The sequence below is a fragment of the Canis lupus genome, chromosome 35, assembly GCF_048164855.1.
Source record: "Canis lupus baileyi chromosome 35, mCanLup2.hap1, whole genome shotgun sequence".
NCBI classification, from domain to species: domain Eukaryota; kingdom Metazoa; phylum Chordata; class Mammalia; order Carnivora; family Canidae; genus Canis; species Canis lupus.
Window position 1 is genome coordinate 15,767,894 of NC_132872.1, and position 60,948 is coordinate 15,828,841.

The 60,948-nt window shown below is 38.5% G+C and overlaps 1 long non-coding RNA gene across 1 annotated transcript; it reads right to left on the reverse strand.

Moving 5' to 3' along the window:
* Positions 1-34,088: 34,088 nt before the first annotated feature.
* Positions 34,089-55,285, reverse strand: LOC140624868 (uncharacterized). The gene is made up of 3 exons (XR_012024311.1): positions 55,001-55,285; positions 39,200-39,461; positions 34,089-34,367 (listed from the first exon to the last, which is right to left on the reverse strand). It is a non-coding gene; the product is annotated as an uncharacterized lncRNA (long non-coding RNA).
* Positions 55,286-60,948: the final 5,663 nt, after the last annotated feature.

Genomic DNA, 60,948 nt, shown 5'->3' on the forward strand with positions numbered 1-60,948 from the left:
CTGATAGAGGAATTGGCAAAGGATCTGGAATCAGACAGATCTGATTTTGAATGCTGTCATTGATCAGGGATATGATGTTGGGAAGCCCCCTTAATCCCCAGAACCTCCAATTCCTGCTCTGTAAAATGGAGATGATGGGACTCACCAAGAAGTACATAATGTAGACACTAAGTACAAAATGACTGTTAAGTTCAAGTTTCACCTTTGAAATGTCTGGCTTTACAACAGTTAGCAAATTCCTTAATTGCTATGGACCAATTCCCTCACTTAAAAACTGGAAGAATAATAATACTAAACTCATAGATTTGTTCTAAAGATTGAATGATGCAATCCATATGAACACTCACAATTACATCTAGAGGTAATAAGCACTCACTCAGTAGGTGTTAGTTGTTATTGTTACTATTCCAAGGCTGGGCCTAGCATAGAGAGAGCATTAAATAAATTAACTTTTTGTTTCTTTTCTCCTATCTCACCTCCTTGTATTTATATCCTTATATTTGTATCATTTTTAGAACACCGCACTATATCTTGTATATGCTGTGTACTCAGTAGATAGTTAACTAAATGAATGGAATGTCTTAACCAGCATTTTATATTATTTGTATTTTACACAAGTACATCAATATTATTTTCAGAAAGTGTAAAATAACTGCATGTGAACTAGAGATCATAAACTGTTACTAGTACATAATATTTTATGTTTCCCTTGGGCTTGCAGTGATTTTAGTTATGTTTGAGGCATTTGGAATTCCATATGCATAAAACTTCCTGTTATTCAGTCAATATAGTCCTCTGTCCAATTCTGATAATCTTAAATTAGAATATCTTTCAAATTCAACCGCAGTACAAGACTGTATTGAAAATGAATTCATAAGGGAGGCAAATATTGTCATAAGCAGCGATAAAAAGACTTGAATAATGTAAAACGTTACAGCAATAACTGTAGAGGTGTAATGAATATTATATATAGTGTGCTTTATTTCTAGGTCTTAGATATGACCTTCTTCCTGTCCTGAATCTTTTTTATTGTGCTCCCAATTTCACTTAGCAATTGTTATGATCTGTCCAATCTCTGAGGAGAATCATTCACCTCATTTTTAAGAACCTAGATTTCTCCCTCTGTTTCTCATCAGCCTTTTATTTTGACTCAGCCTTTCCTAAATTAAAATTATGTACATTATGGTGTGTGTACATTGGTATAATGGAAGTTTTAAAAAAACCCAGTTATCACTTTTTGATCATAAACTAAATGTATAGCCCTCCACCAGGCACTGTGAATCAGGGAAAGGACAGTCCCTGACATTTTGGAACCCACAGCCTAGTGATGGTGACATCAGTGCATATATAAATCTAAAACAAAGCAGATGACAGTATGTTCTATCATAATAAAATCAACAAGTCATTTGGAATGTGAGGAGTGTGAGATCAGTTCCATTGGCAGTGAATAAGTAAGAAGGAGGGCAGACTTCATAGTGGAATTGAGTGGTGTCTTGCTTGGCTGGTAAGACTTCCACCTGCGAGGCAGATTGAGGGGGCGTCTTGACCAAACGGAGGAAAACAATAAGCAGATGAGGTGAATAGGAGAGGTCAGGTCACAGGTTGGGAAGAAAATCAGAATCCCATTATGGAGAATTGTCAGGCTGTACTCCACAGTTTGTTTTGATATATTGAGGTGTTTTGAAATAAAAGTCAGTGTTTTTGAAACATTGAAAGTTTTTCATTTATTTCATCACAGTGTATTAATCCTTAATCATATCTTTTATTTGATCCTGCATGTCACTTAATTGAAGATATTCATACATATTTTTAAAGCTAAAAATGATTTGAAACCTGTGTGGATTTAAGATTTCTTTTCTTTTTCTTCTTTTTCTTTTCCTTCCTTCCTTCCTTCCTTCCTTCCTTCCCTCTTTCCTTCCTTCTTTCCCTTCCCTCCTCTCCCCTTCCCTCCCCTCCTTTCCCCTCCCTTTCCTTTTTCCTTTCCTTTGGGTGATATGTGAAGTAAAGCTCTGCTCAGAAACACATTTTAATAACATGATTTAACATAGTAAATTAAGTGATTATTTTGAAAATCTATCTTTCCCACTATTTATTGTATTATAGGGTGTTTTTTTTTTCACTGAGAATGCACAAGTGTTTCTATTATTATGCTAAATGATTATATTAGTTTTCTATTGCTGTGTAACAAGTTTTTATACATTTGGCAGCAAAAACTAGCATTTACTACTGCACAGATATATAGGTTAGAAGTCCAGGTACAGGACAGCTGGGTGCTCTGCTCAGAGTCCTGTGCAAGGCAGAAGTCAAGGTATCAGCCTGACTGCATTCGCATCTGTAGCTCAGAATCCTCCCAAATCCATTCAGTCCATTAGCTGAATACAGTTCCTTGTGGTCATAGGAATGATGTTCCCATTTTCTTGCTGACTGTCAGCAATGGATCACTCCCATCTCCCAGAGGTCACTCTCAAGTCCCAGCCGCATGGCAGGAATTGTCCCTTCTCACAATAATGACAGCACACTTCCTCCTACTCCCCAGGGAAAACCATTGCAATCTGTTAGCCTCCAGATTTTTATCTGTGCATATACATATCTAAAATATATATAAAAATATAATCATACAATTCATCATAAACATTTTGTATGCCAATAAAAACAGACTGAATTATTTTGATGACTAGATAGTATCCCCATGATATAGCTGCACTATATTTCATTCATTACTTTGCTTTAATTTTCATTATTACAAATAAAATTGGAATCTTCACATGTATTGTAAACAGCCTTGTGCATTCCTGCAGGATAGATTTTAAACTCCTTAAATGCTAAATCTGCCACTGCTAGTAGGCACCACTGTAGGTTATGGTAACCACCACATTTAAGACAGTCTGTTAGTGTTAAGGCAGGTTGCAATAAAACCCATCATACTTCCATACAGTTGTTCATATTATCAGTAAAATCAACAGTTTGGAACTGTGCCTGAAAGGATACAGTGTAATGTCAGTGGCCTCACACACCTAGGATGTGTGCGATGGTTAATTTTATGTGTCAACTTGACTAGACCACAGAGACCCCGGATATACGGCCCAACATTTTTCTAGGTATGTTTGTGAGGGTGTTTCTGGATGCAGTTAACATTTGAATCAGTCGGCTGGATAGAGCAGAGTACTCCCCTAATGTGGGTGGACCTCACGCTATCAGTTGAAGGCCTGAATAGACCAAAAAGACTGAGTGAAAGGGAATCCCTCCTGCCTGCCTGCCTTTGAGCTGAGACATTAGCTTTTTTCTGCCTTCTAACTTGAATTGAAATGTAGTTTCTGTCAGGGTCTAGAACCTGCTGGCCTTCAGACTGCCACTACTCCATTAGCTCTCCAGCTTGCTGACCACAGACCTTGGAACTTGTCAGTGTCCAGAATCACGTGAGTCAATTTCCTATTCTCTCTCTCTCTCATTTTCTCCTTCTTTCTCTCTCATCCTGTCTCCCCCACCCTATCCCCAGCTTTCCTCCATCTTATTGGTCCTATTTCTTTGTAGGACTTCAGTACAGTGTGCTTTACTTGGGGGTAGAGTAAGTTCATAGGTTGGAGTGTTAACACCTGCCAACATTTAGAATGTCACAGGCAGACAGAAGCACACTACACCACAGCTACAGACCTTCAGTTTTCTTTATTTAAAGATGGGATGGAAATATCTTGTTCTATTATCTGAACAGCACGGGGGCTCAGTTTCCTCATCTGTACAAGGGCTTAATTGTCAGGTTTAAATGAGGTACTTCCACTGACCACAGTGCTTAGTAAAGCTTCATAAAATGTTAGTGTTTTTCTTCCCTCCTTCTTTTTAAGAACCTTAAAAAGCAGGCAGTTGGATTATTTCATATGTCCTCAGAAGCCAGGCATGAAGATTCCTTCATTAGAGGCCATGTTCACTGTGTGCCAGCAGTTCTTGAGAGTGAATTTACACTGCCTACTGCCGCTGAGTAATTTTTGTAACAATATCCCATTCTCAAACACATGGGGTGGTACTGACTAACTGCCACAGAAATAAAGGATGACTAGGTCTTCAATAAAAAGAATTTTATTGCTGTAAATATGATCTGGACTAACCCCACCCTGAATCACTGCAGTGCAAAGGAACAGGAGCACCAAAGACGCATTAATGCTAACCCTACAGTGTGGACTCCCTGGCTTCCCTGTATGATGTAGGAACATGGGTCAGATCATTCATGCATTTCTATTTAAATGCATGTATATTTTCAGGTTCTCTTTCCCAAAATATATTGAATGGTGAATGTCTTTATTGCATGTTTAGCACAGAAAATAAAATGACTCTCAATTTGATTGAATTAAAAGAGTTTGCTCTGTCTTAAAAAAGTGGAATGCAGAATTCTTGTTAAAAGATTTAAAAACGGGATCCCTGGGTGGCGCAGCGGTTTGGCGCCTGCCTTTGGCCCAGGGCGTGATCCTGGAGACCCGGGATCGAATCCCACGTCGGGCTCCCGGTGCATGGAGCCTGCTTCTCCCTCTGCCTGTGTCTCTGCCTCTCTCTCTCTCACTGTGTGCCTATCATAAATAAATAAAAAAAATTAAAAAAAAAAAAAAAGATTTAAAAACACTTGGATACATTTAGAATTCTATTTGTTAACTTTAAGTCCTGCAAAGAGCTCATTTCCAGATGCTCTGCATCTCTAGAATTTTAATTTGATTTTTATTTTAATACAGTTTTATTTACATTGGTCCTTACCTTTTATTAACACTTGCTAGAAATGTCAAATATGCTTACAGCAGTTATAATGCTTTTTTAAAGAATGATCCATTTTAATTGCATAATTGCCAGATAAATGACCTTGTACTGTTGACATGTATTCGGAGATTGGTTGTTCATGAAATGTAGATATTTGCTTCACTTGTTTATTTCTTCAGTCATCAACCAAGCATTTCGTCTCTTTCCTGGAAGGTGGAGATATGATATGAACATTGAGTAGGGAGTTAAAAGTGTCTTCATTCTTTTTCATTCATCTTTGAGTTGTTGGGACTCTAAATTTGTCTTGCTTTAGTCCTGCACAGACTCCTAACAATAAAGGGTCTTCCCTTTATCTGTTGTAGCTGCTAAGGTCTGCTAACAAGAAGAAAGCATTGGTTAACAAAAGAACATAGATTTGATTTAAAGAAAAATTTGGATCCAAAATTCAAGCTTTACTTCTTCATGGCTATATTTTTTTTTGGTAAATCATTTACCCTGTTAAACCATGTGTTTCCTTCAATTATAAAATGGACTGTAATAGCTACTGTACAGATTTTCGATGTGTATAAAAATTGCATGTATCTATCATCTATCTATCTATCTATCTATCTATCTATCTATCTATCTATCATCTATATCATCTATCAAAACATGGCACCTGATTGTGTGTAAACACTTTACTCAAACTAGGGATGAGTTTCTAAAGGCTTTGGGTAATCTCAGTGATTTTTTCGTATCTAAGAAGAGCCTGATCTAAAGGAGGATATAGTGACCAAATGTTGCTAAGAGAGCCAGAAGTAGCTAAGTTATCAGTGCTCCATTTTTTTTCCAAGAATGACTTCCATGTCCTACCTTAGCATGGTCTCTTCCCAGACTTCTTCTAGGTAGTTCCCTGCCTCACCTTCTTTCTGCCACAGACCACCATCTTGAATATTTAAGGCTTCCAAGATTTAACACTGAAGGCTCTGTTTCTAGGTAAGATGGAATAAATATGTTAAAATTCTTCTTCCACTGAATACAGCTATGAAAACCTGAGAGAAAGGACGGGTAGCTTTACTTGAAGAGAACTCTAAAAAGTAAATATTAGCATGTCAATCAGGAAAGAATACCAGATTCTGAAGTACTACTGAGAGTCTGCCATTCTTTCCCTCTAGTATCTCCTAGTAGCAATCTGAAATCCTGACATGAACCCTGTAGGATATAAAGAGAAGGATCTAGGAGAGATCCTCGAGTTCTGGCTTGAGGAGTAGAAAATGGAAATGTTAAAGCTCAGAGAGAGTGGAAGGAAATCCCCAGTGTCTTGTCCATTTGGGCTTCTGTAACAAAAATACTGAAGACCGGGCAACTTACAAAAAACAGAAATTTATTTCTCACAGTGCTGGAAACTGGGAAGTCCAGGATCAATGCACCAGCAGATTTAGTGTCTGGTGAAGGCCCTCTTCCAGGATACAGACCACTGACTTCTCTCTGTGTCCTCACATGGAGGAAGAGATAAGGGAGCTCTCTAGTGTCTCTTTTATATGGGCACCAATCCCATTCATGAGGCTCTGCCCTCATGACTTACTCACCTCCCTAAGGTTCCTATATCACCCTAGAAATCTTCTAATACCTCATCTTGAAAGTTAGGATTTCAGCATATGAATTTTGGTTTGACACAGTCAGGCTATAGTGCCCAGTTGTTTTTTTCCCCTCTTTGTTTACTCTGTTCTCAAATCCCCAGGACCAGGCTCTTGTGCAGTGCAGGCAGGGGCTTGCTAGGAAAAGTTACCTTCCTCTCCTTTTGGTGAAACTATGGCTTCATGAGGACATGGCCAAAGCCTGCTGGTTTTTACGTTCCTGTCTCTGTGGCCTCCCTGCATGTGGGACAAGATGTAGTACAATGATAGATGTGGGAAGTCTCTGGTCAAGGGATGGAAAAGAGGAGCCACAGAAAATCAGAAACTGTAGAAATAGCAGACGGGGGGACCATGAGAAGATGTACTCCTGAGCTTCTCCTTGATCTGCTTTTGTAGGGGCCTGATCATTATAGCACACCGATGGTTTTGAGAACTAAGATATAGCCATATAGATATTTCTCAAAGGTAGTTCTCTTATTTGAGAAATCAGAAACAGACCACTACTGGGTAGCTAACATGTAGGACAAATCCCAATAGTACTACAAATAGAGTTGCTAGATTTAGCAAATAACAAATACAGTATGCCACTTGAATTTGAATTTCAGATAAACAAGTATATATATATATATATTTTTAGTATATGTATATCTCATGCAATATTTGGCAGCCTGTACTTCATCTGACAGCCCTAACTGCACAGACATTGATAATTGAATTGAGTTTGGAACTATAAGCCATGAGGACCTCATGGAATGAAACTGATCAGGTCAAGTGCCTGCAAAAAAACAAAAAATAACAACAACAACAACAACAACAAAACCCAAACCAACCAATATTTCCCACACAGATGAAACAAGGTATAAATTTTCATAAGGGACTATTAAAAACATCTAAAATACAATAAAAAACCATTCTGCATGTGAAGACCACCAAAAAAAAAATCTCAACTTTCATGGGGGAAAGATGACTAACAGAAGCCAATGGCAAGATAGGAATTATCAGACAAAGACTTTAAAGCACCTATTATAAAATGTTTGAAAGAGTAACTACAAACATTCTTGAAGAGATAAGTTAAAATTAAAAGGGTTGACAAGGAAATATATAATATAAAGAAGAACTAAATGGAAAATTTGACCAAAAAAATATAGAAACTGATGAAAATTTTGGAACATCAAAAACAACAGAAGAGAAAACAGATTTAGTAAACATAGTAGGAAAATCTCTTGAGTTCTTTAAAGTACATTTTGCAGTTGAGAGCGAAAAGAATAATATTGTCTGATGGGGTTTTCAATGTACACAAATACAATATATATGACAGCTATACCATAAAAAAGGAAGAATAATAGGGCTTGGATAATGGTAAGATTTCTATATTACAATTGAAATAGCAAAATAGGATGCTAAATAGAGTATGAAAGTTAAGTATGTATTTTTCAGTTACTAGAACAATTGCTAAAAAATACAAAGACAATCAAAATTATAATAGACAAACTAAAATGGAATACTATCTTATACTATCAGATGTCTTTTAAAGAAATTTAGAGAAGAAAAGTAATATATACATATATAAAGATATATACATGTGTGTGGTCTTTTATATTTATCCACAGAAGAGGGTAATATCTTGTGTGTTTTGCACCAAACCAGAAAAGTGAAATCAAAGAGCTTCCCAGAGGAGGTGATAAAATCAAGAAAGTATGGTTATGTACCTGATGAAGCTTTATTAGTTTGGATAGGACAAGTGTGTTGAGTCAGGAGTGATGGGACATTAGACAAGAGGTGGACAGAAGCCAGAAAATGAAAGACTTGGTGGGATTTTCCTGTCTCTTTCCTCTGGTAAGCTTTTCATCCAAAGATTCCATGAAGAGTAATGACTGTGCGAGTTTCCCTCATTATAACCTGTGCAGTTAACACAGTGCCTGGCATATGAATATTAACTGAATGAATAAATGAAATAAGTGTTCTGAATGAGGGTACCTCACCCATTCTGACTTTATGCTTGTCTCTTCACCATTGAACTATATAACTTTTTCCTTTTTTCAACACTCCCTTCTTCCCTATATCCTTAGTCAATAACCTGTAAAGTGTAATGTCTCATGTTCTGCTCTGGTGGGGAGGGGCTCCTATGTGGCAAGGAAAGCTCTTGGGAATAATGTCTGTGGCTACCATTTTTTAGATATCTTGTTGCTTAACAAGATATCTTGTTTTTAGATATCAAAGACTTGATAACTTTCTTTTGGGGATAGGATCGATAATGGTTGATACTCCTATTTTCCTATAAAGCAGCTGAGCTCAAATGCTCCTCCTGCCTGTCCCTGGCTACACACCCATGCGCACACACACATACACACACATATAAACTTCATTAAACCAGCTTTCTTTAAACTTCAGAGTAGCTGAGCTGGAAGAGAGAAACAAAGACAGAAAAAGAGAGTCTGAGAAAACAGGAGTCAGAGAGAGAACAATTTTAAACAAAGTTATAAAACAATGTTTTTGTAAACCTTTCTCCTAGCATGGTTGACTGTGATATTCAAGTTCTACAAAACTCCTTCAAATCTTGTGCCCATACTTATCAGGCTGCAATACTTCTCAGGAATGCCAATTGTGCAGAGCAGAAGGCCCTGAGTCTAGTTAATCATTAGTGACTTGCATTAAAAGTATTAATTTAGATTTGAAAAATCTCAAGTAATATTGGGATCTGATTTCCTCCAACACTGAGAATATCTTGTTTGAATAGTTTCTGAATTTTTAGATTAATTAATTTATCATTAAAATTGCATTCCTAAAGTCATTTTCTTTTCTTTTGTTTTTGAAGTTTTTATTTACTTATTTTAGAGAGAGAGAGAGAGAACATGCAAGTGGAGAGGGGAGCAGAGAAGCAGAGAGAGAAAGGGGAGGCAGAGGGAGAGAGTCTCAAGCAGACTCCCCATTGAGCACGGAACCCAACTGTGGCTTGATCTCACAACCCTGAGATCGTGACCTGAGCTGAAACCAAGAGTCAGATGCTTACCCGACTGAGCCCCCCAGGTGTCCCCCTAAAGTCATTTTATTTTCTAAGGTAAAATCTTGATTTTAGATTTTCCTCCTGTCTTTAGTCTCAAGGACCCTAAATCAGTAAGTCTGATACAACAAAAATCCCAGGTTTGAAGACTGTTAGAAAGTCTGATTATAGAGTAACGTGGTCCTAGGTCATTTAGGAATTTAGGTACCCTCAACTGGGAATGCATGGCTCGTTTTTACTTCTACCATCTGTTATAGTATAGCAAAACCAAAGAAACAGAAAAACGCTAAGGCAATTTCCTTTAAATTGTAGAGTTAAAAATAATTGAGGAAAGTTAACCAAAAGATCGGTTCCCTTAAATGTGGCTTATTGCAATTTTAATATTTTATGGTTACATTTTAACTTTTATCTCATAAATTAAATATTAACAGTTATGCCTAAGCTGGAATATATTTTATCCACTTATGAAAATGCATCGACTAATGCTAATTAAATTTGCTTAATCAAGCTTAACAATGCCGCATGCTGTTACCAGAAAGTGAGTACCATACACATTTCCCAAAGTGCTCAAGCTAGAACACCACAGATTTTTTTCTATTGGGGTATCCAAGGGTTCAGCCATCTGTTATTTACTCTAATTTTTAATAAAAGTTATTATTCGTCTTTACTGCTAATCATTTGTGTTGCAAACAAAACACATTTTATGATTATTATTATCATTTTAATTTCACTATAGCCAAGGAGACACAAAGGAAAATGGTTTGCATTCAACTGCACAACATTAATGTTTGCAAATGGTTTAGCTTCAGTGGCAGGAAGACATAGGTATTACCCAGGTAATACCTAATATCAAATTATGCACAGTAACATTTAATCACATTGCCCTAATACCTTCAGCACAATGAGCTTTTCCCCCAATGAAATAGGAAAATGTGATCACCCTTAATGCCCTGAAGGACAAGACAGTGGCTGTGTCATTCTTTATCGTGTATTGCCGTTGTTCATAGCTAATCACATTTAGACTATTTTAACCCAGGCCCTGCAGAGATACAATAAATCATACCTGATAGAGCAAGACTAAAAACCTGTTGATGGGATTGCTTCAAGCTGCACTGAGCACAGGAAAAAAAATGGATGGAGATAGGTGGGGTCAACTTCAGAATGAAGAGAGGTGAATAAAGTTCTGTAAAGGGAAGCGGTGTGTTAGGGACACTTAGTGGGACATCACAGTATCGTGTCTCCAGTGATTCTCTCCCATACCTTGGTATGAAGCAACTGACTCCAGGGTCACCTTTTTGAGATGGTACCCAGGAAGGTTCATGATGCTGACCAAGAGGGATATGATAAATGCCACTCAAGCATTAAGGGGTTAGAAGGAAAGATAATAATAATGCCTCACAGTTACTGACCATTCACCATGCATAAGACACTATATAGTTAGGCATCTGATATGTGTTATCTTCCTATTGACTCTCTGAGGTAACCGCTTTCATACACATTTCAGATAAAGGCACAGGTGAAGAGGAGTTAAGTAACATCTCCACAATCCCACAGAATTAAGATTTATAGCCTCTAAGACTGAGGCGGGATTCTTAATTTCATTTGGTATTCAAGTAAGCTAACTAGGAAAATAAGTCATCAACCGATATTTTCTAAACTTCCTGGAGGGAAGTAGCATGTTTCACAGAAGATAATGACTGTGCTTCTGGAAAGTACAAAAGTGAAGGGTGAGTTTGGTAATGAGTCCATAGCAGGTGTGATACAGAGATCATGGCAAAATAGAATAACCTGGATTTGTAAAAATGAACAAATGTTGCAATAACTTCAATCTGTCTTGCCAAGGCCATGGGACCAGAGACACCCCAGTTTCAGGGGTAGCATTTATTCCGAATGGAATGGGTGTCCCAAATGTTCATGGGAAGAAGTGGTTGGTTGATGCGGTACCTTTTCATTCTTGCTGGTGTTGGGGGTTACCTGGGCTTATGCTCGAAATTTCCTGAGACGTGAGGTATAAAGCATCCCCGAGAAGCACCCATGCTAGCATGGATAGTTCGAGAGAAGCCAACATGAGGCACAGTACAGTAGCCCGAGCACTCCAAAGGCAAAAAGTGTAGGGTGACCCAGAGCCATTTCCTTAAGTTTCTTAGTGACTAGGAACCCTCTGGACATTCTTTATAGTGATTCATCTATACAGAGAATTTGGGATACGTGTCAGAATGTGTAATCCCACTCAACGAAGCAACATCATCTTCAATCATCTCACCGGAGACTTAAATAAGATACCTTCGAATCTTGTTTCATACAGAAACTGAAACTGGAGACGCTTCTCTGACTGGTGGAGTCAGATTTTGATACCTAGAATGGTAAAGGCCATATAAGTTGCTCTCATTTATACGTGCTGTTTAATCTTATTTCTGTTGGAATATGCTGCCAGCAACGACCGAGCAGAGTAGGGTGTGGGAAGGAAGATGGGAGAAGAGAGACCACCTCCTGTGCTTTTCCTTTCGCCTGTTGGCATCGGATGAAAGATACCAAAATGCATGTAACTGTCTCCCTGACCTTGAGTAGCTGATAATTAGCTAGGAAGATAGGAGGTGTATAGGCTGTAAAATAAAACAAGTGTAGCATAAAGATGTCAATTATTCCCAGAACATACTTAGGGATGCTTTCAGGTCTTGCTTTTCAAAAAACACTTTCCTGGTGTTTTTCCTCTATTAGCAGGACTTAGAGCATCTTCCATTTTTGAGATAGTCCAATGCGAGTTCCTGATGCCAGGAAGGCCGCTTTTAATTGTCTTTGTTGTCCTTCTGGTCCAGGTTTTTCTCTTTTTCCTGTTTCAGTTTTCTGGAAAACAGAGAGCTGCCAAGTGGGCCATTCTTAGCACAGCTGTGCCCATGTTTAGAAACAGTCACTATTGTTTCCCTTGTTCTGCACTGAACCCACAACAAATTAATCCTCCTAAGAAAAAGTGAGTATCTGGGTTCTGGTTTCCCTTCAAGTGGTTGAGCATGTTGGGGGATCTGGTGTTGAAGAGAGCTCCTCAGCCACTGTCTTCATCTAGTGGACCTCCGGAAGCTTCCTCTGCTATCTGTTTCATTGAAGTCCTGGAATGGAGTTTGGGAAACCCATTTCCTCCTTTCAGATCAACATAGCATGATGGCTGAGGGCTTGGGCTCCAAGTCACCCTTCCTGGACTTGAATTCAGGCTCCATCATTTCTTACCTGTGTCATGCTGGGAAATAAACTCTCTGGGCTCCAGTGCGTTGGACCACCAAATAAGAATGTTAATTTCTACGCCCAGGGTAGCAACCCTATAGCAGTAGTGATTAAATGAGATGATGTACACAAACCAACTAGCAAGCCATGTAAACATGCCTAAAAATTATCTGCCAGAGTTTTCATTATTATTGCAGGATATATTGCTAATTGATATGAGAACTGATAACTCAAAATGTACGTAGATCTTAAGCTGCAATTCTGAGGGTTTTCTTGGATTCTTTGTGGCATCTCCATAGTGGATCTAATCCCAGACAAGTTTTCTCCCCCTAACGAACTCAATAGGCAGTGATGCTATTTTGCGGGCGGGACATATTAATTTTCTCCTGTATTTATTTACATGGTTCCATAAGGCATTAATAGTAAAAAAAAAAAGTCTTCTTGACTTTTCATGCACAGCAGATACAGACCAAACCCAGTTAAAATAAGAAAAAGAGATTTCAATATTTTCTCTTTAAAAAGATAGCTGCTAGAATTTAAAAAGCTCATTCTTATTAACTATGCATACCTAAAACCATAAGGACATGTAAAAATACAAACTTTTTTCCCAAAATCCCAGCCCTCAGTTCTTTAAAAAATATTTGTGCCCAGAGAATCAGCATTACCAGAAGGTAATATTTATAGAAGTGGTAAGTCAGCCAGCCCAGCTGTCATTAACACTTATCATATCATCTGAGCATAACTTTCCTTAGAGCACCTGGCAGTGAGGAGAATTATAACTACAAAAATACAATTAACTATATATTTTAAAGCGTGTGTGTGCCTGCACGTATCTGAGCCCTTAACGTTGTTTGGCACAAACTGTAGTTCAAAACCCAGACTTCCGAGGACTCATGCAACTAAAGTTGATATAGGTTAAGACTGAATTACACAGGATGAGCAATGCCACAAATAGTGTTTTACCAGAGTCCACTTTTTTTTCAGATGGTGCCTTTTATCAGGTTATGGCTGAAGGCAGGATGGAGGCCATTAAAAACAGGGAGCTTTGGCCAAAGCAAGAGGACTTCCCAGCTTTGCCTCAACATCATGATCTGGAAACTTCCAATCAGGATTCTCCCTGAATCTAGGAGGCCCCTGATACTCTTACCACAAGATTCACATTCCCACTCTAGCTTATTCCTTTGTTCTTGCCTTTTCTGATCCTGGGATTGACAGGATCCACTTGATCCACACTTCATTGGTTTTGGAGGCCTTTTGAACTTGATCTATTGGTATTTGCTTTTTTTTTTTTTTTTTTTTTTTTACAACCAGGAGCCCTCTGAGTCGCCTCCCTGAAATGTGCAGTCTCAACCAACAGTAGCTGTCAATATGGAGCCAGAGGCCTTGGACATTTTTCTTGGTTTCCTACTCATCCACTTCTATTCAATTTGGTTCTGAGTTACATATGTATTTTTTGGTAGGTGCCCTGTCCTGAAAAGAAATAGGGATATAAAACTGGAGTACTGCAGAATGATTATTTGAATAAGACTGAACGAGGTAATTCACACAAAATCCCTAACACAGAGACAGGCACAAGGAAAGATTTCTGCAGAGACCATAGTAGGTTTTAGAATAGTACATTCGTTGTTTTCTGTTGTAATGGCATAGTAGGTTTGTAAAATGGCAAATACATAGGACAGCTATTGACTTAGGTTTGTTCCAGTGGAAAAACTGTTGTTTCATTGTTGTTGGAGAATATTAAATCACACCACGGAGTCCACTTTCACTTCATTTTCCTGTGAAACCCGTTCTTATTTGTCTTTATAGACTTTCACGTATTTGTTTTTATCTCACTGAAGCCTAGCCAAAGAGACAGTGGGATTTATTTGCCTATTTTTGTGGTCTTGATGTTTGTATCCCCACCACTCCCAAATTCATATGTTGAAATCCTAATCCCCAGGGACGCCTGGGTGGCTCAGTGGTTTAGCGTCTGCCTTTGGCTCAGGTCATGATCTCAGGCACCTGGCTAGGATGGAGTCCAGCATCAGGCTGCCGGAAGGGAGCCTGCTTCTCCCTCTGCCTATGTCTCTACCTCTATGTGTCTCTCATTAATAAATAAAATATTTTAAAAAAAGAAGAAATCCTAGTCCCCAGTGTGATGGCTTTAGGACATGAGGCCTTTGGGAGGTGATTAGGTCATGAGGGTGGAACCCTAATGAATGGAGTTTAGTGCCCTAGTAAAAGAGACACAAGAGCTTGCATGCTCTCTGCTCTCTGCTGTGTGAGGGTGTAACCAAAAGATGGCCATCTGCAAACCAGGAACCCATCCCTCACCAGACACTGGATCTTCCAGTCTCTTCATCTTGGACTTTCCAGCTTCTAGAAACTTGAGAAGTAAATGTTTGTTCTTTAAGCCACCCAGGTCTCTGGTATTCTGTTATAGCAGTCCAAAATGATTAAGATACTTATTTTGATTCTAAAGCATGTTTCTCAAATTTGAATATGCATATGATCACCTTGGGTCTTGTTAAAATGCAGATTCTGATTCAGCAGATCATAAGGGTGAGGCCCACATCTCTAACAAGCCCTCCTCCCCTGTCTACAAGATGCTGCTGATGTGTGGATTGCATTTTAAGTAGCAAAGTTCTAGAAGATTCTAAACCATTCTGGTATTTGGCAAGTGGGGCAAATGATATATAAAATATCTCTATGTTGGGAAATTGAGGAGGTAGGACTAGTAGGGTTCAAAGAGTATATTAAAAAAAGAGCGTGAACATTGTCTTATTTCTTTGGAGTCAAGTTTTAAATACTTTTGAGAAGTGGCTCTACAGTATATTCTAACTTCAGAGGAAGCCAGATGTCATTTCTTCAAGCATCATTTTAGGATTTAGATGATGGCCAGGATTAATATTGTTCGTATTGACTTTGGGAAAAGAAACAGAATGAGCCCATTGATAGTAAGACCCTCTTGGTGTCACAGGATTAAATCACATATAAATTCCAGAAGTTCTAACTTATTAACTGAAATGGAGATGGGTAAACTGCTTTTTACAGGTAGTTCTGAACAGAAGAATAACCAGGTTGTAAATGGGCCTTGCAAAACAACTAAAGATGATTTCCAGCAGGTTCGATATGGTGTAACATGCTTTGCCAAGCATTTCCTTCACTGACTCAGAGCACAGAGATTCCCCAAAAATACTTCATTCTGTGCTTCTGGTCCCTTTCTACTTATCCCATCAAAAATGTCTGTTTGCAGTAACTGTATCCTGGAATATTAAGGTCTGAAATGACATCCACTTTTTGCTAACTATAAACCTAGATTCAAATGCAATAATTGTTAGTATTTTCTTTATATGAAGAATGAGATGTTCGAAGAAGGTCAGACGTTTCTCTATATTTGCTCTAGTCATTCTTGAAAATGAAGTCCGTCAGCCCCTCCAAATGTCTGAAATTTCCTCTGTGGGGTAGAGGAGCTAATCTTTCCTGAGCCCTGAAACACCTTCACTTGTCCCATTTGCCTTTTCTGCATTCACCACTCTGGCCCTCTGGCCCTCCAGGGTCGGCACACAGGCTGTCCAAATCTGCAGGTATTTGGAGATTTGACAATCAATCCAGACGTGAAAATCCACGACAACCACTTAGCATAGGGGCTGATCTTGAGCTTCTGCTGACCATAGCGAGTTTCCTCATGTGATCCTGATGCTAATGCTTGCTCTGTACATATAGAAAAGGACAGGGTTATGCGAGGAAATCTGCCAGTGATGCAGAAAAATGGAGAGATTAAGAGGCCAACTGCATCATCCCTTTCCTTATCTTAAGATGAGGCAGGGATGCCTCTGTCAGGCAGAGATCACAGAGATGGATAAATATGTCTTTTGATCCCAGAGAACAAAACCCATGTTTCTGTTTTTCCACAGCTTCTGGCACGATAAGGGGAAGAATCTGTGTATTGGGGGATGGGGTGTGCCCCGAATAGCTGAGGTAATTTTATTTCTTGCCTTTCAATTGGGAACAACAATTTCTTCTTGGTTTCTTAAATTATCATACAAAATAATGCATGTGAAAAGTGTGCACTCAATATGTTCATTGAAATAGTACGTATTTCTCCTTAATGAATAATTAAATTTCTTATCATATTTACAGAGTGAGCCTTTACAACTGAGGAAAGGGAGTGATGCGTAGGTTGCTCAGTGGTTGAGCAGCTGCCTTTGGCTCAGGGCATGATCCTGGGATAGAGTCCCTCATTGGGCTCCCCACAGGGAGCCTGCTTCTCCCTCTGCCTGTGTCTCTGCCTCTCTCGGTGTGTCTCTCATGAATAAATAAATAAAATCGTAAAAAAACACCCCAAAACAGTAAAATTTTAAAAAAAATTGAAGGAAGGGAATAAAAGATTACAACCAGTACAAGGGAATCTCACTACTTTTCCCCAAAGAGGAGTGTGATGGTCAGAGAAATCCTATTATATCTTCATGCATGAGGACACCATTTCTACTTACTTGGCTACTGTGCCCAGATCCTGCATTGACATTGATTTTTGACTGAGTCTAGTCCTATGCGTTAAAAAGTGTTCTGAGCTTTGAGACGAAATGTTCTGTCACTGAGCCAACTGGGAGGACAGGTGAATTGGAGCAATTTGAAGAGAAGCGAGAAAAAATTATCTTTTCCTTCACAAAATGGGGGATAAGAACTTTCCACATAGGGATAATGGAAGACCTCAATTCAGTGGCCAAAAAGGCCAAATAGTGTTCTTGACTCAAACTTTCATTTATTATGTTTGTTCATTCATTCATCCTTCCTCCTTCCAAAATGTCCTTATTAAATGACACTTTCTGTGTCAGACATTGTGCTAGAGATACAGAGAAAAATGAGACACGGGTGTTACTAACTAAATGAACTCACACTCTGGTAGGAGAGAGGAGAGCAGCATTTAGAAATAAGGATACATCACTGTATTATATGTATAGCATGTAGACGCAGCTACAAGGTACACAGGGGGCAGGGCGGAAAGTGGTCAGGAAGGAGGCAGAGGCCAGGATGTGTGCTGCAGGTTTTGAAGAATGTGTAAGGATGTGAATTTAAAAACTTGAAATTATTTGCATGCTGATAATCAGCAATTTTACTTCTTACACACTTAGGATAATTTCTTAAGGAAATAACCAGGCATATACATGTTATTACAACAATGCATAAGAACAAAAATGCGATTTTCAAAAATATAGCTTTGAGTAAATAAATTATAGCGCATCTACACTGGAATATTAATGTAACTGTTAAAAATCATGTTGTCGAAGATAGGAGAAAATGTTCACTATATTGTGGAATGAAAAACAGTTAAGTTTGTACATGTTATTTCAAAGTGTGTGTATATTTTTGTATATATATATATCAATATACACATGCGTGTATGTAAATATGCATATAATGAGAAGAAACATCTATTCCAACATGCCAGCTCTCATTATCTTCATTTATATCCCCAGATTTTGTTGACTGACATTTAGCATTATATAAGTTAATATGTGTAGTGTGTTGACTTGATACACTTTCATGTTGTGAAACGATTGCCCTAGTAGCGTTGGTTGATACCTCCATCACCTCACATAATTACCAGTTCTTTTTTGTGGTGAGTATATTTAAGATTTACTCCCTTAGCAACTTTCAAGAATACAATGCAGTATTATGAACTCTAGTTCCCATGCTGTAATCAGATTCCCAGAACTTATTCATCTTATTACTGGAAGTTTGTACCCTTTGACCAGTACCTCCCTGTTTTCCCCCACCCTCAGCCCCTGGCAACCACCACCGTTCTGCTCCGTCTCAATGAGTTCGGCTTTTTTAGATGTTGCGCATATAAATGAGATCATGTACTATTTGTCTTTCTCTGTCTGACTTGGGTATTCAATAATCCTTTTAAAATCAATAAAGTTTTTCATCGCCCACCTTCCTCCAAGGGCAAAATTCCTTGAGGAATTTTGATTGTGCTCTTTATTTTCCATAAAAGAATATCAACCTGATGTCTAGGAAGAATAAAAACACAGAAAGTTGCCCTTTTCAGATATGGCAACTTCAAACTGGTATCAAGGGTATGGTGAGAGAAGTGGTGAAGGACACAGAAGCCAGTCTAAATCTTCTCTGCTCTCTTCTTGGGTCTGGACAGCCTCCAGATCCAGAGGACAAAATGTCATCCTCTTAGATGAGTGCCTTCAGCAAATCGGGCATCAGTGTTCTCTTTTGGGTTCACTGAGTGATGCTCCAGGAAAACATGAGAGCTGTTACATTTCCTAAGGAAATATTTTCAGAATATTGCATCTCTAAAAAGCTTACATGAGGGCAGCCCGGGTGGCTCAGCGGTTTAGCACCGCCTTTGACCCAGGGTGTGATCCTGGAGACCCAGGATCGAGTCCCATGTCAGGCTCCCTGCATGGAGCCTGCTTCTCCTTCTCCCTCTGCCTGTGTCTCTGCACCTCTCTCTCTCTCTCTCTCTGTGTGTCTCTCATGAATAAATAAATAAAATCTTAAAAAAAAAAAGCTTACATGAGAAATCTCTTTTATAGAAAAAAGTAAAAAAAAAAAAAAAAGAAAGAAAAAAGTATTAGAAAAAGTGCTGCTTCCGTAGGGACAGCTTTCATCTCACCAGTAAAAACTGCATACCTTACTTTTTTTTTCCCTTAGGCTATTAAGAAGCGTAAGGCCAAATTTGTGGGGTTTTTGTTGTCACTGTTGTTGTTGAGTTTCGTTTTGTTCTGTTTTGTTTTAGTATCTATTTATATCTCAAGGTGCAAGTCTTGGATTGGGACGGAGTTTCATTCTGCATAGCAGCCTTTATCAATTCTTTATGGGGGTCTGGAGCTCTGGCTGGGGAGTGAGGTGTCAGCATGCAAGCTTCCAGGGAAGAGTGCTGTGACCCACTGCTTACTCTCCCACTAGTAAGAATGTAAGGGCGGTGGTGAACCTGTGCACTTGCTGGTCATGACCTAGGGATTCTGTTCAGTTACCCTGTCTTCACTTTCAGCTCTATTTAATTTCCCTTGGCACCACGTTTTTTAAATTTCCCTTTTTAGCATTGTAATCCATTTAACTGTATATCAATTTCTCCAGGCGGTCTGTTCCATGGGGTATTTCAGGGTGAAGGAATCAGCTCTCCCCAAACTAGGTAACATTTGAAACAAAGAACAAGCAGTCTTTCCACAAAAGAATGTTAAGTTTAATTAACAAAAAGACTCTAATGTAATTAATACTCTTTATTATAGAAGGAGAATAAGCAAATACTCTAATATTGTATACAGTACATATTATAATATATAAGTGGTATATATTGTGTATATGTATGCCTATATATAGTATTTGAAACACTAAATGCAGGAAGACATTAATTACACCTACGGGTCTTCAGTCTGTAAAATCTATTCAAATCACTTTATAATCAGTAACTCTTAATTTCTTTTCCTGAGTAGCATGGAGTTCTTTTTTTTTACTTCTTCCATCCCTTCTTCAAGCTCCCCAGGACTCATGAGTATGGGCTAATTTTTTATTTTTATTTTTATTTTTATTTTTATTTTTATTTTTATTTTTTTTGAGAGATCAAAAGAGTTTGAGCAGGGTGGGGTGTGCAGAGGGAGAAGGAGAGAGAAGGAATCTTAAGCAGGCTCTACAACCAGCATGGAGCCCAATGGGGGGCTCAATCTCACCCCCCTGAGATGGTGACTTGAACCAAAATCAAGAGTCAGACTCTTAACCGACTGAGCCACCCAGGTGCTATGGGCTGACTTTTAGAGGAATTATTTCTCAGCTTTGTCTAGGTCAAACCAGTCCCCCTCTCCCCACTGCATACTTATGGCATGCCAGGCCCTGTTCTATGTGCCAGAAATTTAGTAGTGAAGGCAGATGCCCATTGCCCTTCTCTGTCAGGGCTTCCAACCCAGACCTGCCTTCTTGAGCCAGATCTCTTGGCATTTGTCTTCCGGAAGCCATGATGTGAGTTGCTCTTCCTGTTGAACAGAGGATCATATGCCACAACCACTCTCCTTAATGTCGTTGTGTTGAGAGCACATCACTTCTCCCCTTTCTTGTCTCTCATCCTTTCAGCTGTCTTTTCTGACTTGGAGGAAGAATTGCTTCTTAGATTCTGATCAATGGCTAACATGTCTGCCCAAACAACCTTCTCTCTTCCTCCCCAGTGATACCCATGCATTTAATGTGTTTGTAGTAAGCAGTTCCATTTTTTCTTTATGATGAGGCAGATGACAGATAATTGATATTCTAATGAAATCTTGACATCAGAGGGGTATGGTTTTCTACTGAGATACATAGCATAGGCCCGTTAAATTTGTGGAGATTTGCAAGGCTCCTGGAAACTGATAATTTATTTAATATAAACCTCCAATGTTAAAATCGATTCTCTTCTCTTGTTTCTGCTTTGCCTTTTCCCCTTATCTTTTGTCTGTACACTTTTTCTTTCCCTTTCAGTACTTTCTGACACTAAGCAATGTTCACATCAATGGATTAGATTTACATTTCCCTCAGCGGCTGCATGATTTGTCCTTAAAGAGAAACAAAAGTTGTTGCCCTACATGATGATGATAACTTTTGCTTGAAAATTTATAGTCAGAGTTAATTAATGCTGTTGATAGCTAGAGGCATTTCTTCTCTTGTGGCAATCATGCTGAACTTGGTCAATGTGGCGGCTGGTTGGATGAAGCCAGGAGGCTATTTAAAAAAAAAAACAACAAACTGGACTCATCAAAACATTTTCAAGCATAAATTTAATAAAAAAAGATGCCTTAACTTCTCATACTTCTCATTAAACTTTGATATACTGTTCCCTCAGGCTTGGGGATTTGCTCTATTCTAAATCTCTGCTGAAATAACTTCTGAAGTATATTTGGTTCGACTGGGGATTACTGTTCAGGAGGGACATCTGGTCTACACTGTCTTTAGGAGAGTTGGCCTCCTAAAAGGTCACTTTTTCCTACCTGACTGAAATGTGTAAGAAAAACATGACAAAAACATATAACTGCCTGTGAATTGCTGAGAACCCTCCCAAGCCTGCCGAGGTGAGTCCCATCTGCTCTGGGCATCAAATTCTGACTCCAGTAGAACCAGAAAGGGAGCTGACAAAGGAAATAGCAGATCTAAGCCCTGCTGGTTAGCATCCTTAGATGAAATCCACATCAGCTGTTTAAAATACCACCAGGAGACTCTCCAGACCAGCTCTAGGAAACTGCCCAGTTTATTACTACTTCATGCAACCGAAGCCGACTCTGAGGGGTGGGCATGTCTGGTGCACAGGGGGCTCTCTTGGTTACTAATTGTCCAAGACCAGAGCAGCAGTTGTCTCACTCGCCCTCCTGCAGTCCAAAGTTCCACTCTGTTTCTTGTGACATTTGAAGGAAATGTCTGAGTTCACCCCTTCCTTTCTCTTGATTCCTTCACAGCTGGGAACGTCAGTGAAGTTTTCAGTGGAAGGTCTAAGTTTCTCTTATTGTAGGAGCAAAGTAAGATTCAACAGAGTGTGAGGTGACTCTAAGGTTAATGTGCCAGTTTTGGCAGCAATCAGTTCTCACTAACAGCTCTGGCTCAGTACACCCTCTACCCCAATTTTCCATAGCTGTCATAACCATTGAGATGGAAAAGACCTTGAAAGACTACTTGGTTCAGGTTCAGACCTTCAGCAAAATCATGGCCCAACATGGCCAGGTCCCCAGGAGCGCCACCTCGAGGAGCAGCCTCCGAAGGGTGATTTTCAGTAGCAGCACAGTTGGCTGAATAACAACACAAAGGGAATCACATTTATCTTTGGAGCTTTTCACTTTCCTCCTAAAACCCGTTTCCATCCACTTATCTTCCCTTCTCCAATCCCTTAGTGATGATGACCTTTGAATGATTCAGAGCAGGTCATCTGGCTGTCTACCCAGACTCTCCCTCTCTTCTTTCTATCCCTGGGCTCTATTTTTAAATGTTGGCGTGCATCAGAATCACCTGGAGTGGCTATTAGACAAATTCAAGATGAGGGTTACTTCTGGGGAAGTTTTGAGGGGTGAGCAGTATAAAAAAATCAATTGAAAATGGTAGAAAAAAAGCATTTACACAGACACTTTTGCTAAGCAGGATATATAAAAATGACAAGCACATGCAAAGGTGTCCATCATTAGCCATTAGAGAAAAGTAAATTAAAGTCCTAGTAAGATAGTACTTCATATTAGCAGAATGGCTGAAATGAAAAATAGTTAACATTGAATGCTGGCAAGCATGTAGAGAAAGATCACTCCTACATTGTTGGTTGGAGAGTTAAATATTATAGTGTCTCTAGAAAATAGTTTGGCAGTTTCTTTCCAAACTAGAAGTGGACCTACCACAAGACCTAGCAATTATATTGTGGACATTTATACCTGAAAAATGACTTTTACAGGGAAACTTGTGCACAAATATCCCTAGCTACTTCTTTTCATAATATTCCAGACTTGAAGGTCTCCAAATGTCCTTCAATAGGTCAGTGGTTAAACAAACTAGTACATCCATATCATGGGATATGATTCAATAATGAAAAGGAACACATTACTCATACACACAATAACTCAGATGGTCCTCAAGAGAATTCTGCTGAGTGAAAAAGGCTAATTCCAACAGGATAAATACTTCATGATTCCATGTATGTATTATTTGTAAAATAGCATTATTACAGAAATGAAGAATAATGGTGGTTAGTGATTGGGAACTAGGAGAAAATGGGATTGGTAGGTCTACGGGGGGAGTAACATGAGGGGGTCTTTTGATGTTACATTTGAATATCTTGATTGCAGTGGTGGTTATGTAAGGCAACACATTTGATAAAATTGTGCAGAGCTATATACACACACAAACACACACACAATGCATGTGCAACTAGTAAATGTGAATAAGCTGTATAGATTGTATTAATGTTGATTTTTTGGGTTAAATATTAAACTATATTTGGATAAGGTATTAATATTGGGGTAGGCTGGAGAGGGGTATATGGCATTGTTCTGTACATTTCTTTGCAAACTCTTATGAATTGAGAAATGTTTCTAAAAGCAAAAGAAGAAGAAGAAGAAGAAATTTTAAGTCCAGTCCAGATGCAAGGGGAAGGTTTTTACAGAGGTGAGAAAATCAAGAGTTGGAATTGGTGAGAGGGTCATCTTTGAATAATTACCAGACATCTCCAGCAAGTCATCTCGGATCATACAATGGCCACTTGGCCTGCAGATTTGTGAGTTAAATTAGTGCTTACACTGAATGCTGCTGAGACTTAGTGGTTGTTATACAGTATTAAGATGGTCATGATATAGACAGGGTCTGTTTTTGTTTTTTTTTAATTAATTCCTATTGTGTCAATTAAAGTAAACAGGGAGGACAAAGGTGATAACTAATACTTATCTGCATTTGCCATGGTTTTCGATAGTGTGGTTAGAATATAATGATACTCAAGAAATATGGATTGCTTTCTGGATATTGATAGCTACCAAGTTCAAGATCATTTTGATAAAAATATTCCCCAATCCTTTATCTCATATGACATCAGTATGTTGAAAATTTTTAATCATGAGAAAGCAATGGATCTTGCTCTTGAAGCTTTGGAACACTTCATGTTCAAGATATATTAATAATATGATAAATTTGTTCTGGAATTAATGCCATCATCCTTTCTGATGAATTGGTATGCTTTGTGAACATTTTTCAAAAAATGCAAATATATAAACCATCATGTTTCCATTTCTCTCTTGGCAGTCATGACACTCAGAGCCAAATTTAATGTTCAGTAATATCAAATTTCATATTATTTTTATCCAAAAGCCTCGCTTCCCACTTATGTTCTATATTTTTAGTCAGTCAACAATTTCATTGGTAACTTAATAAACTTTTCATCAGTCAATTACAAGAATATGAGTACAGTGCTTCATATTCTGTTAAAATTTTCTGCAAAGTTACTCATTTTAAGTAAATTTAATTGAAGTACAACATATCTATAAAAAAGTGTACAAATCATAAATGTACATCTTAATATATGCAAAATAGCATATCGATTCAACACAAATCTCATCAGGAAATAGCATTGCTATCATAGCAGAAATTCCTCCCTCTCCCCCACCCTCTCCAAAAGAAACTCCATAAAAGTTCTCCCTAATTCTAATCTCACAATTAGGCTAGTATGTCTTTGAACTTTTTATAAATAGACTCATACAATATGTGTTTCTTTTAACTGTCTTATTTTATACGATTGATTGATTGATTCATGAGAGACACAGAGAGAGAGGCAGAGACATAGGTAGAGGGAGAAGCAGGCTCCATGCAGGGAGCCCGATGAAGGACTTGATCCCAGGATCCAGGGATCACGACCTGAGCCAAAGGCAGATGCTCAACCACTGAGCTAGCCAGGTGCCCCTCTTATTTTAATCAAACTGTGTGTGTGTAAGATTCATCTGTGTGGTTGTGCACAGCGGCAGTTCATTTATTTTCATTATTTTATAGAATTCCTTATGTAGATGGGCCACCGTTTTGTATCTGTTCTACTTTTGATGAACATTTGTAACACTGCACAGTGTAGTGTTACTATGAATAGTAGGAACAGGAGCATTACTGGGCATCCCTTTGGTAAACATATTAATGAATTGCGGCGGGAGGGATACCCAGGAGTGCAGTGACAAGGTCAAAGGTTCAGCGTTCATAGTTCTCACCAAGCAGTTTTCCTCATTTACACAGCCAGTATGTGTGTTCACCACAGTCTGCCTTGGTATTATTAGTCTACCTAATTTTAGTCATTCTAGTTGATATGAAGTGGGATCTCACTGAGTTCTAATTGGTATTTTCCAAATGAAGCTGAAAATTTTCCAAATACCCCATAGCCACGTGGATATTTTCTCTGGTGGAGTGCCTCTGCGGACACTGCTGGTGCTTGTCCAGAAGCCCTCGGTCCCTATGGTGTCTCTGCATTTCTGGGCGTGGTTGCTTTTACTGGTCGGACCTGAGACTGGCTCTCCTCAGAGGAGCATCTTTGGGCTCCTGGAGTTTGCTTATTCAGTTTGCTGGTTTAGATCTTTCCTTAATGTCTTTAGCAGATTTTAGAATCTAGGTTATGCTTAACTAATAAAAACAGGAAGTGTTTCCGTCCACTTTTGCAGACTCTGGAAGGGTTTGTGTAAGGTGGTTGTTTCTAGTTTATGAAAACCCATACTGAAGAAGCACTTTCTTTTCACCTCGAATTACAATTTTTCCTATTTCCACATAGTACCAATGATCGTATTCTGAAATTGGGGTCTGTAAGGGGATCTCTAGGAGTTATGCCAAGCCACAGTATGAACATGTCATATGCTCCAGGACATTCATTTACATAAAGACATAAAATTATTTGTATAATAAAACAAATAGGAGTGTGTTACTGAATAGGAAGCACAATTTGTGCACATTTTTAAGATAAAATTTGGTATCACTTCTGGCTACATCTCCAGTCCACTCTGGATTGTTGCATACTCCCTTTTACATGAAGGGGACTTTGGGGTTGGAATTTGGAGGAACAATGAAATAATGTGTCTTTCATATTGACAGGAGGGTGTCATAATACAATAGAAAAAAAGTGTCTTTTATAATCAAAAGAGATGTGGGTTTTAATCTTAAGTCTGTCTGTTTCCAGCTCTATTACCTTAAGCAAATCCTTTATCTGTTTAAAGTTTCAATAACTGTAAATTGGATATAGCACGGGATGATTATATTGCAATACATGTACAATGACTAGATATAAAAGTTACTTACAAAAAAAAAACAAAAAAAAAAAACAAAACAAAACAAAAAAAAAAGTTACTTACTATTAGTTTTACTCAGACCTTGCAGAAAACAGTGGACATCTAGGTGTGGAGCCTGTGTCAAGGATGAAAATGCTACATGGGGATAGGAGACAGAAGAAACAGAACTGGAACCTCCGGTCGAGATAGAAGTCACGGGGCTAAGGGTAGAGCCATGGATAAAAACAAGTCATGAACTCTGGGTTCAAGGCTTCTTGTAGCTGCTGGTCACTCTCTTATACATGTATTGAACTGTCAGTCCTCAACTTTTAGTGTGGGCAAATGAATGTTCCAGGCCACATTAATTTTTTTCATCTTTGAACCTCAGCAGCTCCTCGTTTCACTAAATAAGCACCTGCTTACAGAATAATATTGTTTCCAAATATAATCTTATTTCCCCAAGGAGAGTGCAAATTCCAATTTGTAAACAAATTGCAACATGATATAAAGACTTGGTTCTCCTACTATGAACGAACACTTCTTTCATTGGCCAGTAGTTTATTCAAAGAAATGTGTGGTCTTTATAGTAACATATATCTGGAATAGTATTATTTTTTTCTTTATTGGTGTGAAAGAACTGTAACCCTCAAGTTTAGGAACTTGCCTGCTCATTGCCCTCTCTTCCCCACCAAACACACTGATATCCTTGCAGGAGTTTCTATTTGTTGCAGAAACATGAGAAGACCCTGTCACCAGATATGGGCTAGAAGTCAGTCATCTGGTAACTGTTGTAGTAGAAGTCTCTTTATTTTATTTTATTTTTTAAATTAAATTATCCTGAGGAAATTTCTGGTTTGCTCATATGAACAAACTATTTGGTCTGCTGTGTCATCATTAGCATAAAGTGATTATTGTGAAATGTTCTTCTTGCACCTCACCTAAGCAGGCTGGCCAGTGGGTAGGCTGGCTTCTTATGACAAAGTATTTCCCTTTTCTGGTCTGCCACAATTTCCACAATTCTGGAACTCCTTTGGGATAATGATGTGTGTTTTGAAAGTTTCCCTGTTCTACTTCAATTAAGTTATCTGAATGAGAACATCAATGTATTAATATCCTGTATATTAATTTATCAATTTGAGTCGATTTTGGAAACCAGGGGTTTAGTTTGCTTAGGAATTAGGACAATGGTCCATTAAGTTTTATATGGAATTTCAGAGTCAGGAAAGGCCAAAATCAAGGGCCCTGGGATCTAGGTATTTTGAGACAGAAAGAAAAACCTACCTAAAAGGTGCATAAGCATAGAGGCTTAACATTTCATCTCCTTGACCATTTTCCCTGAATTTAAAAATATCTTTAGTATCTACATTTATCAAAGATATTTAAATCTAGAACTCAGAGAAAGAGATCTGCACACTGCTCACCTGAATCCCTAGTGAAAATGTCCATGGACAGCAGGCACAGGGCGTGAAAGTATGGACTGGATTTGGTGAGGCCAATGGTGAACTGGAGACTATGGATCCAATAAAATATTTTTCCATAGACCAAATTTGGCGTGAATAACTAGTTCCCACTGCCTGCTTTCAATAATTATTACTTCACTTGGATGGATACAGTTAGAATAGCAATAGATTTTTTTTTTCTTTTTCCTGAGCTGAAGGGAACACTTCACAGGGCATCCTACTATTTAAAAGTCGATATCCACAAAATTGGAGGCTCGATTAGGAAGCGGTAAATGGCTTCTTTTGTTGGTTTACTGTTTAAGCCAACTTAAGGCACTTTTATTAAGATCCTTCCACATAGCCAGGTATCTCAAACATGATTTTAATCAGGCCACAAGATAAAAACGTAGGATGCTATAATAAAGAAGAAATAATATTTTACGAACCGGTGCTTTTGGAAGTATTAGGTGTACCTAGACTTTTTAAGAAGGCTACTTGACACCATCTGATATTTTATGTTCCATGAGGCTGTGTTTGAATCAAGTGTAGAAATACCTTTGTTTTGCTTTCTTGGAGGCATATCCAGCCTTGTCAGTCTCTTTTTCTTTTTTTTTCCTTCAAGCAATCTGTAGCAGATACATGGACATCTGAGCTGTAAATGTTCAGTAGCATAATCCAAAGCCTAGCAGATATTTTTGAAGGGAAAACAGCTTTATGTAAATAATTTGCTCAGGAAGTCTTCATGCGTGTTTCTCCCACTATCTCCCCAAATCCGAATCCATTTGTCCCCAGAACAGAGAGACAATTGCATGAAATCTCTTTTAATTTCATTGCATTCTCCTTTTCTTTTCTTTCTTCTTTCTCTTTCTTTCTTTCTTTCTTTCTTTCTTTCTTTCTTTCTTTCTTTCTTTCTTTCTTTCTTTCTTCTTTCTTTCTTTTCTTTCTAATCAAAGAGTAGTTTTTCCAAAATCTTACTTTACTGTCACTATTAAATTAATTGCAAACTGTCCACAAATCTTTTCTTGCAGTGGAAGTTTGTGTGGGCATTGCAGTGGTTAACATTGCCAATAGAGACCCATTTAAGGATGTTTTTGAAAGTGTAATCACTGTGAGTCCCTTGTGTTTATTTGCTGTTTTTGATGTTTCAAATTCTTATGTATAAATATGGAAGACTTCATGATTTTTTTTTTTTACTGATATGGTAACATCATATTTGAGTAAATTAAGCCACAAATGTGAGCTGTGTTATTGAATTAACCATCAGTTTCAGGGCATCATGAACTAGGAGTCAATGCAAAATGCCTGGATTCAATTTTTGACTTTGTGTTTTAATTTTCCTGTGGAGGAATTTCCCCCTCCAAGTTTCACTTTTGGTTCCAACCATTAGTAAATTCCAAGAAGTGTTTCTTCAAGACTGAAAACATCCAAACAACAAATAATATGATTTTTTTTCCTACTAAGCTGGGAAAATGGAATTTTTTCGCATGTGTGTGGTGCTATTGTATATGGAAGGCTGTAGTACCATTTGGTGCAGTGATTTTCCATGAAATCTCATGGCTGTGCCAAATGTGAAAGTGTGGTGGTATTAAATATCTTTAGATACTAAGTTAGCTTAGTATTGAGACTTACAATTCTGGCACTTCAATGAAACCCCAGATGGGCTACAGAGTCTCAAAAAGTTTAACATTTTCTGACCTTCTGTGGTTGAAAAAGAATTGGACTGAAAGCCAGAATACGTGGGTTCTAGTCTTGGCTCTGTTACTAACCAGCTGTGTAATTTTGGACAAGTTAATTTTCTTCTGTGATCCAGGCTCTATCCCATTATAAAATGAAGCAGCTAGACTAAGTGATTTCATAGGTCCTTACTGATCTAACCCTATGTCATGTAGGTGAACTCTGGGTTCAAATCCTAGATTTATTGCTTGCTAGCCAAGTTTGTAAGGTGAATGAATTTCTCTGTTCCTCAGTTTTATTAATGGTAAAATGGGTTTAATAATAGTACAAGGTAAGAAATAAATGAGCTGTATATACAGCTTACCATATTGTGTTCAATAAAGGGTAGATATTACAGTTGTGGGTCTTGATCTAGCAAATCAAACACTGATTTTGAGTCAAATCACTTGTATTTGAGGCCTACATTCTCCATTGAGCATGTGACCTTATCAGAAGTCACTTATTTTGAGAGAAATAACTACACTTTTACAACCACCTCCACTTAGAATTAAGATCAATTAATAGCAAACCAAAAGAAATCTGAATCTTTAAGAGTCCATGTGCTAAATAAAGAGTGATAACACTATCTTTATATTCTTAAATACATTCTTTGTCAGAATTTTAGTAAAGTGGAGTCACATTTCATTGCAGAGAGGCTCTGCGGGGGTAGTTGGAAGCACAGATTGATCTGTAGATCTTGAAAGTTTTATATGAAATGCAGTGGAACGTCTAACTTCAGACTAAAATTAACTCTGTCTTTATTAAAAATCAAAAATCTATGAGTTGTTTTTTTAAATGAAATTATCCAACCGCACACTTCACATAAATGTTATAGATGTACCTAGAACTTTCAGGAAGTGGTCTTCAGTGTTCTATTTCTACTTCAGTGGGGCTTGCTTACCTGGATTTCTGTTGAATGCACAGAATAAATAGCCAAAGATTTGCTGAAAACATATAGTTCTGTGGGTATGTAAATACAAATAATGCAGACAATTTTGTATCATAAAACAATAGTCCCCTATGCTGACTTCTGTTCCTAGCTGCTCTCCCCCAAACAATCACCTCCTACCATTTCTCTACTTGGTTCATCTGGTGGTTGCCTCTGTAACTCTATTAACCATGCTGCCAAAACTACTGCTCAATGTACTAACTTTAGAAATTATTTTTAGATTTGCCTCCTACTATGTGAAATATAAATGTTCTCATTTACCCATCACTGGCTCCAGCTTATTGCTGAATGTGTATTTTACAATTCTCTGTTCCTTCACTTCCACTTCTATTCACATCAATTTAAATATTTATTTCTGATTACATCAGTCATATAGAATACTTTGGTCTTCACCCTAGAATATGAGGACATTGTCCCTTGGCCTATTCTCAACACTTTCACCTAGAAACTTACAATGACCTACTCACAGTCAAGCTCGATGACTTCTGCAATTTGTCCCTAGATTGATCTTAAAATGTATAATGGGAAAGTGTGCTTACATCCTAAGAAGAAGTAAAAAATTCTCACTATATCCCCAAATCACTTATAAGGGTTGCATATCTTTTTCTACAGTTCCAGTGTCACAGCCTCTGTGACTCACAAAATATACTGGTCTTGGTATCAATTTCAAGTTTGTTTGTTTTTTGATATATATTTCACCAATCACCCAAACTCATGCTGTTGTATTATAGTTTTCCTTTTACTTGGACCATGCCTTTCTTGTAAAGTTATATTTCTTTTCCTGGAGTTCTGATTGCTTTATTTTATTCTTTTTCAGTCTTTTCACTTGTAGGATTTTTCCAGGTATTTTGGATGAATATTAAAAGCCTGCTATCCTCTTGGTCAGAGGTATAGTAACTATATCTCAAAGCATTATGTTTATTTGTCAGTACAAAGAACTGGCATCTTAATGTTCTGGTAATTGCATGGCTGAGTAGGACCAGGGGACCAGGACCAAAAACAGGAGGCAAGAGCAGTACTTGAATTCTGGGCTCCCTCTGTATGTTGTTGCCAAGACAGCTGAGTACTGCCTTACTTACTGTGGGTACCATCACCACTCTGCCTATCAAAAAATGATTTTATAACACTGAGCCACTTACTTCTGAGAGGTCAGAGGTGAAAATAAATCTCAAGAGACATCATTGTGAAACCTTTGATGCTAAAGTTATTATGATAATAAGGTGCTAAGAAGGCTTGTTGTTAGTTCACAATACAGGCATACCAATATTTTTATCTCTTAGGACTCCTGAACTCTATTAACTTTGGGCACAACTGTGGGGGCATATTTACCTCTGATCTCTGAGGTCTTTGGTTCATCTTGAATCTTTCTAGAATGCCTAATCAAATGATCTCTGAGAGAAATGTGGTGATGAATTAGATAAAGATCACAGCTGGGTAAGGCATAATTGCCACCTGTATTCGAGGGACAGTTAAACCTATTAAAGTTGCCAGGTGGTATGTGGTTCAGATTGATATTTGTGAATCGCTGGAGTCAGAAATTTGTGAATCACTGGTTCACACTGGTTGATTCCTGCCTACAATGGTAGTAGGTGGGTGGGATTGTGGACAGGCTTGAATATATTCTAAGACTTTGTACAACTTAAAATCTGAGTGAGGATCTTATTCAAATGACCATAGATTAAAAGATTTCATAGTTTTTTTGTTTTTGTTTTTGTTTTTGTTTTTTTCTCAAATATTCCCAGTTTGTTCAATGGAGGTTTGAACACGAGAGTTCAGACACTCTTGCACACTTTCTGAAGGTGAGTTTTTGTCAACCATGTCTTCTTCACTAGATGGTAGGCTTTGCGGGGAACATACGTGGAGTAGTGTGAGAAAAAGTCACAGCACACCTAACAGTCGAATGCATTGAACTACCATGTTGACATTGTTAGCATGACAGATATCAGAGCTAGATCATACTAACGTCCAGTCCCTATACATAATTCCCTTCGCCAGATTTAAAAAAAATAGGATGTTAAATAGTTTCAATGGAATTCTATCAAGCTAGGAAAGAAGATCAAGAACTATTCAAGTCCCTGAGAGCAAAATGACTCTCAATCCATGCAGGCTATGTAGGTTGCTAGAAGGAAATGTCAAAATGAGTCCTGATTTTACCCAGGTCAGGATAGAAAGTTTTGAAGGTGGACTTGGCTACTGCCATGGCCTTGTTATAGTCAATTCCACTATTCACCCATGAATGGCTCAATTTCATGTAAAAATGGGTTCTACTTAAACAAACAAACAAACAAACAAACAAACAAAAAAAACAAACTTAAATGGAATGAGGTTAGGCAGTCAAGTCCCCTAGAGTCCATTAGCATGGGAGCAATAGAACAGCCTAGAATTTTAATACAAAGGTGAAGTAAATTAATAATGTTTTCTGGGCAATAGGTAATATTATTCATTCTGACTCAGATACTTTTTTTTTTCATATTTAAGGGACTTCCTTGTGGAAAACGGACTTGATTTATTATATGTAGCTTTAGGGAGCAAAAGTCAGACCAACGGGTAGCTGTTAGAAATCTCAGAGTAAACTGTTGTCCCATTTTTAACAAATGTACAAGATCAAGGACGGCCTTTGTATACAATAACTTGCTTTCTGGTTTTACCTTATTTCCCCTTCTATTTTCTCTAATTTTTTTACTTAATTTACATTTTATTTTATTCTATGTAATTGTGTATGTTTTCCTAAGTAAGGAGAGAGCATCAACACATAAATAGCCAGTGAATGAAACCTACAGATTTTCTCTCAGTATTAGAGGGGAAAAAACACAATGAAACTTAGTAATTGTGTGGCAGATGCAGTTGGTTGCCAAACGATATATCCATGGCCACAACGATACAGGTACTGGGGTTATACTCTTCAGGATTATTTAAAGATTTGGCAATCTCTTTTATTCTGATGCAAAGTTTTAAAAAACGTCCTATTCTCTATAAATTCTTGGTATAATGAGAAGGAAGAAAGATCTTTTGGAGTATAAAAAGAATGAAAAAAAGATATACCATCAAGATTCCTTCTTGGACATCTCGTTACTAATTTGTGTTGCTTCTGCTAAAAATGGAAGGATAAGACTGACTTTTTCAGTTGCTTCTAAACTGCCTGGATAACAATCACAAATGATTATGCTTAGAATTTTGAAGACAGCTGTTTCATAGAGAACGTGTTTTACATCAGCTCATTTCTGTCGCAGGCAAAAAATTGAGGCAGAAAAAGTTGAAGGACTTGACCACAGTGGCAGCCAATCAGTACCCAAGATGGGAAATAGATTTTCAGCTTCCTGTCATTCGGGCTAATTTGCCATTCACCAGACACATACTAAGGTGTGGCCAAATTCTAGCTGAATGCATACCTAAAATGATTATTTTGATCAGCATTTTATAAAACAAGCCAAATTCAAGTACTTTCTACAATTACGGCTAACGGAAGATATGTAATATCATTTCAAACTGGCATTCAGTAGACACGCAGTCCACAAATAGCCATGAGATTTAAAAATAAATTGAGTCGGAGCTCTACCTTAGATTTAATCTCTATATAATCCTGACATAATTATAGTATTTTTCTGAAACCTCTTTTGCAGATATAGAACTTTTGCAGGTAAGGAACTATCTGTCATTCCATCAGGTTTTCCTGTTTCTCCATTAGTTCTGAGTTAATAACCAGTATAAGAAGCTCATGGCCCCAATTTATTGAAAGAGAATTCAGTGAAAGGCAGTTGCTGTTATCTGAAGAAGGGATGTGCTGCACAGGACAGAGACCAACCATATATGGCTACTCGCATCCATGTGCCTTGGAGAGGAATCAGAGGGGTGCTGCAGGAGAATCTAGGCCAAGATATAAAGGATCAAGCAACAGAGGGGTGCCTGGCTGGCTCAGTCAGTAGAGAACGTGACTGTTGATCTCAGGATTCTGAGTTCGAGTCCCATGTTGGGTGTAGAGCTTACCTAAAAAAATAAAATAAAGGATCAAACAATAGAAGGGAGAAAAGAAAAAAAAAACACACCCGAAAAATGGAGAGAATGAAGTTTGAGAGAGTTCAAGCATTTGGATAGAAGGAAAAACTTTCTTTAGAATTTGAATATTCTATCACCTCCCCCAAATAGAATTATAAGAATTTAATTATAATTCAAAATTCATCTGTTAGAAAATAGAGATAATTTTTTTAAAGTATCAGCTTTCCTGAAAATTTCAAATGTTGTGAGGAAAAACCTTCAACACAAATTATAACTACTGAGTTTTTTATCTAGTTTTAGTTTTCTCTTTTAGTTTTTAAGTATTATTTGGTTTTATTCTTTTATGACCTATTTTAGGTTTACATTAAAATTGAGAGGCAGGTACAGGTATTTCCCACGCATGTATAGCCTCTCTCATTACCAACATTCCCCATCAGAACGGTGCATTTTTATGAAGGATATACCTACCCTGACACGTCATAGTTACCTGAAGTCCATTGCTAACCGTAAAGTTCACTCTTGGTGTTGTAGATTCTATGGGTTTGGACAAATGTATAATGACATAGATCCATCATTATAGTCTCAGAGTATTTTCACTGCCTGAAAAATCCTCTGTGCTTTGCCTATTTATCTCTCCTCCCACTTCTATCTCCAACAACCACTGATGTTTTTACTGTCCCCATATTTTTGCTTTATCCAGAATGTCATCTTGTTGGAATCATGCAACATGTAGCCTTTTCAGATTGGCTTCTTTAACTTGGTGCATTTAAGGATCCTCCACATCTTTTCATGCTTGAAAATTCATTTCTTTTTAGAGCTGAATAGTAATGAATTGTTTGGATATACCACCATTTGTTTATCCATTCACTCACTGAAGGGCATCTTGGTTGCTTCCAAGTTTTGGCAGTTATGAATAAAGCTCTATAAATATCTGTGTGCAGGCTTTCATGTGAACATAAGTTTTCAACTTCTTTGGGTAAATACCAAGGGGCATGATTGATGGATCATATGGTAAAAGTATGTTTAGTTGTATAAAAAAAACATTAACCTATCTTCCAAAGTGGCTGTATTATTTTGTTTCTACCAACAGTGAATGTGAGTTTCTATTTCTATTGTTCTACATCCTTGATAGCATTTGATATTGTCAATGTTCTGGATTTTGGCCAATCTAATAAGTGTGTAGCCATATCTCACTATTACTTTAATCTACATTTCCTTGATTATGTATTTTCATGGGAGCATCTTTTTATATGTATATTTTTTGTCATCCCTGTATCTTCTCAGGTGAGGTGACTGTTAAAATTTTTGGCCTATTTTTAATTGGGTTGTTTGTTTTCTTATTGGTGAGTTTTAAGAGTTATTTGTGTATTTTGGGTAACAGTCCTCTATCAAATGTGTCTTTTGCAAATATCTTCTCCCAGTCTGTGGCTTGTCTTCTCATTCTCTTGGTATTGTCTTTCATAGTGCAGAAGTTTTTGACTTTAATGACGTTCAATTTATTTCTTGCATAGATCATGTCTTTAGTGTTGTATCTAAAAAGTCATGACTATATCTAAGGTCGGTTATATTTTCTCTTATGTTATCTTCTAGGAGTTTTATAAATTTGCATTTTAAATTTAGGTCTGTGATACATTTTAAGTTAATTTTTGTAAAGGGTGCAAAGTCTATGTCTACATTCATTTATTTGCTCATGTTGTTCTCCTGTTGAAGAGACCCTCTTTGCTCCATTGTATTGCCTTTGCTCCTTTGTCAACCAGTTGTCAACTGTATTTATGGGTGCCTACTTATGGGCTCAATATTCTGTTCCAATGACCAACTCATCTACTTTTTTTCCTCAATACCACACTATCTTGATTACTGGAGCTTTATAGTAAGCCTTGAAGTTGAGTCCTCCAATTTTGTTCTCCTCCCATATTGCATTGGCTATTTTGGGTCTTTTGCCTCCCCTTATAAACTTCAGAACAGTTTGTCTATATCCATTAAATAATCTGCTAGGATTTTGAGTGGGTCTATAGATCAAATTGGGAAGAACTGACCTCTTGACAGGATTGAGTCTTCACGTCTATGAATATGGAATGTCTCTATTTATTCGTTCTTTGATTTCTTTCATCAGAGTTTCATGGTTTTCCTCATGCAGATCTTGTATTTATTCTGTTATATTTACACCTAAGTATTTCATTTTTGGGGGTGCTAATATAAATGGTATTGTGCTTTTAATTTTTGTAGTCTGTATCATGTTGAGAAAGTTTCCTCTCTGTTCATAGTTTACTGAGAGTTCTTATCATGAATGGATACTAGATTTTGTTAAGTAGTTTTTTAATATTTATTTATATCATCATGTGATTTTTCTTTCTCTCTCTCTCTCTCTCTTTTTGTCTATTGATGTAATGAGTTACATTGATTGATTTTCAAAAGTTTAATCAGCCTTGCATACCTGAGATAAATCCCACTTGGCTGTGGTGTATTATTCTTTTGATATATTATTAGATTTGATTTGCTAATATTTTGTTGAGGATTTTTTCCATATATGTTCATGAAAGATATTAGTTGATAGTTTTTTCCTTGTTTACTATTTTATAGTAAACAATGACTAGAGAACTGTCTCAACTTGATATAGACTACATTTCTGCATCGTAGAAAGAGTTAGAAATATTTGCTCTATGCCCATCCTCTGAAAGAAATTGTAGAAAGTGGATATAATTTCTTCCTTAAAGATACACAGTTTTGTAAAAAAAAAAAAAAAAAGATACACAGTTTTAAAAAATGCATTAACCTCTCCTCACCCCATACTTATTTGATCATGAGAATCATCATGTGTAAAAATTTAGATTTCCAGAATGTACTCTATCTACTGAGTCAGATCATCCAGGAAAGTTACTTGGTAATCTGCAGTTTCAATAAGCACCCCAAGATGATCTGTAAGATTTGACAAATCTGAAAAACAGTGCATTATAGAGTGTTGCTTAAGAGTCAAAGTCAGAAAAAAAAAAAAAAAAGTCAAATTCAGGGGCATAAGCTGTCTATGGAGGGAAATTACTTGGAGTGGATGCCTTGGCCCAAGATGACCCTCTGACTTTATGGGTCATCCAACACAAACTACTGATCATAATAGATTTATCCCTAAATTCATAGAATTTTTTTTTAAATTCATAGAATATTAATGAAAATCAAATCTGTTCCAAAATGCACCTTCTATTGATTCTCATTGTTTTCAGAAGAACTGCATTAAAATTACCATCATTATTACGACAGTCAGTCTTTATAGGTCCCTCTTTAGCTAGAAAGAGAAAGTTAAATTAACTTTACAAGCCTCATGAAAGACTTTATTTTAAGCCACCACACATGGCTAATTAACAGCATATGTTATACGGAGTCCAGTGACTGCAGCCACAATAGATAATTTATTTAACAACGAAAAGGAGAGTCACTTTGAGGCCAATTTCATTTCTTTTCTAGGGCTAAGAACAGAGGAGTAATTGGTGCTATCAACCATGAGTACCTTCATTTGTTTTTGTATCTTTATCCATTTTATAGCAAAAAGACTCCACCTGCAAAATCTCAACCTTTCTCTTTTTTAAAAAACTAGGAATATGAATGTTATAAAAGAGAGACTGCTACTGTCATGAAAATAGTATGGGGCCTATGAAGTAAAAAACTACACCTTATTCAAATTCTTGCTTATGCTTTCATTTGCTGTGTGACTTGGATCTTTTTATTTAATTTATCAGGCCCCAGTTCACTCAAGATTATAGTTGGGGTACTAACACCTCCCTATATGGAGAATAAATGAGATAAACCATGTATTGTGGATTAGATTGTTCCCCAGTCTTTATTCTCTTCTACCATGTGGTCTTGCATTGCCTAAGGGTAAGTGACATATACTTCCTTCCCATTGATCTGGGCTTCATCATGTGGATCATTTTGGTGGATGGAATATGGGCAGATGTAGTAGTGTGCCAGTTTCAGCTAAGGCCTTAAGAGATCTTGGAGTTTACTCTTTCACTGCTATGAACTGTCATAAAAAGAACATGCCCTGGGAAGCCATTGTCTCTCAACCTAGAATGATCCGGAGTGAATATATGTGGGGAAGTCTTAAAAAAATCCAAACTACCTTGAATCAGGGATGGCCCAGCCAACTTGCAGATCCAGTGGCAAGAAAATTAAATAAATACTCATAAGTCACTGAGTTTGGAGTAGTTTTATATGCAAGTTTATTATAGTAGCAAAAGCTAATTTATTATGTAATACTTCTGATGTAGTAGGCTCACACAACTATTAGATTGCCCCTAAAATATTTTATTTAGTATTCTTTGAATTTAAAATATAAAAAAATAAAATAAAATATAAAAAATATAGAGAGAAGGTCAAATAGGTATCAAAAAATGTATATCTGATATTATAGGAATGCTGGTGGACACAACATGACAGTGCATATGAATGCACAGGTATTAGTGGCATAGAGGAAGTGGGTGGGATATTGAGGCTTTAGAAGGAGACTCCGGCATAGAATTGATAAGGAGACTATAGAGCCAAATAAAAATAGACACAAGACCAAAAAAAAAAAAAAAAAAAAGGAAAAAAAAAGAAAACTAAAGGAAGTAAAGGAAGCAATTCTTGAACAGTAAAAAATAAAATTCAGTTTGGAAAATGTTTCATCCAGATTTTACATACTTTGCAAAGGTACCATGGCAGCATTAAAGAATTTAAAGACCGAGATTTATAAGCTCCCTGGGAAGGTAAGACCCACAGCCATGTGAGCTAACACGGTAATGGTATAGCAGACAATAAGCACAGTAGGAAATGAGAAAATATGTCCACGGTACCTGGCCAGTGTCAAGCACAGAATAAATGTTCAATACACTGTGGGTTGCTTTTCTACCAAATTGACCCAGAAATGTTGGTGGCTTCTTCCCAGTCAGAGACAAAGTTCTTTTTCCATTTGGCCGTGGTTCATTCATTAAAGGTAGGTCCAATATTTTCCTAATCTTTGTGTCCTCAGCGCTTCATGTAAGACACATGGAGAACCGTCAAGAGCTTGTGTTAACAATTTTTCTTCAGAAAGCACCCTTTTCTTCAGAATATAAGCTAAAAGAAAAGAAGTAAACGTCTCTAAAACACCTCCTGAATTAATCAGTGGCAATACTTACCATCTAAAAAAGAAAATTCACTCTCTTAAATTATAAGGGTGATTTATGTTTTCCTATAACTTTGTGAGACTTGTAACTGACCTGCTGGAAATTTCTGGTTCTTGATACTGTGCTCCACCTTCTTATCAAATTAAAAGGAAAAAAAAAGTCTATTCGTTATGGGGAAAATTCCTTTACATAAACACAAAATTTATTTGCTTGATTGGTGTACTTGTTTTACCTAGGCATAAAAGGAGCTAATGAGTCTGGTATTCTTCAGTCTTGTGCACTTTTTTTTTTTAAGATTTTATTTATTTATTAATGAGAGGCACAGAGAGAGAGGCAAAGACACAGGCAGAGGGAGAAGCAGTCTCCCTGTGGGGAGCCCGATGTGGGACTCGATCCCAAGACTACAGCATCGCACCCTGAGCTGAGGGCAGATGTTCAACCACTGAGCCACCCAGGCTCCCTCTTGTGCACTTTTAAAATAGAAGACAAAGACCTCACGCTTTGCCTTATGTGGGTCCTATAAGATATTTGACAGAACATTGAACATGATTTGCACAATACGCTTCACTAAGACCACTAGAGGCAGATCTTATGAGGAAGAATAAGGCACCGTCCCTCCTGAGCTCAAAGAGATTACAGTCAAGGAAGAGGGATTGGCCACATGCACAAAGACCAAAACACAGAAAGTTAAGGTAAAGACTAGAAAAGGCTTGCAAACAGAGACAGCATTTTACATGCAAAGAAGGTCCCAGAGAAACCATGTACCTGCAGTCAAATAAAGTCAAAGAAATAAAGGAATTTACCTAAAATTAGTGCTTAGCTTATCGCCCAGGAACTTGGCCAGAGTTAAGTGTGAAAATTCAGTCTTGAGTATGTACTTTCTTAATGGAGGTTCTGAGAGTCTGCACAGTAAATACAGAAGAGCATTCTCTGCATACCTTAGCAGCCAGATGGGATGTTAACCTGATGTGTTAACGAGTCCTTCCGAAGTTCTTCTGAGCATAGCTGCAGCGCTAGAGTTTAAAAGGCAGTCATCTCAACTCCCTGTCTCATGGAGCAGAGTCCCGGGAATCTGGAGGGCTTTTATCGGATCAGGTAGCAGGAGAAGAGTACAAGGGTTTCTGGAATTGTGGGTCTGTCAGCCTGGAGGCTGCTTGTTTCTGAGGAATGAGCACTGCCTGCATCTACGCTGTGATTAGATCGAAATGAAGATGTTTTCCTGTTAAATGCATTAAACATTCTCCCCGACTCCCTTTCAAATATCATTCATCTTCTGAAATTCAAATTGCTTATCTGTATCTTCTTCTTTTAGGATTTTTCACATTGGAGAATGACAAATAAAACCATATTTGAAGAACTCTACCTATCAGAGCCAAACAGATATTAGCTTAGTAAGGAACAGATTTTTTATATATATATGTCAAAATTCGTTTATTTTTCATATCCACAAAGAACTGAATAAGGGAAAAGGACTCTAAGAGATTAAGGTAAAAAAAAAATTCATAACCACATACAAGGCTGTGACTTTTTGTTCACTAAATTTAGTCTCCTGGCAGTTCCTTTCTGCTTTGGCCTGACTTTGGTGTAGAGGTGGCCTTAATGATAATGATTTGTTTCTTTAAAAACTAAAACAAAAAGAACAGTCTCCAGGCAACTGCATTTAAACAATGTATGCTGACCCCAGCTGATACAGGTTTACCAGTTTTTACAGACCAGCTGTTGATCATAATTTCATTACTCAAAATGGAATTATATAGTTAAAATTAAATAAATCATAGCAAAAACAAAGGTAATAAATTCTCAAGCCACATAACTTTCTAATTATTTTACTGACATCTTACGGTCATTTATACCTTTGAGTGGGGAAATGCTACCTAACAGTGTGCCACTGCACACATCTTTCCAATCTGAATTAATGATGTCATGTTGGTAGCTGGAGGCCAGTTGCAGTGAGAGTATGTATCCCATGGAAATCAGCATATGCTATGATAAAGGTCTGATTTACTGTTTCATTGATTGTCTAGATTTAAGAAAGGGAGGAAGAAAATGTTAATAATGAGGACTAAAGTTAAAAGTATGTCATGTCTGGTGCTGAGGCTGAAAGAGGTTTCCATTTAATGGTTAGCATTTGTACAAAAGTGAGAATTGGCTTAATTGCACATCACATATCACATTTAATGACAATAAGGTTTTTGAGAAAAGAATTCCCAGATCGGGATGCAATCTCATTTGTCCAATCATGGTTGAATTGCACTATAGGTTGGCTATGGATAAAAATGGGTGAAAATCATTTAAAAAATAAAAAAATAATAAAAATAATGGATGAAAATCAATGAAAGCATTTTCTGAGGATCAATTGGCTAAATGGAATTTATAATCAATAGTATTTCATATGTTCTTATTTTTTGTAAATTATGTGCTACACATCTTTTATATCATTAAAATGTGTAGTGAAATTATGTGCACATGTATATGCACACATTTCTTTTTCCTGAGAGCTGCTCGTTAAACATTTGCCAGGACACCAACTGCAAAAGATTACATGAAAGAAAAGTAAAATTTCCTCCCACTCAAAATTTTGAATATTTGAATAAAATACTTCTTAACCAAGTCATTATTAAGCTGGGGAATTCTTTGGCTTTTTTTGATATTGGGAAAAATAAGGCATAAGAGAAGGGGGAAAAATCAGTGGATTAGAAACAGCGTTTAAAAAACACTAAACCAGTGACCCCTCAAGGTCGTGTTTAGTTCTTAACTAAGTGACACTGGCAGTTCATGTGTGACTGGATTGTAAATTAGATTCAGTGGAAGGTTTCTTTTTTTTTTTCCCTCAAGTATTTATTGTCTTTCTCATGAAACATGGATTTATTTTAAAGGTTTTGAATTTTGAAACCCACCCCCCTTGGAGTTTGAGTCAAAGCTTTTAGACTTAGGATGGGATTTGGAAGGATAAAGGGTCTCCCTTTCATCTATTGGAAGGATGTGGGGAAATCTGACATTGGTGTTTCAGAGAAAAAAATAATTTTCGCCAAAGCCAAAACATGGTGTTAAGCAATAGACTAATTCTTTTAGTCAAGGCAATCAATATAGAACTAGAGTAACAATGTTATTTCTTTATTAATTATTGATGAGAGTGAAAACTAATATCTCGTCTATATCTGACATTGAACAAGAATGCTGATTGACAGGTCAACATAAACAAGTCTATTAATTTGAGAGGCTATTCTTGACATGAAAATCTGAACAGGTTGCTTGATAATATTAATATTATTCTATGTGTAAATTTCCATTCTTAGTTATATCTTAATGATTAAAGTAGCCATTCTACAAATGTTACCTGAGAGTGCATTAAATAATATAATTTTCAATCGTAAAAATATACAGCATATTAAGGATGAATTGTTCTGGCTAATAGATAAGATAAAGACCCAGTGGTCACCCTGATAATGTGTAAAATGTACATTTGCATTAATTTCAAGTCTCTGGCACTGCTGATCTCGTAAGGCTGGCTCTCAGTGATTCTGTAGCTGAGTATTCAACAGACTAGAATGTCTTTTCTGCCCAAACCAGTTAGATGTTTCTATGTTCGGAATGTGCCTACCATTACTTCCCTTTCTAAAAGCCAAATTCCCTGAACTTCTAAATAAGAGGAAAGTAAAATGCAGTGCCATTGCACTGGCTTGCACATATTTTGAATATTTTCTTAAGAAAATAAATAAAGCAAGAGAAGTTTGGAGGTTGGTAGAGTTTTGAGGCATGTGGCTGTGGTAAGAGTTGGCATGGAAGTAATATATTTTTTTCCCCTCAGTAATAAATTCCTTTTCCTGATACTCCTTGAATCCTGAGTCCCAGATCACACTCCTATAACCCAGGAAGATCAAGACCATTGAGGCAGAAGGCTGTGTGGTTTTTACAAGGGAGAGAGAAGAGAGCTGGCTGCTTCTCGGAGAGGGACAGAGAAGAATTGAAAAGTCAGAATTGGATTCAGCCATAGTGTCTTCTTAGCCCTAAAAAACTGAGGTGTGAAGGACATTTTAAAAGAAGAAGTTTTGATACTGCAGTTCACAGGATTGTATGCAGGAGAATATTGTCACAGGACTCCAGAATATAGGTTTGTGGACCAGGCACACCTGCCTTGTGGGATTGGTTCTACCAGCTGTGGGTATTGAGCAAGTTATTTAAGATGTTTGGTGCAGAGACAATAAATAATAATATTTACCTCAAAGGGTTATTTGAAGTTGAAGTAAGATACTGTTAGCAATTTGTAGAGCAACTTGCTCCATTGAGCTCTAAATAGCTGGAAGCTACAGTTATGATTAGCTGTAATTAGATATTAAAATTAAAACATAATTTTTTTAGAAATAAAAAAGCCAAACATAGCCTCAAATGGAACTATTAAAATGGACTTATAAGACATCAGAAAGCATTGCATTTACGTATGTTTTTCAAATTTGTATTCATTTAGAATATAAATCTATAATTTTCTAATACTTAGCATAATAAGGGTAACAAAAAGGAATATATAAAATTATTGTGCCTACCTCAAATTCTTACTATCTCAGCTAACTACCTTGAAATGTGACTTTTGTGTTGAAGAGTCCTTTGCTATAAAGGGCATGCACAGTCTTATGGGGTAGGATGAAGGTTTACACGCAGCTTTTCACTTGATTTTAGATGCCGTTCATTGCTTAGCAAGAGATTTGTTCACTTCCTGCTCCCTTATTTGAAATACTCTTTCAGCTCTTCTTTAATTGTCTACTGTAGGATCCTCTTACTGGTGCTTTTTCTTAAAGCATAACAAGTTTGTTCTATAACTCTCCCACATCAACTCACTAAGTGGTAGCATGGGAGCTTCCTAAGTGCCAATAAAATTTCTGAGTTTTCTTCTATCATAGCCCATAATTTTCATAATGTACATTTCTCACCAGAAAGTTTTCTCTCTCCAAGATCTCTTTTTTTTCATATTGTATTTCCTGGTCACTTTACCCCATGTAAAATGATGTTACTACAGTGGAAAATGAAATCACAGCCTCTTAGAAGATTTCTTTTTCAGAGGTGTTTTGTACAAAATAGCAGAAGTAAGTTTGGGCCTGAAGTGGGGGGTTTTGAATCATCTGATTATTTCATCTGAAATTATGGAACAGTTCCTCACCCCTACCTCCAATCTCCAGGCAACTATTTACGTGAGTCAAATTGCATGTAGGAGAGGAATATGCTAGGAGAAAATGTAAGGTTAATGTTTCCATGGGAAGACATAGCGAGATGAGGAAGGCAGTGTGGTACCTGGCCAAGGAAGGTCAGCTGCGTCTTATTTAGAAGTGTCTACAGTAGAAGCTGAGAAGCATACGATCATGAAGGGAGTTTTAGTATTTGGGTAGGCATATGCTTAGAATTTATGTCCAAATGTCCACATAGAGTTGAGGACATTGGTATTTGCCTCAGTTCTGTGATTGTTTTAGCCATGGAGCACTGAATGACAAACTGCCCCAAAATAGTGGCTTAAAGCAGTGATGGCATTTCTTTTGCTCACTTTCTTGGCAATTTGGGCAGAGTTTGGCAGGAATAACTCATTGCTGCTCAACTACCTCTCAGCTGGAGCATCTCCAAATATGAGAGTTGGAATGGCCCTAAAGGTCTCTCTTTTTGCTCATCTAGCAATTGATGCTGGTTGTAGATTGACAGCTCAGCTAGGGCTGTTGGTGGAAGCACTTGGCCTCTTCATGTGGCTTGTGCTTCCTCACAACATGATGGCTGGGTTCCAAGTGCCCAGGTCTAAAGAGCCAAGAGCCAGGAGAAAGCTATGTCCTATCTGTGATCTAGTCTTCAAAGTCACATAGCATCACTGCTGCCTCCCTCTATTGTTTGAAACATCCATAAGCCACTCAGGTTCAAGGAGATGGAAAAAAAGAATCTAAAATAAATAAATAAATAAATAAATAAAGAAAGAAAGAAAGAAAGAAAGAAAGAAAGAAAGAAAGAAAGAAAGAATCTACTTCTTGATGGGGGAGTGGCAAAATCATGGAAGAGCACGTGGGACCAGAGGTAATGGTAGTTTTGGAAAATGCAACCTTCCCTAAAGACTCATGAGATTGTAGAAGTTCATTAGGGTTAAGCAGTTTGAGAAGTGCCAAGGAGACATTAGCCATGTAGGGTTCTCCTGCAGCATCCAGGCACCAGTCTTGGGGGTGAAGTGTGCACGTCTACTGGCTCTTAGGCAAAGATATCATGGGGGAGCCAGATAAGAAAACAAGAAAGGAATGATGCAAGTCTTATATCCAGCACCCTAAGAAACCTTGAAATTTTGAGGCAGTTAGGTGAGTGACAATTATTAGCCATGAAAAATCGTGTATCAGTGCTAAGGTGAATTCTTTGGGGTCATAGGCTGGTAAGGCCTAGAGCAGTGCAGGCTAATTAGAATATCCAAACAAGCACTGAGTAACTTTCCTACAGTACAGTTTTACAGCAGAGATTTTGTTTCTTGATATCGAAAAATTATTTCCCTTCTTTGTGAATCCATCTCTAAAGTGACTCCTTCTTCTTTTTTTTTTTTTAAGGATTTTATTTATTTACGAAAGACAGAGAGAGGCAGAGACACAGGCAGAGGGAGAAGCAGGCTCCATGCAGGGAGCCTGACGTGGGACTTGATCCCAGGTCTCCAGGATCACACCCTGGGCCGAAGGCAGGCTCTAAACTGCTGAGCCACCCAGAGATCCCCTACTCCTTCTTCAAATTGAAACCAGGAAGTACTGAATCCTTCCAAAATCAACAAGTGGTTGTCTTTGTTACCATAATTTCAAAGAAATTCATGAATAACTTGTTATATTTCTTATCTGAACAACTGGTTTATGTTACAACTGCATTCTTGTCTTATCTCTTGTCTGTTTATGTAGATATTAGATATTCTTTTAACCAGTTCATTTCTCAAAAGAGATTTCAGAGCAGTTTGACCTACCTTAGGCTGGCCTGACTATTGGTATAAGTTGACTTTCTAGTGCTTTCAATTTTGCTGAAATCCTGAAGTGCTAAATCCATGTGATAACTTTTATGGCTCTTGGCCGGTTACCGTCACTTACCAAAAGAAGAGTCATTGGTAGATTTGGCAGTCAGATTATATCTCTACCAACTCACCTCCTAGTTTCTCCTCCTTTGCATTAAACATGTTGTATTGAACAATGCTAGACCCCTGGTGTCTAATTACTCTTTCTCGGTCAGAGCGGTTCATGAAGACTGCTGCTATGACTTTTCATGGCAACTTTTGGCAGGAGCTTGTCCTTTATCCTCTGATGACTTCTTTTTTTCTTTTTTTTTTTAAATTTTGTATTTATTTATGATAGTCACAGAGAGAAAGAGAGAGAGAGAGAGGCAGAGACACAGGCAGATGGAGAAGCAGGCTCCATGCATCGGGAGCCTGACGTGGGATTCGATCCCAGGTCTCCAGGATCATGCCCTGGGCCAAAGGCAGGCGCCAAACCGCTGCGCCACCCAGGGATCCCTTAGTTATCTATTGTAAGAAAACTTATCAAAAAGCTTTTTGAAAAACTGAGCAAATTATAGTTCCTGGGTCACTTATGCAATATGCTATAAGTAGATCTTATTAAAAAATAGGGGGAATTTAATAGATTAGAGACAAAGCTATTTATTTGTTTGTTTGTTTATTTATTTTTAGAGTTGTTTCTTTGATTCTGTAAACTTTGTACTACAGGAATATTGTTTTGCCCTTAATTTAATTCTCGATCTACTTATCTAAGAATGAAAACTAGTTTTATTAAGATCTGGCTTCTTGAAGTCTATTGGAAGCTCTCATATTTTTATGATATATGCCATATTAATGGTGGTTTTCAGGCACATTGATTGTGTATTTTAATTACAAATTATATTGTATGATCTACCTGACATAAAAATTCATCATAAAGACCAGAAATACACATGTAAACTTATTGCCATGTACTTGTTGGGCTAAGTTGGCTCACATTTAGTATGTTTGACTAGGTGTGATGGTTAATTTTATGTGTCTGCTTAACTGGGCCACAGAGTGCCCACGTATTTGATCCAACTTTATTCTGAGTGTTTCTGTGAAAATGTTTCTGGGTGAGATTAACATTGGAGTAGCTGTTGGCCCTCCCTAACATGAATGAGCTTCATGTAATCAGTTGAAAACCTGAATAGAAATAAAAAGGCTGACCCTCCCCTGAGCAACAAAAAATCTTTTCTGCCTGACTGCCTTTGAACTGGGGCATCGGCTTTTTCCTGCTTTCAGATTTGAACTGGAATCCCATCTCTTCCTGAGCCTTGAGCCTACCGGCCTTGGGACTGGAACCCTGTCATCATCTCTCTGGGTTCCAGGCCTTTAACCCAGAACCATCAGCTCTCCTGAATCTCCTGCTCGCTGACTCACTTTGTAGATATTGGGGCTCACTGGCCTCTATAATAATAATCTTTATAATAAATTAAGAAATATAATGTGTATAAACATTTTGTTGGCTCTGTTTTCCCGGAGAACCCTGACTTATTAGTGACGCCATTACACTAGGGAACCTCAGAGCTGAAACCACAGCTGCAAACAAATTCTTATTTGTTCTTCACAACAACGTTTTGAGATGTGTATGTATATATATACACATACACACACATCTTTTAGGAGGTAACAAACCTGAGGCTGAACAAGGTGAAAAGGCTCTTGCAATATAACAGTGATAGAAAAGGGTGGGTTCAGGCTATAATGGGGGAAAATTCAAAAACTATGATTCTCCCTTACACAAATGGTGCTGATAAGGAGAGAAAGTGGGGGAGCTGGTCCTTTCAGCTCTGACCATCTGCAACTGGTCTCACCTGCAGGTGGGAGAGGCAATCACATGAGCTGTGCCTGGACTGAGATGGCACTATGAGGGATGGATCATGGACTAGATTTGCTTGAATGTAAACTAGGTCAGGTAATCCACATCTGACAATGCAACATGCTGTCCCGGTGCCTTTTCAAGTAATGAGGGAGATGATACTCAGTTCAACATTGCAATATAAAAGAAGAATCAAGGGGTGCCTGGGTGGCTCAGTTGGTTAAGCATCTGCCTTCAGCTTGAGTCATGGTCCTGGGATCCTTCTCTCCCTCTGCCCTGCTTATGCTCTCTCTGTCTCCTGTCTCTCTCTCTCTCTCAAACAAATAGATAAAAATTGAAGAAGAAGAAGAAGAAGAAGAAGAAGAAGAAGAAGAAGAAGAAGAAGAAGAAAGAGGAGAAAGAGAAAGAGACAGAGAAAGAGAAAGAGAAGAGAAGGAGAAGAAGAATTGAAACAGGGCTCTGGAGAGCATTATCCATAGAGCCACAGGGAACTCTAGGCTTTTTTTTTTTTTTTTTTTTAAGATTCTTTATTTATTTATTTATTCATGAGAGACACACAGAGAGAAAGAGGCAGAGACACAGGCAGAGGGAGAAGCAGGCTCCCTGTAGGGAGCCCGACATGGGACTTGATCCCGGGTCCCCAGGATCATGCTCTGGGCCAAAAGTGGTGCTAACTGCTGAGCCACCCAGGCTACCCCGAATTCTAGGCTTTTATGCAGCTAAGTGCAATGATTAACCATGCCCACAGCTTCCTTCGGGTATTTCCCATTAATACAAAGGCAGGAGGAGTGGGAGGCCATATTCAGTACACAGATACCACATGGCCCAGGAAAGGGGCTCAGGGGCCAAGGTAACTCTGCCATGACTTGTTCAGCGTCTGCAGGAAATATGAACGTGGTTAGAAGCCAAAGAGATTAACTGTAACCAAAACAAAAGATTAAGCCTCTAAGTTAATTGACTAAGTCAATCACAGAAACAACTGCAACTGATAAACGTAAGGGACTCCCTCACTCTTGTCCCTCCATGCCATCATGAGAGGGGGTGGGGAGTGATGTGTCAAGCCAGGCCTCGGGTCCCCTGACTCTACTTGCTCCAGCTCCTCACTGCTGGGGCCAGCGAGGGTCCCTGCTGCCATTTCCCTGAAGCTGCCCTCCTCAAAGTAGGAGCTTCTGGGGCATCAGGGTGGCTCAGTGGTTGAGCATCTGCCTTAGGCTCAGGGCATGATCCTGGGGTCAGGACCTTCTGCCCCACTCTGCCCCCAGGACAGGGTTTTGGATTCTGTTCTATTACTCAGCCTAGGATCTGCTGATACAATTGATAGCTGAGTCCCTGGATTGCCAGATCTGTCCCAGATCCTTCCTTTCTCCCTGATTCTCTTCCTAGGGTACTTATAGTTGCCTCTTTGTCTTTTCTTTAGTAACTCACTTTGAAAAACTAGCCTTGGTTCTTTCTCTTTGGTTCTTAAATTACTTATCAGATGGGTCATGGCTGAAGATCTGACCAGCCCCAGACAGCGTGGTTTAGGTCACACTTTGTTTTCCATGACCTCTCCCATTTGGTTTGGGTAGATTTTATTTCCATGGGACCTGGCCCTCAGTTGAGTCTGAGCCGGGGGCACTGGCCTGACAGGGGGTCTCAGGAGCTGGACCTGAACGAGGAAAGGGATGGGAGTCATCCCGACAGGAGTTGGAGGGAGGAGGATCTAATATCTGGAGAGTTAGGGCTGAATTGGAAACCAGAGTAAGTTTAAGATATTACATCAAGGGCTTGGCAGTAACTGCAAACAGGACCAGTTTGGTGGACAGAACCTGGTAGATCTGCTGAGACTCCGCAAAGGCCTGTGGAAAGCAGCAGAGAACGCGGCCTTCTGCCCCAGTGAACAGTGGAGACGTGGCCTAGGATCATACAAGTTCAGTCTGCGCTTTACCTTGTCCTACTTCTGTGGCCTTTGGCAAATTATGTATTTCCTCTGAGTTTCCATTTCTTTGCCTATAAACTGACAATACTTGCTCGCAGTCCATTGTGAGGATCACAGATAGAGACCATGAAGTTACTAACAGATGTGGAGGCATCAGTGCTCATATGGTCCCTCTCCGTGCAGCTGTCACGTAACCCCATGGCCTTGGGGAACTCATTTCACATTTCTGGGCTTCAGTGTCTTGTCCAATGAATGAAGGGGTCAGGTTAGAGAACCTCTAAGTCCCTAGCCAGCATCCTCGCACCTATCCCTAACTCTCATTTTTGGGCAAGGGAGTCTCGCTTTCCAAGACTACCTTATAGCCACCCAGAGACTCCGGCCCAAACTCACAAATTAGATTAAATCCCATTATTTTTAAAAACCACTTTTGAAACATTAAAGCCCACATATATGTTTAAATAACCTTGTCAAATTTGCTCTCCCTGCAGAGGGCTTTTCATTATTCTTTTTCATTAAAATAAAAATCCCTCTGGTTGACTTTTTAAATGTGTTTTCGTTAGACCTTCAGCCTGTTGTTAACCATTTTCAACCTGATATTAAACTCTGTCCTCCAAAGCCGAATGCCCTGCTACCCCCTGAGACGTCACCCACGATGATGATAGACCGGGCACTTAATATGCTAAATAATAATAATACAAAATCTAAATGTGTAGGGATCACTGGCTGCCCAACAGGGGTCTGTCACTCACTTGCTTTACCAGTAATTTTCACTATAAAATTCTTCACTGAAAGGGGAGGGGAACCACCCTGCACAGATAATGTCTCCGGGCTACAGGCTGTGGTAAATAGGGTATCTAATACCCAGAAAATGAATATGCAGCCTCCAGAGGAACATATGCAGAAAGGGGCAATAGATTCTCAGATTAGGAAGTTTCATACTAAGGCAGAAAGAGGAGTATTTTGCAAGAAAAAAGACTAGAAGTAGTTGACTTCCTTTCTACTGATACACTGCACTCAGTATAGTTTTCCTTTTCTTTATTTCAAAAGTTTAAGTCAAAGGTTTTTTGTTCCTTAACGTGCCATAAACCAAGTCATTCAGATAAGCAGCCCTTTGCTGAATCAACTAATTATTTACTGATTTGCTTTGATCTATTATTCAGGCAGTAAATCTCAGCTTCATCACACTCATAACCTATAAACCGAATGTAATCACCGTTGCAAAAGGAGATAATGGGAAGTTGTCGATTTAAGAGAAGCTTTTCCTTTTTCTCAGAGTCTGGTATGGGATACATAGGCTTTCCAGGTCATGCAGGCAACTGGGCTTGTGGCAAACCCAGTCCACACTCTGTGGCTCTTCTTGCCAGAAAACAATTCTTACCGCGCTTTGGAATTTTATTTTATTTTATTTTATTTTATTTTATTTTATTTTTTATTTTATTTTATAGATTTATTTTTATTTATTTATTTATTCATGAGAGACACAGAGAGAGAGAGGCAGAGACACAGGCAGAAGGAGAAGCAGGCTCCATGCAGGGAGCCCGACGTGGGACTCAATCCTGGGTCTCCAGGATCACACCCTGGGCCGAAGGTGGCGCTAAACCGCTGAGCCACCTGGGCTGCCCCACTTTGGAATTTTAAGTTGTATGTGATACTATTGTGCTTTTATGTTAGATACGCCTCTGTTCATGAATTAAAATGGTTTTTTTCTTTGCCTTTTTTTTTTTGAGCGTAGCTTATGGAATCAGTACTTTATAGTAAAATCTTTATAAATGTTATCAGCTTCACCACAAAGTTCTTTATTTTTTGACTCCACTACACTGAGAGATATTTCTGCACAAGTTTCTTTTTTTTCCCCCTAATTCATCTGAACAAATTGGGCTTATAAATTAGAATTCCCCTGCAATCTATTAAATCCACATCAGTCCATATGTTCAGAGTCAGGAGAGCCATCTGTGAGAATGATATAGGCCACCATGATTACTTTTACTTTAATCTTTGTGAAATCACAATTCACTCTCCATTTGGCTTTAGGGAAAAAAAATCAAATGATTCTATAAAGTAAAAAATATTTTGACTATTGGCTTTCCTTTGAAATGCATTATTTTATCATCTCTTTCCCTCTCTACTTTCTCTCTTCATATCCTTGCATATGTGGACAGGTGCACTTTGCCCTTATTCTATGCTCTCGAGCAGTCTGGGCATGGAAGGGATTCCGTAAGACATTAATTCCGAAGCATTCAGATCTTTTATGGACATTTCTCCTTCAGTCACTGCCAGGGTATCTTTTAAGATTCTAGGCACAGTAAGAGAGCAATCGATCTTATTAGATTAGCTCTTCATTAAGCAATGTTCTAACACACATTACTCAAGCTCTATCATTTGGCCTTAGAAATAGCTGATCATCTACTTGGAATGATCTTCCTTTGTGGTTCTTAAGTAATTTACTATCATGTCCTTCCTCCCCACTCAAGCCCCATGTAGCAACTTTTCTTATAAGTTTTATCTGGTTTCCTAAGTGTATCTATACTTCTACAGCCTCAGGAGTTGGGTCAGAACAAAACTTCCACTTTTCTCCTACATTATTTTCTGTGCCAGGGCTTTGGAGAAAGGTGACTTTTGGCCTCCTTCTGAGAGCTAGGGGTTTGATAATAATTAACTCTCTTGATAACCAGAAGGCAGTGAGGAATTTGAAGGCCATGGTACCTGTTGTGTAAACTGGCCAGTAGCCTGGTCACTTGTTTTTTTAATAAAAGGAAAGGAATGATTAAATTGTATGCTGATCTTGTCTATTGCGAAAGGATTCCTGGTTTAAAATTGGATTGGAAGGATCTGGTGCAGCATAAATGAAACTGGTTGTTTGTGGCAGCGCATGAGTTTTCTTAGTCTTTGGCTCCTCAGAGCAGAATTATATGACTTTGCAAATAAGGAGGTAGTTGGTATTTAAGTTCACTACCACTACCATAAAAATTAATGAGTGTTCAGACTTTTATATTACAGGCAACTCCAGCTACCGACAAAATCTGACCTAACTCAATTGCTTTCAAAGTTCATTGCAAAGTGTTTTTGGATTTGCATCGTCTGCCTTCTTACTAGCAGGGATCACCCTTCTGGCTGCTTGTTCCTTAACTTTCTGAATAACTTCTTTCGTGAAATGGAAAGAAATATAGTTTCTGCTCATTAAGGTTGTAATAGGATTCAATGAGGTCATTTGAGAGGATTCGGTGAGATAATATATGTAACCTCTTTTGGACTGTGCAAACAACAAACCAACAAACGTCAACACCCTTGGAGTGTTAGGTATATGGATTACATGATTCAACCGATTGAGATACAAAGTCTGGGAGGGAACTACTCTTATTATTCCAGTTTCACAGAAGAGGGACTTGAAACACAGAGAAGTTAGACAAACTGCTTCGGCCCTCCAGCCAAGAGGCAGAACAGGGACTGGAAGCCAGGAAGTCCAGGCCTTCATGCCATGTGAATCCCTACAGGCAGCCATGGGGTGGGGGGGTCACTTTCTCATAGAGGAGGGCTTGGAACTCAGGAAGGGAAGTAACTCGCACTTGCCTCCGACTCCCTACCACCTGCAGATAAGGAGGTAAGTGTCATGTCATGCACATTAGCGGCCAGTTCTTCATGGGTTAGAGGGAAGCAAAAAGCAGGTTTGGATGCGGTTATGCCTGCCTGCGGTCGCTTGCCAGGGCCCTGCATGCCGTCCCAGGGAAGCGGGTAAATGCCCAGGAAAGCTCAGGGAAGATCTGAGGAGCCAGTGAGGCCTCTGTCTGGAAGCACATTTGAAAAATATGTTTGCAATCCTTCTAGCGCACCTGCTGGCTGCCTCAAAAGATGAACTGAGTTTGTGCTCGGAGGCTGTAATCCCTGCTGGGCCCATCTCCAACCTGCTGGCAGGAGAGGCAGGGTTAGCATTCCCCATCATCCGAAGGGGTGCCAGCTGAGGAAACCCTCTCTGCAGATGGTACCGCCAGACCAACACAAGTTAGGAGAAGGGGTTGTGGTGGGGAGCAAGGGAGGCAGGAAGAGGGAAAGGACAGGAGATAAAAGAGAATTAAGGAAAACAGCATAGGGGGATCCCTGGGTGGCTTGGTGGTTCAGTACCTGCCTTTGGCCCAGGGCATGATCCTGGAGACCTGGGATCGAGTCCCACGTCGGGCTCCCTGCATGGAGTCTGCTTCTCCCTCTGCCTGTGTCTCTGCTTCTCTCTCTCTCTCTCTCTCTCTCTCATGAATAAATAAATAAAATCTTAAAAAAAAAAAAAAAAAGGAAAACAGGGTAAGAAGCCTGGCAAGTAGCCCAGCACTGGAGGGGAGAGTGGGTCTACAAGGAACCCAAGGGTCTCCTGTTTTCCTGCTTCTGAGGAGAAAGCAGATTTCTTCCCCTCAGAATCCCACACCAGCCAAAAAAATAAAAATAAAATTCATTTGAAAAATTAAATTATGTCTGAGGAGTAAGCACCCCCGAACAGGCCCTGGAGGTCAGAACAATCAGGATTTAAATTAATTGCTTAATGGAAAAAAGAAAAAAAAAAAAAAAAAAAAAAAAACAAAGAGCCACATTTCTGAGAACAATGCTGATAATGCGCTAAAACTAGGGTTTGAAATGAATCGAATTGCTGGTTACAAGAATTAACGCCTTATAAAGAAATTGTGATTGAAATCCCCGAAGTTAAGTATTAATTCCTTAAAGCAATTGGTAATTAGTGAAGAACTGTGCACTCACAGTCAGTATTACATTCAGCACTTAATTACACCCCGTCTCCCACTGCTTCCAGCCGTTGCACGTCCGTTAGTCTGGTCTCCCCGAACCCGATCAGGACCTCGGTGGGAGCCGGGCCGCGATCCCTTCTTGCATTGGTGGGTCCCACCAGCCCAGGCCTCAACATCCAGAAATACTCAAAAGTCGATGGGTGCTGATTGGGATAAATCTTGGAGCTTAGAAAAAAGTGGCCTTTGGAAGGAAAATGTGTTTAGTTATCCCAGTGTGGCGGGAGCAGGGCATGTTCCTCAGGAAAGCCAAAGAAGTGAACACACGAGGAGGCCTGAGATTGCACGTGTGACACGGAATAGAGGATTTGAAAGGAGTCCTCTTTGTGGAGTGGAAAGAAATCGTAGACCCCTCGAGATCAGGTGCTTGCTGTGGAGTCTCTTGATTTGGGTTTTGTTGATTGCACATTTTACAAAGGCTGAAAAAGTCATTGGGCCTGGAAGAGGATCAAGAACAGAGGGCTCCTACGACCCAGCAATTGCACTGCTGCGGATTTACCCCAAGGATACAAATGCAGTGAAACGCCGGGACACCTGCACCCCGATGTTTCTAGCAGCAATGTCCAAAATAGCCCATCTGTGGAAGGAGCCTCGGTGTCCATCGACAGATGATGGATAAAGAAGCTGTGGTCTATGTATACAATGGAATATTCCTCAGCCATTAGAAATGACAAATACCCACCATTTGCTTCGACGTGGTTGGAATTGAAGGATACTATGCTGAGTGAAGTAAGTCAATCGGAGAAGGACAAACATTATATGGTCTCATTCGTTTGGGGAATATACAAATTAGTGAAAGGGAATAAAGGGAAAGGAGAGAAAATGAGTGAAAATATCAGTGAGAGTGACAGACAGACCATGAGAGACTCCTAACTCTGGGAAACGAACAAGGGGTAGTGGAAGGGGAGGTGGGCGGGGGGTTGGGGTGACTGGGTGATGGGCACTGAGGGGGGCACTTGGTGGGATGAGTACTGGGTGTTATATGTTGGCAAATTGAACTCCAATAAAATAAATAAATAAATAAATAAATAAATAAATAAATAAATAAAATACAAAACAAAACAAACAGACAAAAACAAAAACAAAAACAAAAACAAAAACAAAAAACGGAGGGCTCCAGGCCTACATGGCTGCCTCATAGTTGGGAGGGACCTCTCTAACTTTCCAAAAGCTTTAGCTGAGATTTGTTCATTAAAAAAAAGCACCTGAAAAAGCAAGACATTTCCAGGTTTCATTGTGACCAAAAGAAGTATTGACCACTGTGTTTACAAGGTCGAAATTGGTTTCTCTGTGGGAGACATATAAATAGTCACTTTGGCTGTTAGGAATAGTCACTTGGGTTTCCGTATCTTTCTGGGTTAAGTCTTCCATCTAAAAACATTTAATGCAAAAAATAAATTAATTAATTAATTAAAAATAAAAACATTTAATGCATGCATTTAATGACAGCTGTCTTTGAAAGAATCTGAAGATTAGCCACGTCTCCTATATGTTCACTTTAATTTTTTTTCACTTGAATTTTTTTATGAGAAATGCTGATGGTGATGGAAAGCTGGGGAAATAGAAACAACTCTTTATACAATAATTATAAGGTAACAAAGAGATGAGTGCAGATATTCCCATTAATTCCAGGTAATTCTCTCAATGCTAAGGAAGGGCCCTCTAGAACTTGCTCTTTCTGTTTCCCAAACCTCAAACCACTGCTCTTACATGCTATATTCCAGTAACTTCAAATCGCTGCTGGCTCGCTGCATATGACACGTTATTCTAGTTCTTTGCTTGGTGTAGGATGCCCTTCCTACTTTTCTTTCCCTTTTCCTTTAAGACTTCTGCGCAGTCCTCCAGAATGCCCCTCTCTCTGACTACTCAGATTGGACTGAGTGCTCTACTGACATATCAACGGCACTGAGGGTACCCTAGCATGACTCAATGCATCACTTTCCGTATTCTTTTTTTTTTTTTTAAGATTTTATTTATTTATTCGTGAGAGACACCCAGAGAGAGGCAGAGACACAGGCAGAGGGAGAAGTAGGCTCCTCGCAAAGAACCTGATGCAGGACTCAATCCCAGGACCCCAGGATCATGACCTGAGCCAAAGGCAGACGCTCAACTGCTGAGCCACCCAGGCATCCCTGCTTTCCGTATTCTATGAAAAACCTGATTGTATGTCCCTCTGTCCACTAACCAGCAAATCTACATCTTTCTTTTTCCTCCCTTTCCTCCTCCTCCTTCCTCTCTTCCCCCACCCTCATCTCTCTTTTCCCCTTCTTCCCTCAATGACTAGCATAGTGCATAGCAGCACACAGGAGTGCTCTTTAAATTTTGGTAGTCATAGCTATGGTTGTTGGCAAAGGGCTGAGAATGGTCTTTTGGTGAAGTCAAGGTAAAGAATATTTCAATTTAGGATTTTTTTCAGATTGGGGAGGGTGTAAGGTCCTTTAATTCTGCATGTGTATGTGTTATTTTATCTAAGACAAATATATGTCTTGAATGTTTTCTTCTAATGAGAGTTTGGAGGAAATAGTGTTATTGGAATTTTTGGCTTTGTGGATGCTAGGATTCTCAGCTATACTTGAAACATGGAATTTTGCATTAAGTATGAAATTTTATACCAAATAGAATGTGGGGCTATTTAAGTGCGCAAAGCTTAATAATGACAAAAGGAGGGGCACCTGGGTGGCTCAGTGTTTGGGTGTCTGCTCAGGTCATCATCCCAGGGTACTGGGATCGAGTCCCACATCGGGCTCCCCACAACGAGCCTGCTTTTCCCTCTGCCTATGTCTCTGCTTCTCTCTGTGTATCTCTCATGAATAAATAAATAAAATCTTAAAAAAATGATGAAAGGATTCTTTTCAAATCTCCAAAATATAATGCAGTCGTTAATTATTTCAGAAGAATAAATAAGTCAAACAATGTAACGTAGTAGAAGGAGTCCTCGCATGGGGATTGGGCCGCATAAATTTTCCTTTAATTGACTGTGTGACTATTCCAAGCTGCCTACCCTCTCCAGTCCCTATTTGATCAAAATAAGAAAGATTATCAGAAAGGAACTTAAATCCCACCCTAAGTGCCCTGTTGGTGTTACGATCCTATATTAAAACATTCTAAATTATCTAGCACAAATGGACTACTCGAATGTGAGGGAGGACGTGCAGAAGGACAGACTAGAATGGAGTGTACCTCATCAAGGAAAACTTCTGGAAAGAGGTGAGTTCCTAATACAGTTTCGAAGGAAGAAGTGAAGGGAAGCATTACAAACTAGAGTAAAGGCGAGCTGAACCGTCTCTATGGTTTTCATCCTTTCATGTATCTCTCACCTGCGGGAAGTAGAGGAAGCAGAAAAGTACAGGTGAAGTCTGGCTCAGATGTGCAGACCTTCGTCACCAAGGGTAAATGGTAAAGAGGAAGCTCTGCCGACAGAAATGGATTTCCTGCGGAGGCAAGAGACTTATGATGCTTTGGGGCTCTGTGTTCTCCCCTTACATCTTTCTGAGAAAAAAAAAAGTATATATCTGAATCCTCCTTATATAAAGTATTATTTTCTCAAGTCCATTCTCGACTCCCCCCCACCCCCCGCCCCATCCTCATCTGACCTAAGACTTTTATCTGCTGTCTCTCCTCTGATGGCTCCTGCTTCCTTTTTTCTTCCTTCTTTCCTTGCCTTTGGGGTGACCAGGATAAATGCAGCAGAATGGGCTTAAAAATAAGTGTCCACTTAAAAATGTAATTAGCTAAAAATGGCTTTATCTTGTCTGTTCCTACATCTGTTGTATTTCCTTTTATATTGTTAGTTACTTGAGTATAAACATTCAAACATGTGAGCTGCTTTGATTTGAAGTGCTGGTAGCAGTAAAATGTGAGACATTGTTTTAGGTTAGAGGAAGGGTTAGACATTTTTTTTTTCATTGACTTGATCCACAGGGGAGAAAAAAAAATTATAGAGTCTTGGTCTTACTCTATTTCTTTCATAAAAGAAATTTAACATTTTCTCCTATGCCCTTCAATCTCTTTTTAAAATAAGAACCAAAGAACATAAAAAGTTATTATAATCACAGCAAATTTTTAAACATTTGCATAGTGTTTTTTTTCTTTTTAAGGGAGTAAGAGACAAAGGAGATAGAAATAATGTTAAAATGGAGAGAGAGAGTGACTGAGTGAGCAAACTATACATACACAGAAAGAGACCAGTGGGAAGGCAGGTGTGACATCCTGGCAAGAATGTGTGCTTTGTTTCCAAATCGATGTTAGTTTTCATTCCAATTTGCTACTTTTCTGCTGCGGGACAATTTACACAACCTATTCCAAGATCAATTTTTCTGTTTATTTATGAGGAATAAAAAGCCATATTTTATTGGGTTACTAGTGAGATTAAAATGAAATATCCATTCTATAACTATATATTGAGTCCTTGTAATGTGTACTTGTTTCTGTTGTAACCATTTGCTTTTGGTACTTATCCTGCCTGTAATCAATATTTTTCCTTCCGGTCACTGCCTTTCCCCATCTGTCATGTTTTGATTTTTATCTCATGAAAATGTAGGAGACCAGAATAGGCCATCCCAAACTCCGAGTGTAGGGGACTAGAGTATGCCACCCCCAAATATACATTTTTGGCAGAAGGAATATTTTGAGAAAGAACAGACGCAGGAGAAGCTCTGCAAACAGAATAGAAGTCACCCTTTCATAAGGCTCTCTCCCCTTTGTAAGGCTCTTCATTTGTAAGGATATGGAAGAGAAGGATGATTGCCAATCACAAGATCTTAGAGTCAGAGAAGGCAGCAGCTTAAATCTGCATGCACAGCCTTGCTCCTGGTTGCCATACATTTTCCCGATCACCTTTCCATAACTCCTTCTTTCTTTGATTTAGCTGAAGATGGCATTCAACACAGAATTCTAAGCCACTTCCCTGAGAGTCACTCATTTCCCTGAGTGTCTCCCATGTATATGTTACTGTACTTCTGTTTGTTCTTCTCTTGTTAATTTGTCTGGATATAGAGAGAGAGGTAAAGAAGACAAACACAGTCAAGGCCCAGCACAGAGAGATGAGTTCCTGCACATAAAGGAACAAGAAAAACCAAACATAGGAGACATGCTTGGTCAGTAATTACTGCATCTTTCAACACCGAGTTTTGAAAGTTGTGTTGCATTTCAACAAATACCAAAATGACATTCTTTCCCTTCATGCTGTGTATGGATGTTGGGGTGGCGGCGGGGGCTGTGGGAGTGAGGTGCAATATTTAGCCAGGGCTGCTGATTCTCTATGCTTGCTGGAGAGAGACAAGACAGTACAGTAATGGAGACTGAATATCATTAGGTCCTTCAGTGGTTCCTTTACCTGACCTACTGTTTCGCATACCTTCTCAAAATTAAATGTTGACATCTGGATGGGATTATTAATAGAGCCAAAGTAGATGGGAGCCAATAAAAGGATCAGGAATCATTCTGCATTCCATTTATTTCTATCTTTCAATTTCTAGTGATATTTTCACAATCTTTGAAGGCATTTTTTTATGGTAGAATGAATACCTGTGCAGAAATCAAAATAACAGAAATAAATGGAAGAACATCTGGCTGATTCACTCACGTTAAAAATTGAAGTCAAACCTGGCTTATTAATATTTATGACTTGAAAATGTGTCCTTGGATTTTGTCTAACAGTATCCAGCGTGATGTCGAATGATTGAATGATTTGGCCTTCTTCTTTTTTTTTTTTAACAGTTATTTAAATATTGTGGCTTAATTTTTTTGTTATTTGAAAATAAACAAGTACTTGAAAATTCAATCTATCACTTCTTATTTTTCCCTTTGGGATAATAACACATCATTTACATATTTACTTGTGTTTACATAGGACTCAAGTGTGTGATTATAGTAAACTTGTTAGAAATCAATGTTGCTTTGCTC